Genomic DNA, 72,089 nt, shown 5'->3' with positions numbered 1-72,089 from the left:
GCAACAGGTCTCTAATACCTCTGCACATGCTCGAATTGATGAGAAGCATAAGGAACCGACATGTTCACTTTTCTCCAAGTGTCACTTTCTCTAAAGTCAATAAGCATAAATGAGACAAAAAGAAATTAGATTTTCCCTTTTATAGGGTCAATCGAAATTAGGGTTACGTAGAGGAATGCGTAAATTGCTTGTGGTGTCTCATACAACCCTACCAAACATCATTATCGGGAGATGAATCAAATAATCGCATTCAACATAGCCAAAAATTTTACAATGCAATGAAATTTATCGAATTTATCCAAATCAAATCAAATGTTCAAAAATTTTGATTCATCTCCCGAGGGGGCATTATCAATATCATAATCAAATATGGGGCACGACATGAAAATCTCAAAATGACATAAAAATTGATCATAACTAAATCATGACGACACATCATTTTCTTTGAATCAACATGTGCACACATGTCACTTCAAAGAGGGGCAAAATGTAGACATATAAAAATGACCATATTCCTAAATGAATATTCAATGTTCATTTTATTCTCATTGCTCTATTTAGTTAAATATAATTTAATTAAATCATCCACATTCTTCTATTTAATTAAACAAATTATTCTATTTATTTATTTAAATTCACTTCCCCCCTTTACATCATTTAATTGAATAAATCATTTTATTTAATTAAATCCCTTCTTCTTACTTTTTAATTAAATTTACATTTAATTAAATAGTTTACCCAAATTAAATAAATCTAATTTATTTAAATTCCCAACTTGTAACCAAATTCAAATAAAACAATTTATTTTAATTAAATCCTATTATCCCTCATCCACTTGCATTTTCCTACATCTCCCACTTGCATCCTAACCCTATTCCTAATTTCTTCTAGAATCCATCTAATCCTAATCAGTTAACTCAAACCCATTCATTATCCCTTTTCCTTAAATTTGAGGAGGTCACTTCTCAAATTTGGAGTAAAGTCTTCAAAAGGCATTAAAGCATTTATGCCTTCAACAACCCAACTTGTTGAATATCCCCAAATTTGGAAGGACTCTTATAAATTTGTCCCCAAAGTCTTCAAACCATTAATGGTTAACTAACCCTTAGTGGCATGGTTAGAGACTTTTTGACTAACTTAACCCTCCTCTAACCCAAGGGTCTCATCAAGCATTCATTGCTTTGACCATGGTTATCCATTTGACCTTTTCACAAGAGTTTACCCTTTGGGTAAAAGCTTTATCTATTGGATAACCTTAACCTAACATTAACCCTTAGCTCCTAAGGTAACCATGAGGTCTTCTCAAGCATCTTACATCTCCTCTCAAGTAGTCTCTTCTTGACAATTGTCACCATTTCATTGGTGAGAATTGTAAACGTGGATTGATTAACTTTCAATCCCGACCCTTGATTAACTGCTTCAATCTTGAGCATCCATTGCCCTATTTTCACTATAAATAGAGCTCCCATTCCTCCATTTTAAGGATCCATGCAAGCTTTTAGTATCTCATTTATGCTCAAATTTATCAACACATCTAGCTTCTCTTTGTAATAGGAATTAATCTAATAAGAATTTTAGGCTATTTCCTTTATCATTAGCTTAGATCATTAACTAGTATATCATGTTAGGATAGTATTGCTACTAACCTTGTCATCTTATAATCTAGTTTACTTCATTTGTAGAATCATGCATAGATAGAATGTATTTCATGCTAAAATCAATCTAAAGCATCCCTCGTTCTTGCATTCATCATCCCCAAGCCACTTTGCTCAGTGATCTGAGAGGAAAGGCATTGGCTTGAGGGACCTTGTGAGATAGAGAACCATGGAACCAACCTTGGGAAGTTGAGTCATTCTTCATGACTCCATAACTTGCACCAAGAGATCCTGTGGGTGTGTGGACAAGTTTCTTTGAATGCATTTTTCACATTTTAAGTTTCATCGACCCGCTTTTCCCTCACAGAATATTATTGCCAATACCTTATATAGGCGAGGTCTAGATAGCACTTTATTGAGATGTCTTGAACAAGAAGAATCTGAGAAAGTTCTTAATGATGTTCACGCAGTTATTTGTGGCACACACTCAAGTGGATTAACACTAGATAAGAAACTTTTTCGTATGGGTTACTATTGTCCTACTATGGAGAGATATTCATTTACATATGCCAAGAAATGCAAATAATGCCAGATCCACGGGAATCTTATTCATGCACCAGCACAAGAATTGTATCCTATGGAAGGATCATGAGGATTTTCTCAATGGGGTCTTGATTTGGTGGGTAAGATAAATCCTTTATCTTCTAATGGACAAAAGTTCATTATGAATGCTACTAAATATTTCACAAAATGGATTGAAGCAGTACCTTTGACAAAAGTTATAGGAAAACAAATATCATCATTCATCTTGAATTATATAATCTATCGCTATGGATTTCCTATAACCATTATCACTGATAATGGATGACTATTTAAGAATCAAGATGTGAAGGAACTATGTGAGCAATTTCATATCCAACATAGGTTTTCTACTCCATATTATCTATAAGGAAATGGTCAAGATAAGGTATCAAACAAAACTATCTTGAAAATATTGAAGAAAATAGTCAATGAAGTTGGGAAAGATTGGCACATTAAGCTAAATCCTACTCTTTGGGCATACTAAACTAGAATCTGCACACCAACGGGGGCAACTCCTTATTGCTTAGTCTATGGATCAGAAGCCATGTTACCAATAGAAGTAGAGATACCTTCTCTACGAGTTTCCTTGAAAGGTCTTATACTAGAAGAAGAACAATGAGTCTCTAGACTTGAAGAACTTGAGTTGATTCAGGAACGTTGCCAAAATGCAATATATCATTTGAAGGTATATCAACAGAGAATGGAAAGAATTTATAATCATAGAGTTGAGCCATGCATTTTTTCAGATTGGAGATATAGTTCTTAGGGAGAATCCAACAAATCAGCAAGACCGAGAAAAGAAGGGTAAATTTGAATCAAATTGGTTAGGTCCTTTTGTCATAGTAGCAACGTATGGTTTAGGAGCATACAAGTTATCTACCCCTAAACGTGATTCATTTGATGAACCTATCTATTCTATCCATCTCAAGAAATTCTATGCTTGAGATGAGAAGTCTTGGAAAAAAATCAATCAAAAGAATATAAAGCCTTGAAGAAATCAGTTAAAATCAGAAAAGCAGAAAATCCCTAAAAATCATAAAACAAAGAAAATGAAAGAAAAAAAATCAAAATCTAGAAAAAATGCGATAAATTTAGATAGTGAAAACCTGGTAAACAGGCGCTATCTAAAAAGTGAGTTCTTTCATCTATGAGATCGCTTTGCACACCTATTCACTCCATCCTATCCCATATATTGCTTCCATTTATCCTAGCTCATTCATTTCATCTTTCGTATCCTTTGCTTCAAACTGTTAGCAGGAAATATGCAGCTTACCAATAGTTATAAATTTTTGACATACTTGTCATAGTCATTGTCTTAGATTTTCTTAGAATCAATCAATCTACATTATATCCTACCATGGTTTGGATCTTGATCAATTCATTTCCATAATAAATTTTTGGTTTCCGTTGGGTGGAAAATCCTAATTCCTTTTGCTAAGGTTATCTTTTAAATCTTTGAAAATCCAAAACATTTAGAAAACTTAGAAAAACCAAAAATACCTATGGTTTTGAAAATTATAATGAGCAATAGAGAAACAAAGATCAAAGCCTTTCATATCAACCGAATCGTGAAACTCAGGATACAAACAATCAACCGGCAAGTAATGAAAGATTATCAATGATCATTCATCAATATGATTATATCAATTAATGATCATGAGAACATGTGAATGAGATACAAGATTCAGTGTTTATATCTTGATTTTATTGCTAATCATGTAATCTATGTGACTCAAAGATGTCCATGACTAGAGAAGCTATGATGGGGCATGATTATTTTCTTTGTTTTTTGTTTGTGGTTTATCTCTTATTAAGGTATGTACTTGTCTAAGGATATGATTAACAAAAGATCAAGGAAGACATTCTGAGTCATGCATGAAAAGAGATAATCCTTGTTTGTTCTGCAAGAAATACTCAAGTCAGCTTGATTCATTATATCAAGTTGCTTGTATAAACTTGCTATATCAAAATCTATGTAACAAATACTTAGGTCAACTCGGATCTTATGTCAAGTTGCTTGTATTTTCATACAACATATTAAAGCTCAATGATGAAATCAAGCACTATTACAAGACAACATATGAAGAATGGAAATGTCAGTTTAGATCATTTTTAGATTAGTTCATTATTCATCTGCATTATAAGCATTCATTATCAGTTGCATTATAAGCATATCCTTTCATTCATAGATCAACAATCATAAATAAAGATTGAATATACTTGGACAAACAAAACAATTTTCATTTTATCATTGTAGTTGCATTCATCTTTAGAATCATTTCAACCATCATTCATTTTATTTAGTTGCATTTCAAAAAGATTATATGGATCCACCTCCTCCATGTAAAGATTCAAGAAAAAAATTTCATGCAATTTGTTCATTGTTTGGTGGCTATAATACCACTATATGCCAACACAACTATAGCTAAATTGATGCCAACTATATGCCAACACAACTATACAACAAAATTACTATATAATAAATAATTAATAAACATGTTATGCCAACAATTAAATTGTCCTTAAAAACTAATGTAGGACATAAATGTTGTTGCATGGAGAATAAATAAAATTTATCCACTACCTATACAAAAAATTATTTTTTATCCCTTGATGTTAGCACTAATAGAGAAAGCCTCCTACAAATACCATGTAGGGGTATATTACTTCTTGGATCAATTAACAATGTATATAATTAAATCTCAATATTTTTCTTGTTCACAAAATAATTTGATTGCATATTATTGGCTTACTTCATCCCTCTTGTTTGAGAATGTATTAATTTGACCACAAATAAAATTTGTGTGGGGGACATATATTGTAATGAAGTCATGGGGGTAGACCAATGTGAACTTGTTCCACATAGATTTCTCAACTTTTGAATCAAAGTTTGAAAATATTTTTTATTATTTTAGTTGTCCTTAAATTTTTTCTTGTATCCCAAAAGGATTTTTAGATATTGTTGGAGGAGTTTGATGCAATTTTCCTTCACTATAGTTTTCATAAAATGGTGGGAAATTTTAAATTCAGTAAAATTAAACAAAATTGAATCAATGTCATTCTGAAATCACTATTTAATTGAATTTGTACATTAAATTAAATAATACATCATCAAAATGAAAATTAAATATTTAATTCAAAATAATGTAATAATTATCATTATATGAAACGTAAAAATTTTAAATTTCAAATAAAAAAATCACTAATGGTTGTTATTTTTTAAATAATAGAAAGCTTATTTATAGGTGATTTCAAATGAACAACATTATTTTAAAAAGAAAAAAAGGAAAGAGTGAAAATATTTTACATGAAGAAAGATGTAACAGACAGTTTGAGGTGAAATGGGATAAGAATGAATAGATCAACTCAAACTTAATTGTTAGCTTATTAATAAATTTTAAATCACTAATTATTAAAATTAAAGTACATAAATAAATAAAGTTCATCGAAAAAAAGGAAAAAAATTAAATAAGCAACGTTTGTGAATTCTAAAGTTTATTTTTAAATATATAAAGTTGCTTATTTAATTTTTTTCCTCTTTTCCGATGAACTTTATATATTTATGTACTTTGTTTTTAATAATAAAAGAACTTGTCAGAAGAGATGATTCCCTCAATCACATGGTTGACGGTTGACCAATTCAACGTGAAATACTATTACAATTTCTTAAAAACATTTCAAGTCTTTTAAAAGTAGTACAATAGATTAAGGTTGTTGAAGTAAAAGTCACGTGTGAAGATTTTTTAATTTATTTATTAACAGCGAATTATTAAACATTGCCTTGGTAAACAATAAACAATATGAGAAGCTTTGTTTTGGTCAAAAGAATGTAGGAAACTTACACTCTTCAAAGTGTAAAACATAAACTAACGAAAAGGCCGCAGCTACAATGTGGCTAAGACAGAAAAATGCAGTGTAAAATTAATATTTGATATATTTTTAACTTTTTAAAAATAATATATTAATGGGTTTTTTAACTTCATTGTTTTCATATAGAAAATTCTTGTTTCTACAGTTTAAACTATTTTCAAAGTCTATTATATAATAAAACTTAAGGATTATTTTATTTCACATGGAATACATTGAATAGTGGAAAACTCATGAGAACCTTGACATGGAAAGAAGAATAGATTTTGTGAGAATGCTTTATATTCATGGTTGAAAAATATAATAAGGGTTGGTTGTTAAGCTAATTTCTTGGTTGTGGGTCTTTTGAGATAGTTGTATGAGATCAAGTGATGCAACTCTGGTATGTAAGGGGGTATGATCTTCATTTTATAAATCACATAACGAGAATTGAATAAATATAGCACATGCAAATGGTATGTCTCCATGGAAGTCTGTAACTATTCAAGGACTACACAAACCTAGTTGTGGATTTTCTCTTATCATATTTGTTTCTATGAATGTAGTATGGGTTATATAAATGTGTGACATATTGTAACTATAAGAAAAAAATTGTGATGGTCTTCCATTCTTTCCATGTGGTTTCTTGTAGTATTCAGATGGAATATTTAGTAAGTATGTTCATTTGCATACAATGTTATTTCAATTTGTATGCATACAAAGGTCTAGTTTATACATTATAGTTGTATCTCTCTCTTATTTTTGACTCGTGACTATCTTGTCCATTGGAGTAGACATCAATCTGGATTAGGAATATTTTATTTAATTATTCATTATTGTAAATAGGTCAGAATTAGACTAAAAGATCGCAAATTATCTTGATTTAGTATTATAACTCAGGGAACATACTAAGCAACATAAGACATAGAATATTGTTAGAGAATCATGGTATGCATGCTTAGAAATTTCCCTTGATATGAAATATTAAGTCCATACACTTATTTGGATGTTGTAATACTACCATATTTAGGTGCATGTTCAAGCTTGTAGTTATCAAGTTAATAAGAAGTTTTAGAAGTAACTAGTTAGCCTTTAGCCTAATGATAAAAATTGGGCTCGAGCATATGATGCTTATAAATTCTCTTAGATCAATCATTTCTTTCATTCATTTGATAGATTTCATGTTAGTGAAACGTCAAGGAATGCTCTCCTAAAATAATTTGAGTACTAGGTGAAGGACAAAATGGTCACTTTTTATGAATAAGTGATCACCATTTCTATTTAAAAGAGAATAATAGCAAACATATTCACAAAATGTGGTTGGATATAAAAGAAAACCTTAATAGTCCAAATAGGGTAGGGCCAAGATCATAATTAATATAGAATAAACATAAAATCCAACATGTAACAAGAGCAATAATACTACAAGGAAATGATGAAACCTAGGCACTTGACTTAAACCCTATACATTAATGAGGTCCAAAGCGATGTCGAGAGAATACCACCCCTCATCATAATTTTCATTATCATCACCATAGAATGAAAGTAGCCAATGTTTACTAAGGAAACCATTTGAAAGAATGACTAGGTGGCTACCTAGGAGTACTAGTGAAAAGCAACTCAAAAGAACCCCCAAAATCCTAGCCAAGAGAAACATCCTAAGCAGACAAAATTGAACATTAGTAAATGTTTGAGCCAAGATGACAACTTGGGAAAACGTTCACAAGAAAGGAAATAATATTTCATGAGAAATATGAAAAATATGTTGAGATGAGAAATAATGTACACTAGCCTTTCTTGTAAAGGGAAAAGGTAAGAGATGAGACAAATTAGGATGAGGCCATGTGTATCAATAGGATGAGAGGGTAGGTAGAGATTAGGTAAACATCAACTACCGCTCAACAACCCAACTACAACTAATAAATGCACCTAAAATGATAAACTCCTAAGTTGAACTTAATCTTGAGTAAGTAATATCTACTTAACACCCCCCACCAATCTTGAGTAAATAATATTTACTCTAACACCCCCCACCCCCCTTAAGTGAAACCTAGGGAGAATAATTATTACCCAAAATTCAATATGATATGATGATGGGTCCTCAAAACTAGGACATGTTAGGTACCCACATACAACTAATAATGCAACTAATCTCTCACAAATGGATAGAAAGAGAAAACCTCATGGGACAAAGCTCTTCTCCAAAAAGAGATAATTCAAATCATGTAGAAGTCAAAGATAAAGTTATGTATGGAGGGATCAACACTAATAGCCCCAATAACTACATCGATCACAAGAATCCAATCCATATTCCCGCCCCCCCCCCCCCCCCATATAAGGAAAAATGAGAGACAATGTAGCTCCTCATAACGAATAATCACCTATAATAATGGTAAGTGATTGGAGATAAAATAATATTCAAAACTTACAAACACCTTTTCTCTCATTTGGAAGAAATAAATCCATGTATAGATGCAGGTATCCTTCCCATTTTGGATAGGAATTGGTAGGAAGTGAAATCCATGTGAATAATGATGTCTCTAAAAAATGCTCATGTTTTACCTTGTCCATGAAAGATAATAAAGATGATGATGCCACAATCAAATCATGTATATGTCTAAACAAATAAATAAGTGATAAGATTGAACTATGGGGAAACTAATAGAGAGTTCAAGATCCAAAGATGAACATGATATAAAAATATGAATACAATTAGTTTCATCATGGAGGATTGATAACCCCTCAAATGTATCCTCCAAACTACTCAAAGATTGACAAACAAAATCTGACATACCAAATAGGATTCCACCTTGCAATCATAAATTTTAAAAATTGAATGTGTCCTTCAACCAAATATGAAAGACAACGGTGTCCCTATTTATTATGAATTACGGAAGTCTCAAAAGAATTTGGATAGGGATTCAATAGAAGTGAAGATGGATTAACTATCTCTAAATAAGAATTAGGAACCTCTGAAGCAAGCTCATCCTCATCTAAAGTCTTAAAATACTCCAAGGTCTCAAATTCCCTAATAGTGTCACAATCATAGGGTCTCTTCTTTGAAGTATAAAGAAGCACATTTCAATCTAAAGTGGATCATATGAGAATATTTTAGAATCATCATATCCATATAAATCCAAAAATATAACTCTGAGGAGCATGAGGAAACTTAAAATTTATAATAGACCCCAAAATGTCATAATATACATGCATAAGAATAACTCTTAAGATACGATCCATTTTTCAATTCCAATCAAGTCTATTACTAAGTGTACTAGGGAGAGGAACTAAATTATACAAGTGTGGCAACAAATGAGACCATTTAAGATGAGTGATAATTTCATCTCACTATTTTATATGGAAACCCGAAGGAGGGAAAATCCATGGTGAGAATCACAATCACAATGTGAATAATTATTTTAGGTTCAAGTTCATGGAGCACACTACACCTTAATTGAATTGAAAAAATAAGGAGCACAATCTTAGGGAAAGATACAAAGGACTCATAATACTAAGATACACAATCTTAGAGAAAGATATAAAGATCTACATAGGTTGTTAAAGGACAAACTATCTTTCAGTAGGTATAGGGAATATTGAATTATGATAATGAAACTATCCTTGAACCATTGTTTCAAGCAAACAAATTATGGAAAACATTATTGACTTCATTTATTATATCCCAACACATCAATGCACTGAAGATATGATCATCAAAGCTCATCACATTTATTGAAATTAATACTTCTCCTACTTGCATATCAATCACATCCAATTGAAAATAATCCACACACATTCCATTCCTTACCTCATACATTCACACATCTATTTATAAAAGGTTGTACATTTAAACCCTCAACTAGGTCAACCATAACCAAACTATACATGAATTACATAAAGTCGAGCACCTGGACCAGAAATACATTTAATGTGGTCTAGTCCAAGAGAAAAAGAGGACCCAAATACATCACAACACATCTTACTAGGTTTGTTCCAATAATTCACATTTTCAAGAACATCCACCAAAATCAACACCAATCATAACATATAAAAGAACAATCAAACATGTTAGCCATTTAACCTGAATGTATCACCCAATGCAAAATTCTTAATATGGATATACACATGCTACTATGAAACCTATATCAACATTCTAACTCAACCTCCAATGCATATCAAGACCAAAGAGTATGATCCAAGTAAGACACGCCACCTAAGTCAACTAGAAACAACCATACTTGACAACATATAACACATAACAACATAAATTTATTTTTTGAAAAACAAACACTAGAAGTTTGAACTAAAACACTACACAAACCATATGAACATGTCCTGCATGGAATAATACTTACCATAGAAAAGAAGTGCAGAGTATGATCTAGACTAGTTTGGCCAAGCAACGTCATTGTCAACAAATCGCCATAACCAACTACATTATCTGAACAACTAAGAACTTTAAAACATGATAGTCCAACATCCACATAGTGTAGAGATAATATCCATAACCACAAACCATGAAAATAAAAAACTAGAGGAATGTAGAGCATTCTTGCGTAGACACATTTAAATACTCTTTCCTACATATTGAAACTTTTACTAGATAGCCTTTTGGAAACACTTCATAATTTCTTGATATCACCATCAAACAATATAGCAACATCTAAACACTCACTTCCAAACCATCTACAACATCCACATCACACATAGTGACATTAATGAAAACAACATATAGGTTGAGATCAATGACAACACCAACAACATAACACAAGTTTCCAATAGGAAGCATGTCCTTCATATGTTCAAATTGAAATTTAATCAATAGAATTTCAAATGGTTGTCTTATTTTATCATTTTTCATGTTGAAATGAATGTCATAGGATCTTTAATGTATAGAATTCTAGTGTTGTCTACTCCTAAAATCCTCTTAAAGGAAATTGATACTTTCTATCAAAAAATTATTTGGGTATGAAATTTTAATTCTCATTAATAGATTATTATTATTTAGGATCATATTTGTAGCCTTAAAAAAGGACGGTCTTAAACTAGGAGGTGGTCTTAAACTTTTGCTTTAAAATTTCAATAGATAAGCTTTGGTAACAAAACATTTTAATGGATTGTGTTAAAATAAAAAATCAACTATAGGCTAAACATTTATCTCATAAATACATAGGTGAATTTCTACGAAGGAGGTTCTATAATTCTATATTGTAAAAATGTTTGTGATTTGGAATACTATAAAAAAGGGAGTGCATATCTTGTTGAGTATGGACATAATTAGATTGTCTAGTCTAAAAGTAATGTTTTTTTTTGGATACTCTTTGAACCTTTATTCTCTAATTTTTGTTGTTTTCTAGATTTCAGTAAGGTTTTCTCATTATCTAGTTGGTCTAATATTTCTATTTCTAGTCTTCTGAATTTGTTGGGAAAACTCATATTTACTTTTTGAAGGATTTAAGTATTAGCTACTAGGAGTGGTCAAAATGATCAGGATTCTCTTTGGTCTATTCTGATAGATTGACCATGCTTTTCTTTGGAAGTAGTTGATTTTGTTTTCAGGAGGTGTGATTGAAAAGGGGTTTATATAATGTCACTTGGACATTTGCTTTTAAAACATGAAAGAAATAGGTATATATAATTCTTATTGTTAACCAAAGTGAAACGTTTTATATGGATTTTTAGCCATAATAAATATCTTTGTTGGGATAGCATATAAAAAATAATTTTCACTGTACTTCTAAATATGTTCTTGGTCGGGTTAGTGAGAAATGTGTTTCTCACTATTTCTTTACCTATTCTTCTTTTTCGAAGCATGTGGAGCATGTGATGGCACATTTAGGATTGATATTTTGGGCTAGCATGGGTCAAACTCCTATTTTACCATCTTTTATGTCATTGCCTAGGATATATGTCATATTTCATCCTTTAGAAAATTTGGCTAGAAAGAAAATATCAATCCTTTAAGGTTATAGAGTCATTTATGGTATACATAAAAAAAGGTTTTAGATTCAAAGTAAAACATTAGTAGCCAAGTGCTTTGTGAATGGCATTCTCTCTTTTTTAGTACTTGCCATATAGGAAATACTATTGCATTTAATTAAGTCTAATTAATCAATTTGTTGCACCAATAAAAAGTGATTATTTTTTTTATTTTCAAAATAAACTTGATTTTTATAATTTTGAGATTTATATTTTTAAATTAGAAATTATTTATCTACAATATGATTGGATGAAAAAAATTGGTATTATAGGAACAAATTTATAGGATTGATACATTTTATAGATTTTTTTTATAGATATCCTTATATTTAAAAAATAAAGGTCTACTTCAAATTACTTTTTTTCATTTTTTAATGATATTGTTGTAAATAAAGTGATTTATCTATATAATTATATGTAATTTGTAATATTTTTTATTTTTTCAAGTATAAGTAATAAAACTGACTAACCATTGTTTAGAAATTTTATTCACACCATTTAAATTAAATTAAATAAAAATTAAAAATAAATAATTAAACTATTTAATTACAAGCATTACACAACAAATATTTCTATTAAAAAAAATTCAAGTATGTATCTTCTATAATTATAATTTTGTATAATTTTTGTTGAATTCATTTTCTTTTATAAATACTTTTTGAAAATCATAATTTTCTTTTTAATTATTTTAATATGTATAATATAATTAAATTATAATATTTAATGATAAATTTAAATATTTTTAGTTTAGTTATTAAAAAAACCTATTGTCACTTGATTGTTTATATTATATAATTTTATAATGATTAATAGTTATTTTTTTAAGATCAATTATAATTAATATTTTTTTATCAGTAAATTATATAGTTTATATTAATTTGAGAAAATATTATATAATAATAAGATGGTAGTATAGTCCATAACATATGCCCCATTCATCCATCTTAGCAACCCATTCTCCAAACCACCTACAAACCAGAAACCAGATGTCCTCCTTCAAACTATCCTACTAATACCCTCATACATCAAGACATGATTACAAAATGGCCATATGGTAAAGCCTAATACATCTATAGCTATTATAAAATATTTTTAACTCATATGAAGGACCCCCTTCATACGTACTCTTGCTAAGCTTGTAATATTATTTCCTATAGTATGGCTTCTTCTTGCTTTTCCTATTTGTCTTTTGTCTATCATAATCTTGCATACTTGCATCTCAATCATGATATACTAGGAATGGTCTCCAACCCTCCTTGCTTCTCGTTCATCATCCGCTCCACAAACTAGGAATGGTCTCAATGGCAGCTCAAATTTAGCTACATGGACCCATTTTCCATAAACCTTCACTAGGTTGAGTCATTGCTAAGAATGAATTAAGGTCATCCTTCTACTCCTCTTTCAGACACTCCCTCATTACCCATTTGACATCATCTTTTAATCCCAATTCTACGCACCATATCCATCATATCATCTCCACAACATTGAGACAACCCATAGCAGAGTTGTCAACCTATTCATTATATGTTTATCTATTTTCCTGAACATTGTAAAAAAGACATCCTGCCTCTACATACTCTATGCAATCGGTACCGCTATCGTACATTCCTCCACTTCAATGGGACATGAAACCCCTTCGATTTTATCCCACCATTCAATCTTATCACTACTATTCAATCCACATCCCAAATTCAAAGTTTTGTTAGGCAGCTCATTACTTTTCTTTTGGATGTAGGTGAATTTGAAATCTTGGAATTGTTGAATAAAATTTAATATTAAGATTATATATTTGTTAATCTTCCAATTGTGAGCTCTTCTAGATTTCGAGACATTCACAATAATCTATGAATCTCCTTTAAGATGGATTTTGGACATGCCAATTCTATTAGCTAGCTTCACAGCAAAAAGAGCCACTTGAGCTTTGACCTCATTATTGGTTCCACCATTTATTCTTTGTGTTCCCCAACACTCTAGGATTACCTTTAGATGCTCAGTCAGAAGTGATTTTCACCTAACCTTGAATAGGTCTTTCCCGTATCACTTGCTTTCTATGTTGCAATGTAGGATCAACCTACAAACCCCCTTATCAAGCAATCAATTATAATTAATTACATGAGTATAATTAAAAATATATAATCTTAAACTAATAATTAATAATACCTCACTATGTGAGGTAGAAGTTTCTAATGGATTCTTTGATAACCTTGACTTTTTCGTCCAACTTACAATTATTTTATTGGCCTTTTCATTTTCTATTTGATTTTATTAGCAATTAAAATGCTAGATGAGATGATTTTCACATGGGTTGATACCATAAGTACATTAATATATATGATCAATTATTGAGTTACTCTAACAAGTCAAATAATAATAAAATTATAGAAAAGCTCAATTTTCTATTTAACAATTAAATAGAACTCAAACAAAATAAATTTTACCATCCATTGAAATCGTATTAATACAAAAATCTCAAACTCTATAATAAAATGTACACCTTCCATTATAATTGAAATCTAAATATTATATAACTTGTAATGGAATAAACAATTCACTCAAACTAGCAAATAGTAATCTGTGTTAGAACTAAATTACAACCACACTTCCAAGTCACCCTTATTCCTTCAAAACTTTGAAATCAAAGGTATGTATGATAAAGAAAGACTTATTAGAAATATATGAACATATCAAATGATCTTCTATATTCTATTCTACAATATTTGAGTAAATTGTCCACTTATTCATCGGTTATCTTGAATATATGATATGTAGTATTACTATGTTTGATTTAGTAATAACATAGAGCAAGATAATTACTTCTTTTGATTAATAGAATATGATTATTAGTGACTCAAATAAAACGTTCAAGCCTTTCTTGATTACTATTTTGGTTGATATGGGAGCATTTATTCCTATTCAATATTTTGAAATTATTTATGATGTCTTTTTTATTTAGATATACCAATCCATCCACTATTCATTTGTATATAATATGTCTTAGGTTATTTCTTCTACTCTTTTTTTTTTCTTTTTTTTGAAAGAGAAAATAATATTGACTTTGAGCTATGGATTGGTGAGGTCACAAATGAGAGACCTCATCGTTGACATAATCACTTTGTAATAACAACCCAAAAATACTTGAACCTTGATAGCAAGAACCAAAACACAATAATTTCACTATCGCACTATGCCACTATTTACTATTTTTTGCATTCTTTGTTCCAACAACGATACTTTAATCCACATGTTCTACAATGTGAAGATCCAAAAAAAATTCATATGTCTTTTCTTGTTACAAGGAGAACACTAATAACACTAAATTTATTAAATCAACTTGTTTATAACCATATTCCCTTTTACATCATTTATATTTGCTTCAGTTCGAATATATCCAAGCCCTGTATTTTTCAACCTCACATTTGGTTCAATTGGCTCTCTATTCATTTTCCGATACTTTTTCAAACCATTTATGTATCATTATTTTATTTTGTCATAATCTCAAAAGAAACTTTTTATAAAACATCATTTGTTAAATTGTCATCATAATTAAAAATATTTGTAGTTAAAAAGAATTGTTGTCTCCAATCTTACACTCTTTATCTTTAACTATATTATCTATATATTAAATAATTAAACTACAATAGTTCTCAAATGAATAAAATATAAAAATTGAAAGAAGAAAATAATCTATCGAACCAATTACGTGATAATATAATTATTTGTAGTTAAATTGGAACAATGAAAATGCTCTCTTGCTCTATTACTTGTTCTTTTTTCATGATGATGGATCATGGTATTTGATCTGAAACATTAGGAATGCAAAAATTTACATGATCGAATTCAAAAGACCAAAATCAAATGATAATGCACTTCAAGCTCTTGAAAATAAACCAACACCATATGTTACTTAGTTATTATAGGTCCTCAATGCCGCTTTCTATTCCAATAAATCTTTTGTACCTTATCACTTGACATATCTTGTAACTATAATTCTTCCTTTCACAGATTGTTGTGACTGTGAGGTCTGATATCAATTGTTTAAATTCCAAAATTCCAATAATTTTTTTTAATTTAAAAAGTTATAAAATCCAATTATCTTTAAATAAATAAGATATCTACATAAATGTATTTCTTACCCAAAACAAATTTCTAGATGATAAATATTTGAAATATGATTAAATATACTTCATCTTTCAAACACTGAATATCAATTGAATTTAAAGGGTATCTTGATCCTAGTTTGATCTCATAAATCTTAAGAGGAAAATTATCTTATCATAATACTCTTGAAATTTGTTGGGTTTAGGGTATGTATTTGTGTTAAACAAAGGTTTATTTTTTAAATGTTGTTATTTGTAATTTTTTCTTTATTCTTGTTTACTTAGGATAGGGCCCCATGGTGGAACTTCAAGATCCATTTTTAAGGATGTGAGGAGGCCTCTTTAAGCAAAACTAATTTGCTACTCTTAAAATTTGTGAAGTTTTTAGTGAGAATTTATGTTAAACAAAGACTATATTTTTAAATAATGTTATTTGTATTCTCTCTTCTTTGTTCTTTCCTTACTTGGGCTAGGGTTCCATATGAGGCTTCAAGATCTATTTTAAGGATCAAGAGGTCTCATGAAGCCAAAAAAAAATTGTTACTCTTAAAATTTGTGTAGTTTGAAGTTTGAATTTGTGTTAAACAAATATTTTTCTTAAATGATGTTATTTGTACTCTTTCTTCTTTACTCTTTTGCTACTTGAGCTGGGATCTCATGAAAGGCTTCATGATCTATTAAGCATTTTTCTGTCATTTATCAATAATTTCAAATTTTTTAATTTTTTATTAATTTTTTTTCTTATTTTATATTTATTTACTATTTGAATAAAAACACCGACTTTCATATATTTAAAAAATTTTAAATATAAATTACACTACAAAATTCATCATTAGCTGAATGGTTTTCTCAAGCTACAAAATGTTCCTTTTCTTCTCAATTCTGAATTCACTAAAAAATTCTTCAACACTTTTCAACGTCTACACGACATCTTATCGTAGCCCAGTATTAATCCAAACCATTTCTCTTTCGAACCAGTCTCTTATATTAGAAGTCTTTAAGGGTCAAAATTAAGAAAATTAAAAATAGAGGGTTTACACACATGGAAGCTATTATTAAAATTTCATGCATGATTTTGGCCTATCTGTATCGCATCTTTTTAGTGGAAGGTAGGTCATTCCACATCAAAATGAATGGAAAGAATTTCGTATAAAATATTAAGTAGCAGTTGCACATTTTTTTGTGTGCAACGAACCATCGATAGGATGACAATCTTCAAGTTAATTATTGTATTAATAAGATAATAACAATGGAGAAATGTTAAAAGCTTTCATTCACATAGGTAAACTCTGTAACATACATGAAATAGATAAATCTATTTGAAATTTAGTAAAATATATTACATTTATATAGGAAATTTTCTTTCATGAATACAATAAATAATTCTATCTACTAAAGGATATTTCTAGTAATTGTTACAAGTAGCTTTTTGTCTCTAAGAGAAACTTCAAGGGCCGATAGCTTCTTTTTTGATCCATCTTAAAGAAGTTTTGAGTCTTCTTAAGTGGTGAAGGTTAGATTTCATACCTTGAAGAAAGATAAATGATTTAAAATGAGTGAAGGAAAAAAAAGTAAAGTAAAGAGCATAATTTAATGTGGTAGACTATAGAGGATAATTAAATGAAATATTTGAGTAGATGTGCGGAATGATTGTAAGGTGTTTATTTTGGTTTGAAAGCTTTATAAAAGTATGTTGGGCTGAAAAAATTGGAGAATAACTAAGCCAAAGAATTGAAAATAAATGAATTCAATTTGTTAGTATTTAGAAAGTATTGATAGTGAAATGAATGAAAATGATGCACTAAAAGTGAAAGTAAAGATCTAGAAATTTGTCTTTCTTTTTTCTAGGATCTTGTTGCAGTGTTGGACATGTGGAATTGGATTTCAACAATTTGAAGGTGTATGTGGCACACAATGTATCTTATTTGGGATCGATCATGGCATCCTTAGATATAATACCAATTGTAGTGTGTGTCCATTCATGGAGACATAATGCTAAATTAAAATATATCATAGAAATGACAATGTAAAAGGAGCAATACATATAATAATAACATGCTTTTAGTTGATCCTAAAAATCATATTTTTTATAAAGAACTTAGAAAGCACTAATAAATAAGATTCACTAGCTAAATGGGCAGATTGATATCAATGGGTTTTAGTTCTCTTTTGTGAAAGAGAAGCTTGTAACATGGGGTGAATCATAATAATTTCAATGAAATAGAAAATAGAAAAACAAAAGAGGAATTTGCATGGTGAACGAATACGATGAACATTTATTATAATTCAATTTAATCAATCAAAAGATACAACAACATACCATACTATCCATCTTTTATGTAATATGGTAGATATTTTGATTGTTAGTCAATATCGGTGAATTTGTCTTCTTCTTGATTCGTTTCCTTATCTTGACACACACACACACACACACACACACATTTAAAAAAAAAAGAAAAATCTCACTTCTTTTAATTTCTTAATATTATATATATATATATATATATATATATATATATATATATATATATATATATATATATATATATATATATATATGGAGAGAGAGAGAGAGAGAGCCATATATGTATGTATATAAACAACTTTATTTTCAAAATAAAGTGCATAGAAACATATTACACCTACATGTGAATCACATGTTTAAAATCTTTAAAAAAATAATTAGTTATCTATTTCAGTGCTTAGTTATTGAAGAATTTTTTTTGTAGTACAGGCAAAATCAACGATGAAAAGTCCTGATCCATCCAAAGCAAGTATGATGGTGTGTGTATTTTCTAAACTGTCAAGAAAAAGAGCATCATAAAATGAATGATTGCAAAAAATTTAATGGAATTAACTAACTTCCATTTGAAACTTAATAGAAAAAAATAACCTTTAGAGTATTTTGGGATGTAAATAAAGGGAAATTGTGGCAAGTGTAGTTCAAAAAATAAGAGAGCTCCCACTCCTTTTATTTTCTTAATATCCCAACAATAATTTTTGTTTTCAATTAAAGTTTACATGTTTATGCAACCCGTTTGTAAAGTATGCTAAAAGTTGAAATTTAACAAACATAGCTTTTAAGTTGAAAGGGGAGAATCTTAGGAGGTGCCAAGTCTTAGATTTGATAGATTCGGTTAATCTCATGATATCATGCATGTAGACATGTCTCATAAAACCCATTTGAAACAAAAAGATCTTACATTTTGAGGGAGGCTTCTAACCTTATCCTATAAAATGTAGGAAGTCTAGTCCATATCACCAACTCCTTGGGACCTATCATAAATTCCTAAACATTAATTAGGGAGCTCCCTTTACATGGTGACCTCCTCCAGTCTAGTACTGAGAAAATTCATGTCTATACAAAAATAACCTCTACATCAGTGCATTATGTTGTGTATTTTGATATGTCTTGAGCTCTCCATTGAGATAGATTTTTATTTAATCAGTACACTAGTTAGGTTTTTGATTTCCTAACTTACTATTGGGGTTTTTTATTTTGGAAAACGTGTTGTTGTGCACTATGACCTATATTTTAGTGAAGGTTGTCATCAACTGAAATTTAAATTGTACAAACATTTTTTCTTTATCAATAGTTCTTAGCGACTTTTGGTGTTTGTAAACTCTCATCATCTTTTTTTGTTTATAAATAGTATGTGCACTTGTGCAGAGTTCAATTATCACTATTTATTAATGATATTAAGTTTCTACAATCCATATAATTATTACATATGCTTCTTAATTAGATTATGTAGAATTTTCTACATCAATGTTTCAAATCACACTTTGTGATCCATCATCAAGATGATAAAGAGTGCTAAAGCAAAAAAATGATAGATGCAGAACAAAAAGCAATCTAAAAATGGGAATGGGAGGGATGAATAGGTGGGGAAGGACCAAATCAAAGAGCAAACAAGAGGATAAAAAAGCATAATAATCAAAACAATTAAACAAAAAAGGAAGAATGAGAATAAGGAAGTTAGAAAGTACAAAAAGAGAGAGAGACAAAAGAAAAGAAACATGAACCCAATAAATTAATGAAAAAACAAATAACAAATAACACATAATCACACACACACACACACACACACACACACACACACACACACATGTACATAATAACACATTTTCATGTTTATTTTCTTTTCTCTCTCTCTCTTTTTGTACTTTCTAACATCCTTATTCTCATTCTTCCTTTTTTATTTAATTGTTTTGGTTATTCTAGTTTTTTTCCCTTTGTTTGCTCTTTGACCCGGTCCTTGAATTATTTGGTTTCCTTGTTTTCTATGTACCCCTTCCCCTCTTGTCCTGCCCTCCCATCCCCTTTTTAGATTTCTCTTTGGTCTGCATCTATCATTTTTCTCCTTTAACACCCTTTATCATCGTTATAATGGATCACAAAGTCTGATTTAAAATATTGATGCAAAAAATTCTACACTATCCAATCTAGAAGCATATGTAATAATGATTAGTATTTGCTTTGTATATTAGAGAAAATTTTTAACAAATCTTCAATACACTTTTAAATTTATTGTTTTTTAACTACAAAAGCCTTAGAACCCATGTCAATTTCAGACCATTTCTTTGCCATTTCCTATTCCTGTCTTTTGGTAATATAGCTCAATTATCCTAAAAGAAAAGGCACATAATGATTGAACACCAATTCTCATTAGCTTAAATGCAGATAACTAGAAATATACTTATGAATAGTGCACATTATTTTTTGGGTTCAATAGGTTTGATCTCAACTCTTTAAATCACCCAAAAGATCAATATGATTTCTTATAAATAAATAAATAAAATTAATTGTCATTTATTGACTACAAATGTTTGAGCTATTCAATCAAAGATCATCTTTAGATGAAAGATATTGTCTGGTAGATTCAATTCTATGTATGCATTCAAAGAAGGGACAAAGACCAAACATCTAGCTTCTGACAATCACTATATAACTCTACACAATTTGCACCTTATTAGAATTCCTTGTGCAGATAGAGAAAAGTATTATGAGAAAGAAAATTTGTAGCCATGGATTCTAGAGTTCATTGATGGAACATTAAATTTGTAGCCATGCATTCTAGAGTTCGTTGATGGAACTTTGGGGCACATGCTTAACATCTCAAAGGAATATTGGACCTAATTGAAGGAGGCAATGCTATCTGACCTCATGTTATTCATTGTCATTATGAAAATGCATGTTACATAACCTGTCTTCTTTCAGGTGCTCTCAATAGTGGTTCTACAAGTTCTAAGATTGTTAAGAAGTCATGAAATAATAACACAAATTAAAGATGATTATTTGATAGACTTCACAAATTTTAGGGATCACAAAAAATAGCATAAACCATTTTGAACCCTTAACATTTTGCAAAGAGAATTATAAAAATTGTCGCCTCTCAGTTCAATTAGAGAGTGCTCAAATATATTTTTGAAATAATTGCCATAAATTTTCAAGGACTTACGGAATTGAAACTAGCATTTGTTTGGGAACCCTAAGCATCCAAATATATTTTTGAAAGAACTCCCATAAATTTATGGTTGTTTGCAAAATCCAAACTGGTTATTGTTTTAAAAACCCTTTCAAATCCAATTATTAAAATTCTAAAACCCTTTTATCACCCATTTTTCGAAGCTTTGACTACCTCTCATAAGCAATATAGAAAAACACAACAATCACAACACATTGTAGTTAGAAGTAACAAATAGCCGATCTGCACATGCGACAAACCTTCCAAATATTCACTTCTACAATTACCAAACTATCTCTCCTTTATTTTTTTTCTTTTGTTGAGAAAATGACAAACAAGGTCCTCTACAACACAAACATCTAAAAATCCTAAGCACCCAAATATATTTTTGAAAGAATTCCCATAGATTTACAACTATTTGCAAAATCCAAATTGGTAATTTTTTCAAAAGCCCTTTTGAAGCCACAACAATCACAACACATTGCAAACAAAAGTAAGAAATAATTGACCTGCACATATGACCGTTCAGAATCAACCAATACAACATATGACAAAGAAGGTCTTCTACAACACAAGCATATGCAACTACCACATGGATAATGTTTGGGAGGTTGAAATTAACCTTATTGCCATTTTTAATCTTTGCCATGCTGGTGGAAGGGCAATGTCTATCCAGCACCCTAAATTTACCATTGACCATATTTAATAATTAATTGAAAAAAACACTAGTTATATTTTAATTTTTAATTATTTAAAAAACATGATCAACGATAAATTTTGAGTCCTGCATTAACAAGTGTAATGGAAGGTGGGACCAATGATGAATAAACACAAGTACTAGACAAATAACTACATATTCCCAATATTTGCCGCCCACATGCCTAGTTTTCTTTTACTAATATTTAATGCTCAACTACAAGGTCCTCCTCATTGCTAAATAAAAACTAATAAACAGTGGTTGGGAAAAAGCCTCAAAATGTGTAGCATAAAATGTGGGCCAAGAAAATTGAAACACACCAACAAACCATCAACGAAATCAATTTTCTCGACGGACTAACAATATTCCAGCCTTAAAGGCCCATACATAAAAGTTTATCGACTTAAATATTCGAATAAGTTAAATCCGATCCCAATAAACTATATTATACCCCACATAGTATTATCAAACAGGTATTCAATGGAAAACCATTTGAAACTCTTCTCATACAACATGCATACATGTCATAATCATTACCGCTCATCATTAGATCATAAACCAATACAACCGATTCACCAAACTCCATTAGTTAGGGTTTATCATATCAACAAGTAGGGGTTACCAGTTGATCTCACTTCATCTCTAGTAATACCGGTTTCCTTCACAAGATCACTTACCGGTAGCAAAACAACATTATTACAACATCATTACCGGTTATAATTGACATCAATGACAACATAACATTTCATTAATGCAATCTTCATGCAAATGCCAACAATCTCCGCCTTTGGCATTGATAGCAATACAAGTATCAATATCCTTGATTGCTATGATTGTCAATAGGAGTCTTGGTTTACATTTTACCATGTACTCTCCTTCAACTGATTCTCTATGTCTTCAGCTGGTAAGAGGCTATAGATCTTCTCTATGTCAATCATACAATTATTCTCACCAATCATATAGTTCTTCTGCCAATCATATAGTTCTTCTACCCCTTTGACAACAATGCCAAAGTGAAAATAAAACATGCAATGCCATATTTCACTATTAAGCATCATCAATCTACAAATTGATGCTCCCCCTATGGAATAACTCCACTCTACACCAATCCTGCTGTAAAATTCAGCAAGTAGCTCTAAGATTGATGTATTCTACATCATTCTCAATTGACCTCATGTAGGCATACAACCCCTAGCCGACTTCTAAGATACTCAAAAGTAGTCTTAGGCATAGGTTTTCTAAAGATATCTGCTAGTTTCTCCTTGCTAGATACATGCTCCAATAATACATCTTTACTCTGCACTTTTTCTCTTAAGAAATGATATTTCAGCTCAATATGCTTGCTTTGTGCATGCAAAACAGGGTTCTTTGAAATATTAATTGCACTCGTGTTGTTGCATAAGATCTTTAACAGTTCTAAAAAACTTCATCTTGAATCCTTCTAGAATGTGTTTCATCTAGATAGCCTAGGTACAATTCATATAAGCTGCAACATACTCAGCTTTAGCAGTGGATTGTGATATATAGCTCTGCTTCTTTCTACTCCATGAAACAATTCTTCCTCCAAGAAATAATGCACCACTAGTTGTTCTCTTCCTATCACCAACATTACCTACCCAATCCGCATTTGTATAAACCTTCAAATTAAAGTTACCTGCATATGGATACCATAATCCATAGTCAATAGTGCCTTTCAAATATTTGAATATCCTCTTACTTTCTATCAAGTGTGTCTCCTTTGGATTCTTCTAAAATCTAGTAACTAAACCAACTGCATGAGCTATATCCGGTCCACTATGAATAACATAATGCAATTTCCAGGTATCATTGACTTGTACTCCTTTTCATCAACAGATGTGGCTTCATCTTCCTTAGACAATTTACAACCTATAACCATTGGTATCCCAACTGGTTTAGAGTCACTCATTCCAAATGTCTTTAACACCTATTTCACATACTTAAACTATGTGATAAAAATACCACTCTTTATCTATTGTATTTGCAAACCTATGAAGAATTTTATCTCTCCCACTAGAGACATTTCAAACTCACTTTTCATTTCATTTGTAAAGTCATTTCTCATATCATCATTGCCTCCAAATATGATATTATCTGCAAACACTTCACTAAGCAGTATATTATCTCCTTTAGAATTAAGATATATGTTGTTGTCTTCACTAGTTCTTTGAAAACCTATCTTCATCAGGTGTGAATGTAACCTTTCATAACATGCTCTTGGTGCTTGCTTCAAACCATATAGTGCCTTGTGCAATTTGCATACTATGTTATTTGCATCAATCAAAGCATAACTATCTAGCTGCGCAATGTATACTTCTTCTTTTAGTATTCCATTAAAAAAAGTTGACTTCACATCCATCTGATATACTTTGAATCCCTTATGTGTTGCAAAGTTCTTTTCCCATAGCCTTTTTCTCTGAAAGGTTGAATGAAGCAAAACAAAAGTACTTTGTGTATGACTTGGAGTTGTATGCCATGGTACAAGACTTGAACAAGTGGCATCATTACTTGCTGCCCAAATATTTTATGGTCTATACTGAGAACAATACCCTTAGTTTTCTCAATGGACAAGAGAAGTTGAATCAGAAGCACCTCAAGTGGGTAGAATACCTACAATCTTATACCTTCACTATCAAGCATAAGAAGTGCACCTCAAATAAAGTTGTTGATGCACTCAGTAGGAGAGTCATGAGCATACAAGAGGTTAAATTGCATAGTGTGGGGTTAGAGGAGTTGAGAGACCTCTACAAAGAAGACAAAGATTTTGTTGATATATATGCTACATGTTTTGATTTTTCTAACACTTCTCATGTTTCTTACTCAAAATAGATGACACAGGAAGGTTTTTTGTTTAAGTGACATCTCCTTTGTATACCCCAATGCTCTATGAGATAAAACGTCATTCAAGAGAAACATCAAGGGGGTCTAGGAGGTCATTTTGGGAATGATAAAATAATGGAGCAGGTTAGTCGATTCTACTATTGGCCCAAGTTGCAATCACAAGTAAGAAGATTTGTTGAACAATTTGCCATATTTCAGAGAGAAAAAGGATCAACATGTAATGCAGGTTTATATCAGCCCTTAGTCACACCCCAACGGTCTTGGGAATGTTTGAGCATGGACTTTGTGTTGGGTTTATCAAGAACACCAAGAGGATTTGATAGTGTTTATGTGGTGGTAGATAGTTTCAACAAAATGGATCACTTCATCCCTTGTAATAGTACAAATGACACCACCTATATTGTAGGTCTTTTCTTAAAAGAAATAGTGAGAATCCATGGACTTCCAGTTAGCATTGTGACTGATAGGGATGTTAAGTTTTTGAGTCACTTTTGGAGAACCTTATGTAATAATTTGGGTACTAGAATCTCATTTTCATCTTCCCACCATCCACAATCAGATGGTCAAATTCAGGTGGTCAATATGTCCTTTGTTAATCTCCTAAGGTGTCTCACTAAGCATCATGGTTAGACTTGGGACTTGGCGATTAGCCAAGTAGAATATGTATACAATGATTCAATCAACCGGAGCACAGGTAAAAGTCCTTTTTAAATTGTTTATGGAATGCATCCAAGAGGTGTCTAAGAACTTAGTGAAATCAATACAATGACCCACAAGAGTTCTCAAGGAGAGATTTTTTCTAAAGGTATTAAGGAAATTCATGACAAATTATGACAATCCTCGCAACAAAAATAAAAAAAATATAAGGAAAAAGCTGATCAATCAAGAAGGAATTTGCAATTTAAGGTTGGAGACTTAGTTTTGGCTTATCTTAGAAAGGAAAGGCTTCCAAAAGGAAAGCCAACCAATTTGATGATGAAGAAGATTGGGCCACTCAAGATTGTGCATAAGTTTGGCCAAAATGCCTATGAGGTTGAACTACCTCCTTCTTTGGCCATATCTCCTATTTTCAATATTTATGACTTGCATCCCTATGAAGGAGAATCTTAGACCTCTCAAATGGATTTCAAGCATTGTGCTAAATAAACTATTAGATGTGGGTTTCATCACACTTGTTTCCTATCCAAAATGGGTTTCAAGCATTGTGCACATGTCAAAGCCAGATAAAATCATAACAGTCTGCATCGATTTCAAAGATCTGAACAAGGCATGTCCCAAAGATGATTTCCCACTACCCAACATTGATATAATTGTGGACTTATCAGTAGGACATGAGATGTTTTTTTAATAGATGGATTCTTAGGATACAATCAATTAAGAATCGCTCTTGAAGATCAAGAAAAGACAACATTCACCTGTGCATGGGGTACTTACTACTAGAATATTGTGCCATTTGGTCTTAAGAATGCAGGAGCAACTTATCAAAGAGCTATGACAAGAAAAATTCGTGATATGATGCATAGATTTATGGAAGATTATGTAGATGATATACTTGCAAAATCTTATACAAGAAAAGAACATTTGAACATCTTGGGCAAGATCTTTGATAGGATTGAAAGATATCAGTTAAGGTTAAACCCAAAGAAATGTGCATTTGGAGAAAATATGGAAAACTTCTTAGGTACATTATATCAGCTCATGGAATTGAAGTAGATCTAGAAAAGGTCAAAGCTATCATGGAAATGGAATCACCTAGAAACATAAGTCAATCAGAAGATTTGTCTCTCAATTAGCAGATAGATGTCATCCATTCACTCAACTTTTACATAAGAATGTTCAATTCAAATGGGATCAGAAGCGTGAAGAGGCTTTTATGCAAATAAAAGAATATTTCATGAATCCTCCAGTTCTTGTATCACCAATCAAAGGGAAACCATTGTTACTTTATATCTTAGCAACAAATGTATTATTAGGAGCTCTACTATCACAACATGATGCAGAAGGAAAAGAAAGAGAAATGTATTACATCAATAGAGCACTTGTAGGCTCTGAATTGAATTATACATCAATAGAGAAGACATGCCTAGTAGTTGTATTTGCAACTCAGAAGCTCTGACATTATATGCCAACTCAATATGTGAAACTGATAGCAAAAATCGATCCATTGAAGTATTTATTGAATAAGTCAACTTTGACAGGTAGACTAGTAAAATGGGTTATGGTACTAAGTGAGTTTGATATAGAATATGTTGATCAAAAAGCTATCAAAGGATGAGTCATTGCTGATCAATTAGCTAAAGCACCTTTACAAGATGACATACCATTACACATTAAATTTCTTGATGCCGACATTCTGACAATAAGTAAACAATTTTGGGAATTGTACTTTGATGGTTCTTATACACAATATGGATTAGGCATGGGAATTTTGTTCATCACACCTCAGGGACACACAATTCCAAAATCATATAGACTGTGGTTTCCATGCACAAATAATGCTACAGAATATGAAGCATTGACTATTGATCTTAAAATTTCTTTTGAATGGAATATCAAGGAATTACATGTCTATGGTGATTCACAACTTATCATCAACCAAATAAATGATGATTATGAAACTAAGGATGTCAATCTCATGCCCTACAAATAGTTGGTACAAGAATTTAAAGAACACTTTGAAGAAATATCATTTACCCAGATCCCAAGAAATGAGAATAAAGTAGCAGATGCAATGGCTACAATAGCATCTCTCTTGTAGAATCAACAACGTTATGAATTCTTGGTGGAAGATATCTTAACCCCTACCATTCAATCCCAGCATACTTACATGTTTTTCCATATATCAGGAACTGATCAATCCTTATACGACCAAACATATCAATACATAAAAGAGAATATCCTTCCCCCTGACCTATCCTACAATTAGAGAAGAAATTTTATCCCTCAGTCATCCTGCTATACTATTATTGTCGATACCTTATAAACGCAAGGTCTAGATAGCACGTTATTGAGATGTCTCGAACAAGAAGAATTTGAGAAAGTCCTTAATGATGTTCAAGTAGGTATTTGTGGCACAAACTCAAGTGGATTAACACTAGATAAGAAACTTCTTCGTATGGGTTACTGTTGTATTACTATGGAGAGAGATTCATTTACATATGCCAAGAAATGCAAACAATGCCAAATCCATGGGAACCTTATTCACGCACCAGCACAAGAATTATATCCTATGGCAGGATAATGACCATTTTCTCAATGGGGTCTTGATTTGGTGGGTAAGATAAACCCATTTTCTTCTAATGGATAAAAGTTCATTATGAATGTTACTGAATATTTCACTAAATGGATTGGAGCGGTACCTTTGACAAAAGTGATAGGAAAACAAATATCATCATTCATCTTGAATTATATAATCTGTCGCTATGGAGTTCCTATAACCATTATCACTAATAATGGATGATCATTTAAGAATCAAGATGTGAAGGAACTATGTGAGCAATTTCATATCCAACATAGGTTTTCTACTCCATATTATCCACAAGAAAATGGCCAAGTTGAGGCATCAAACAAAACTGTCTTGAAAATATTGAAGAAAATAGTCAATGAAGCTGGGAAAGATTGGCACATTAAGCTAAATCCTACTCTTTGGGAATATTGAACCAGCATCCGCACACCAATGGGGGCAACTCCATGTTGCTTAGTCTATGGATTAGAAGCCATGTTACCAATAGAAGTAGAGATACCTTATCTATGAGTTTCCTTGAAAGGTCTTATACCAGAAGAAGAACAATGAGTCTCTAGACTTTAAGAACTTGAGTTCATTCAGGATCGTTGCCAAAATGCAATAGATCATTTGAAGGTATATCAATAGAGAATGGCAAGAAGTTATAATCATAGAGTCAAGCCATGCATTTTTCATATTGGAGATATAGTTCTTAGGGAGAATCCAAGAAATCAACAAGACTGAGAAAAGAAGGGTAAATTTGAACCAAATTGGTTAGGTCTTTTTGTCATAGTAGAAACATATGGTTCAGGAGCATACAAGTTATCTACTATTGAAGGTGATTGGTTTGGTGAATCTATCAATTCTATCCATCTTAAAAAATTCTATGCTTTAGATGAGAAGTCTTGGAAAAAATCAATCAAAAGAATATAAAGCCCTAAAGAAATTGGTAAAAATCAAAAAACCAGAAAATCCCTAAAAAATCATAAAACGGCAAAAATGGAAGAAAAAAAAATCAAAATCTGGAAAAAATGCAATAAATTTAGATAGTGAAAACTTGGTAAACAGGTCCTATCTAAAAAGTGAGTTCTTTCATCTATGAGATCGCTTTGCACACCTATTCACTCCATCCTATCACATATATCACTTCCATTTATCCTAGCTCATTCATTTCATCTTTCACATCTTTTGCTTCGAACTATTAGTAGGAAATATACAGCTTACCAATAGTTATCAATTTTTGACATACTTGTCATAATCACTGTTTTAGATTTTCTCAGAATCAATCAATCTATATTATATCCTACCATGGTTTAGATCTTGATCAATTCATTTCCATAATAAATTTTTGTTTTCCACTAGGCGAAAAATCCCAATTACTTTTGCTAAGGTCGTCTGTTGAATCTTTGAAAATATAAAACTTTCAGAAAATTTAGAAAAACCAAAAATGCCTAGGGTTTTGAAACCGATAACGAGCAATAGAGAAATGAAGATCAAAGCCTTTACAATCAACCAGCAAGTAATGAAAGATTATCAATGATCATTCATCAAGATGATTATATCAATTAATGATCATGAGAACATGTGAATGACATACAAGATTTAGTGTTTATATCTTGATTTTATTGCTAATCATGTACACTATGTGACTGAAAGATGTCCATGACTAGAGAAGCTATGATGGGGTAAGATTATTTTCTTTGTTTTTTGTTTGTGGTTTATCTCTTATTAAGGTATGTACTTGTCTAAGCTTATGATCAACAAAAGATCAAGGAAGACGTTCCGAGTCATGCATGAAAAGAGATAATCCTTGTTTGTTCTGCAACAAATACTCAAGTCAGCTTGATTCATTATATCAAGTTGCTTGTATAAACTTGCTATATCAAAATCGATGTAACAAATACTTAGGTCAACTCGGATCTTATGTCAAGTTGCTTGTATTTTCATACAACATATTAAAGCTCGATGATGAAATCAAGCACTATTACAAGACAACATATGAAGAATGGAAATGTTAGTTTAGATCATTTTTAGATTAGTTCATTATTCATCTGCATTATAAGCATTCATTATCAGTTGCATTATAAGCATATCCTTTCATTCATAGATCAACAATCATAAATAAAGATTGAATATACTTGGACAAATAAAACAATTTTCATTTTATCATTGTAGTTGCATTCATCTTTAGAATCATTTCAACCATCATTCATTTTATTTAGTTGCATTTCAAAAAGATTATATGGATCCACCTCCTCCATGTAAAGATTCAAGAAAAAAATTTCATGCAATTTGTTCATTGTTTGGTGGCTATAATACCATGTGTGGTGAAATCTTCATAATTGATCGATACATTGTTGATGAATGATACATATTTACAGGGTGAAAAATAGCTACAAAATAGTTACTAAATTGATGCCAACTATATGCCAACACAACTATACAACAAAATTACTATATAATAAATAATTAATAAACATGTTATGCCAACAATTAAATTGTCCTTAAAAAATAATGTAGGACATAAATGTTGTTGCATGGAGAATAAATAAAATTTATCCACTACCTATACCAAAAATTATTTTTTATCCCTTGATGTTAGCACTAATAGAGAAAGCCTCCTACAAATACAATGTAGGGGTATATTACTTCTTGGATCAATTAACAATGTATATAATTAAATCTCAATATTTTTCTTGTTCACAAAATAATTTGATTGCATATTATTGGCTTACTTCATCCCTCTTGTTTGACAATGCATTAATTTGACCACAAATAAAATTTGTGTGGGGGACATATATTGTAATGAAGTCATGGGGATAGACCAATGTGAACTTGTTCCACATAGATTTCTCAACTTTTGAATCAAAGTTTGAAAATATTTTTTATTATTTTAGTTGTTCTTTAATTTTTTTCTTGTATCCCAAAAGGATTTTTAGATATTGTTGGAGGAGTTTGATGCAATTTTCCTTCACTATAGTTTTCATAAAATGGTGGGAAATTTTAAATTCAGTAAAATTAAACAAAATTGAATCAATGTCATTCTGAAATCACTATTTAATTGAATTTGTACATTAAATTAAATAATACATCATCAAAATGAAAATTAAATATTTAATTCAAAATAATGTAATAATTATCATTATATGAAACGTAAAAATTTAAAATTTCAAATAAAAAAAATCACTAATGATTGTTATTTTTTAAATAATAGAAAGCTTATTTATAGGTGATTTCAAATGAACAACATTATTTTAAAAAGAAAAAAAGGAAAGAGTGAAAAGATTTTACATGAAGAAAGATGTAACAGACAGTTTGAAGTGAAATGGGATAAGGATGAATAGATCAACTCAAACTTAATTGTTAGCTTATTAATAAATTTTAAATCACTAATTATTAAAATTAAAGTACATAAATAAATAAAGTTCATCGAAAAAAAGGAAAAAAATTAAATAAGCAACGTTTGTGAATTCTAAAGTTTAATTTTAAATATATAAAGTTGCTTATTTAATTTTTTTCCTCTTTTCCGATGAACTTTATATATTTATGTACTTTGTTTTTAATAATAAAAGAACTTGTCAGAAGAGATGATTCCCTCAATCACATGGTTGACGGTTGACCAATTCAACGTGAAATACTATTACAATTTCTTAAAAACATTTCAAGTCTTTTAAAAGTAGTACAATAGATTAAGGTTGTTGAAGTAAAAGTCACGTGTGAAGATTTTTTAATTTATTTATTAACAGCGAATTATTAAACATTGCCTTGGTAAACAATAAACAATATGAGAAGCTTTGTTTTGGTCAAAAGAATGTAGCAAACTTACACTCTTCAAAGTGTAAAACATAAACTAACGAAAAGGCCGCAGCTACAATGTGGCTAAGACAGAAAAATGCAGTGTAAAATTAATATTTGATATATTTTTAACTTTTTAAAAATAATATATTAATGAGTTTTTTAACTTCATTGTTTTCATATAGAAAATTCTTGTTTCTACAGTTTAAACTATTTTAAAAGTCTATTATATAATAAAACTTAAGGATTATTTTATTTCACATGGAATACATTGAATAGTGGAAAACTCATGAGAACCTTGACATGGAAAGAAGAATAGATTTTGTGAGAATGCTTTATATTCATGGTTGAAAAATATAATAAGGGTTGGTTGTTAAGCTAATTTCTTGGTTGTGGGTCTTTTGAGATAGTTGTATGAGATCAAGTGATGCAACTCTGGTATGTAAGGGGGTATGATCTTCATTTTATAAATCACATAAAGAGAATTGAATAAATATAGCACATGCAAATGGTATGTCTCCATGGAAGTCTGTAACTATTCAAGGACTACACAAACCTAGTTGTGGATTTTCTCTTATCATATTTGTTTCTATGAATGTAGTATGGGTTATATAAATGTGTGACATATTGTACCTATAAGAAAAAAATTGTGATGGTCTTCCATTCTTTCCATGTGGTTTCTTGTAGTATTCAGATGGAATATTTAGTAAGTATGTTCATTTGCATACAATGTTATTTCAATAGTCCAAATAGGATAGGGCCAAGATCATAATTAATATAGAATAAACATAAAATCCAACATGTAACAAGAACAATAATACTACAAGGAAATGATGAAACCTAGGCACTTGACTTAAACCCTATACATTAATGAGGTCCAAAGCGATGTTGGGAGAATACCACCCCTCATCATAATTTTCATTATCATCACCATAGAGTGAAAGTAGCCAATGCTTACTAAGGAAACCATTTGAAAGAATGACTAGGTGGCTACCTAGGAGTACCAGTGAAAAGCAACTCAAAAGAACCCCCAAAATCCTAGCCAAGAGAAACATCCTAAGCAGACAAAATTGAACATTAGTAAATGTTTGAGCCAAGGATGACAACTTGGGAAAACCTTCACAAGAAAGGAAATAATATTTCATGAGAAATATGAAAAATTTATTGAGATGAGAAATAATGTACACTAGCCTTTCTTGTAAAGGGAAAAGGCAAGAGATGAGACAAATTAGGATGAGGCCATGTGTATCAATAGGATGAGAGGGTAGGTAGAGATCTTGAGTAAGTAATATTTACTTAACACCCCCCACCAATCTTGAGTAAATAATATTTACTCTAACACCCCCCACCCCCCTTATGTGAAACCTAGGGAGAATAATTATTATGCAAAATTCAATATGATATGATGATGGGTCCTCAAAACTAGGCCATGTTAGGTACCCACATACAACTAATAATGCAACTAATCTCTCACAAATGGATAGAAAGAGAAAACCTCATGGGACAAAGCTCTTCTCCAAAAAGAGAGAATTCAAACCATGTAGAAGTCAAAGATAAAGTTATGTATGGAGGGATCAACACTAATAGCCCCAATAACTACATCGATCACAAGAATCCAATCCATATCTCCCCCCCCCCCATATGAGGAAAAATGAGAGACATTGTAGCTCCTCATAATGAATAATCACCTATAATAATGGTAAGTGATTGGAGATAAAATAATATCCAAAACTTACAAACACCTTTTCTCTCATTCGGAAGAAATAAATCCATGTATAGATGTAGGTATGCTTCCCATTTTGGATAGGAATTGGTAGGAAGTGAAATCCATGTGAATAATGATGTCTCTAAAAAATGCTCATGTTTTACCTTGTCCATGAAAGATAATAAAGATGATGATGCCACAATCAAATCATGTATATGTCTAAACAAATAAATAAGTGATAAGATTGAACTATGGGGAAACTAATAGAGAGTTCAAGATCCAAAGATGAACATGATATAAAAATATGAATGCAATTAGTTTCATCATGGAGGATTGATAACCCCTCAAATGTATCCTCCAAAATACTCAAAGATTGACAAACAAAATCTGACATACCAAATAGGATTCCACCTTGCAATCATAAATTTTAAAAATTGAATGTGTCCTTCAACCAAATATGAAAGACAATGGTGTCCCTATTTATTATGAATTATGGAAGTGTCAAAAGAATTTGGATAAGGAGTCAATAGAAGTGAAGATGGATTAACTATCTCTAAATAAGAATTAGGAACCTCTGAGGCAAGCTCATCCTCATCTAAAGTCTTAAAATACTCCAAGGTCTCAAATTCCCTAATAGTGTCACAATCATAGGGTCTCTTCTTTGAAGTATGAAGAAGCACATTTCAATCTAAAGTGGATCATATGAGAATATTTTATTATCATCATATCCATATAAATCCAAAATATAAGTCCAAGGAGCATGAGGAAACTTAAAATTTATAATAGACCCCAAAATGTCATCATATACATGCATAAGAATAACTCTTAAGATATTATCCATTTTTCAATTCCAATCAAGTCTATTACTAAGTGTGCTAGGGAGAGGAACTAAATTATACAAGTGTGGCAACAAATGAGACCATTTAAGATGAGTGATAATTTCATCTCACTATTTTATATGGAAACCCGAAGGAGGGAAAATCCATGGTGAGAATCACAATCACAATATAAATAATTATTTTAGGTTCAAGTTCATGGAGCACACTACACTTTAATTGAATTGAAAAAATAAGGAGCACAATCTTAGGGAAAGATACAAAGGACTCATAATACTAAGATACACAATCTTAGAGAAAGATATAAAGAGCTACATAGGTTGGTAAAGGACAAACTATCTTTCAGTAGGTATAGGGAATAATGAATTGATAATGAAACTATCCTTGAACCATTGTTACAAGAAAACAAATTATGGAAAACATTATTGACTTCATTTATTATATCCCAACACATCAATGCACTGAAGATATGATCATCAAAGCTCATCACATTTATTGAAATTCATACTTCTCCTACTTGCATATCAATCACATCCAATTGACAATAATCCACACACATTCCATACCTTAACTCATACATTCACACATCTATTTATAAAAGGTTATACATTTAAACCCTCAACTAGGTCAACCATAACCAAACTATACATGAATTACATAAAGTTGAGCACCTGGACCAAAAATACATTTAATGTGGTCTAGTCCAAGAGAAAAAGAGGACCCAAATACATCACAATGCATCTTACTAGGTTTGTTCCAATAATTCACATGTTCAAGAACATCCACCAAAATCAACACCAATCATAACATGTAAAAGAACAATCAAACATGTTAGCCATTTAACCTGAATGTATCACCCAATTTAAAATTCTTAATATGGATATACACATGCTACTATGAAACCTATATCAACATTCTAACTCAACCTCCAATGCATATCAAGACCAAAGAGTATGATCCAAGTAAGACACGCCAGCTAAGTCAACTAGAAACAACCATACTTGACAACATATAACACATAACACATAACAACATAAATTTATTTTTTGAAAAACAAACACCAGAAGTTTGAACTAGAACACTACACAAACCATATGAACATGTCCTCCATGGAATAATACTTACCATAGAAAAGAAATGCAGAGTATGATCTAGACTAGTTTGGCCAGGCAATGTCATTATCAACAAATTGCCATAACCAACTAAATTATCTGAACAACTGAGAACTTTAAAACATGATAGTCCAACATCCACATAGTGTAGAGATAATATCCATAACCACAGACCATGAAAATAGAAAAACTAGAGGAATGCAGAGAATTCTTGCATAGACACATTTAAATACTCTTTCCTACATATTGAAACTTTTACTAGATAGCCTTCTGGAAATACTTCATAATTTCTTGATATCACCATTAAACAATATAGCAACATCTAAACACTCACTTCCAAACCATCTACAACATCCACATCACACATAGTGACATTAATGAAAACAACATATAGTTTGAGATCAATGACAACACTAGCAACATAACAAGTTTCCAATAGGAAGCATGTCCTTCATATGTTCAAATTGAAATTTAATCAATAGAATTTCAAATAGTTGTCTTATTTTATCATTTTTCATGTTGAAATGAATGTCATAGGATCTTTAATGTATAGAATTCTAGTGTTGTCTACTCCTAAAATCTTCTTAAAGGAAATTGATACTTTCTATCAAAAAATTATTTGGGTATGAAATTTTAATTCTCATTAATAGATTATTATTATTTAGGATCATATTTGTAGGCCTTAAAAAAGGACGGTCTTAAACTAGGAGGTGGTCTGAAACTTTTGCTTTAAAATTTCAATAGATAAGCTTTGGTAACAAAACATTTTAGTGGATTGTGTTAAAATAAAAAATCAACTATAGGCTAAACATTTATCTCATAAATACATAGGTGAATTTCTGCGAAGGAGGTTCTATAATTCTATATTGTAAAAATGTTTGTGATTTGGAATACTATAAAAAAGGGAGTGCATATCTTGTTGAATATGGACATAATTAGATTGTCTAGTCTAAAAGTGATGTTTTTTTTGGATACACTTTGAACCTTTATTCTCTAATTTTTGTTGATTTCTAGATTTTAGTAAGGTTTTCTCATTATCTAGTTGGTCTAATATTTCTATTTCTAGTCTTCTGAATTTGTTGGGACAACTCATATTTACTTTTTGAAGGATTTAAGTATTAGCTACTAGGAGTGGTCAAAATGATCAGGATTCTCTTTTGTCTATTCTCGTAGATTGACCATGCTTTTCTTTGGAAGTAGTTGATTTTGTTTTCAGGGGGTGTGATTGAAAGGGGTTTTATATAATTTCACCTGGATATTAGCTTTTAAAACATGAAAGAAATAGGTATTAAATTTTTCCTTGGTGAAAAGAAATATATAATTCTTATTGTTAAACAAAGTGAAACGTTTTATATGGATTTTTAGCCATAATAAATATCTTTGTTGGGACAGCATATGAAAAATAATTTTCAATGTACTTCCAAATATGTTCTTGGTTGGGTTAGTGAGAAATGTGTTTCTCACTATTTCTTTACCTATTCTTCTTTTTGGAAGCATGTGGAGCATGTGATGGCACATTTCGAATCAAACTTTTGTTCACGTTGCTTCTATATATAAATTTTGGGCTAGCATGGGTCAAACTCGTATTTTACCATCTTTTATGTCATTGCCTAGGATATATGTCATATTTCATCCTTTAGAAAATTTCGCTAGAAAGAAAATATCAATCCTTTAAGGTTATAGAGTCATTTATGGCATACATAAAAAAAGGTTTTAGATTCAAAGTAAAACGTCAGTAGCCAAGTGCTTTGTGAATGGAATTCTCTCTTTTTTAGTACTTGCCATATAGGAAACACTATTGCATTTAATTAAGTCTAATTAATCAATTTGTTGCACCAATAAAAAGTGATTATTTTTTTTATTTTCAAAATAAACTTGATTTTTATAATTTTAAGATTTATATTTTTAAATTAGAAATTATTTATCTACAATCTGATTGGATGAAAAAAAATTGGTATTATAGGAACAAATTTATAGGAATGATACATTTTATAGATTTTTTTTATAGATATCCTAATATTTAAAAAATAAAGGTCTACTTCAAATTACTTTTTTTCATTTTTTAATGATATTGTTGTAAATAAAGTGATTTATCTATATAATTATATGTAATTTGTAATATTTTTTATTTTTTTAAGTATAAGTAATAAAACTGACTAACCATTGTTTAGAAATTTTATTCACACCATTTAAATTAAATTAAATAAAAATTAAAAATAAATAATTAAACTATTTAATTACAAGCATTACACAACAAATATTTCTATTAAAAAAAAATCAAGTATGTATCTTCTATAGTTATAATTTTGTATAATTTTTGTTGAAATCATTTTCTTTTATAAATACTTTTTGAAAATCATAACTTTCTTTTTAATTATTTTAATATGTATAATATAATTAAATTATAATATTTAATGATAAATTTAAATATTTTTAGTTTAGTTATTAAAAAAACCTATTGTCACTTGATTGTTTATATTACATAATTTTATAATGATTAATAGTTATTTTTTTAAGATCAATTATAATTAATATTTTTTTATCAGTAAATTATATAGTTTATATTAATTTGAGAAAAAATTATATAATAATAAGATGGCAGTATAGTCCATAACATATGCCCCATTCATCCATCTTAGCAACCCGTTCTCCAAACCACCTACAAACCAGAAACTAGATGTCCTCCTTCAAACTATCCTACTAATACCCTCATACATCAAGACATGATTACAAAATGGCCATATGATAAAGCCTAATACATCTATAGCTATTATAAAATATTTTTAACTCATATGAAGGACCCCCTTCATATGTACTCTTGCTAAGCTTGTAATATTATTTCCTACAGTATGGCTTCTTCTTGCTTTTCCTATTTGTCTTTTGTCTATCATAGTCTTGCATACTTGCATCTCGATCATGATATACTAGGAATGGTCTCGAACCCTCCTTGCTTCTTGATCATCATCTGCTCCACAAACTAGGAATGGTCTCAATGGCAACTCAAATTTAGCTACATGGACCCATTTTCCATAAACCTTCACTAGGTTGAGTCATTGCTAAGAATGAATTAAGGTCATCCTTCTACTCCTCTTTCAGACACTCCCTCATTACCCATTTGACATCATCTTTTAATCCCAATTCTATGCACCATATCCATCATATCATGTCCACAACATTGAGACAACCCATAGCAGAGTTGTCAACCTATTCATTATATGTTTATCTATTTTCCTGAACATTGTAAAAAAGACATCCTGCCTCTACATACTCTCTGCAATTGGTATTGCCATCGTACATTCCTCCACTTCAATGGGACATGAAACCCCTTCGATTTTATCCCACCATTCAATCTTATCACTACAATTCAATCCACATCCCAAATTCAAAGTTTTGTCAGCCAGCTCATTACTTTTCTTTTGGATTTAGGTGAATTTGAAATCTTGGAATTGTTGAATAAAATTTAATATTAAGATTATATATTTGTTAATCTTCCAATTGTGAGCTCTTCTAGATGTTGAGACATTCACAATAATCTGTGAATCTCCTTTAAGATGGATTTTGGACATGCCAATTCTATTAGCTAGCTTCACCGCAAAAAGAGCCACTTGAGCTTTGACCTCATTATTGGTTCCACCATTTATTCTTTGTGTTCCAATAGCTAAAATTACGTTTGATTAATTTATTGTGAACACACCCACCCCCAACACTCTAGGATTACCTTTAGATGCTCAGTCAGAATTGATTTTCACCTAACCTTGAATAGGTCTTTCCCGTATCACTTGCTTTCTATGTTGCAATGTAGGATCAACCTACAAACCTCCTTATCAAGCAATCAATTATAATTAATTACATAAGTATAATTAAAAATATATAATCTTAAACTAATAATTAATAATACCTCACTATGTGAGGTAGAAGTTTCTAATGGATTCTTTGATAACCTTGACTTTTTAGTCCAACTTACAATTATTTTATTGGCCTTTTCATTTTCTATTTGATTTTATTAGCAATTAAAATACTAGATGAGATGATTTTCATATGGGTTGATAACATAAGTACATTAATATATATGATCAATTATTGAGTTACTCTAACAAGTCAAATGATAATAAAATTATAGAAAAGCTCAATTTTCTATTTAACAATTAAATAGATCTCAAACAAAATAAATTTTACCATCCATTGAAATCGTATTAATACAAAAATCTCAAACTCTATAATAAAATGTACACCTTCCGTTATAATTGAAATCTAAATATTATATAACTTGTAATGGAATAAACAATTCACTCAAACTAGCAAATAGTAATCTGTGTTAGAACTAAATTACAACCACACTTCCAAGTCACCCTTATTCCTTCAAAACTTTGAAATCAAAGGTATGTATGATAAAGAAAGACTTATTAGAAATATATGAACATATCAAATGATCTTCTATCTTCTATTCTACAATATTTAAGTAAATTGTCCACTTATTCATCAGTTATCTTGAACATATGATATGTAGTATTACTATGTTTGATTTGGTAATAACATAGAGCAAGATAATTACTTCTTTTGATTAATAGAATATGATTATTAGTGACTCAAATAAAACGTTCAAGCCTTTCTTGATTACTATTTTGGTTGATATGGGAGCATTTATTCCTATTCAATATTTTGAAATTATTTATGATGTCTTTTTTATTTAGATATACCAATCCATCCACTATTCATTTGTATATAATATGTCTTAGGTTGTTTCTTTTACACTTTTTTTCTTCTTTTTTTTGAAAGAGAAAATAATATTGACTTTGAGCTATGGATTGGTGAGGTCACAAATGAGAGACCTCATCCTTGGCATAATCACTTTGTAATAACAACCCAAAAATACTTGAACCTTGATAGCAAGAACCAAAACACAATAATTTCACTATTGCACTATGCCACTATTTACTATATTTTGCATTCTTTGTTCCAACAATGATACTTTAATCCACATGTTCTACAATGTGAAGATCCAAAAAAAATTCGTATGTCCTTTCATGTTACAAGGAGAACACTAATAACACTAAATTTATTAAATCAACTTGTTTATAACCATATTCCCTTTTACATCATTTATATTTGCTTCAGTTCGAATATATCCAAGCCCTATATTTTTCAACCTCACACTTGGTTCAATTGGCTCTCTATTCATTTTCCGATACTTTTTCAAACCATTTATGTATCATTATTTTATTTTGTCATAATCTCAAAAGAAACTTTTTATAAAACATCATTTGTTAAATTGTCATCATAATTAAAAATATTTGTAGCTAAAAAGAATTGTTGTCTCCAATCTTACACTCTTGATCTTTAACTATATTATCTATATATTAAATATTTAAACTGCAATAGTTCTCAAATGAATAAAATATAAAAATTGAAAGAAGAAAATAATCTATGGAACCAATTACGTGATAATATAATTATTTGTAGTTAAATTGGAATAATGAAAATGCTCTCTTGCTCTATAACTTGTTACTTTTTCATGATGATGGATCATGGTATTTGATCTGAAACATTGGGAATGCAAAAATTTACATGATCGAATTCAAAAGACCAAAATCAAATGATAATGCACTTCAAGCTCTTGAAAATAAACCAACACCATATGTTACTTAGTTATTATAGGACCTCCATGCCGCTTTCTATTCCAATAAATCTTTTGTACCTTATCACTTGACATATGTTGTAACTATAATTCTTCCTTTCACAAATTGTTGTGACTGTGAGGTCTGATATCAATTGTTTAAATTCCAAAATTCCAATAATTTTTTTTAATTTTAAAAGTTATAAATCCAATTATCTTTAAATAAATAAGATATCTACATAAATGTATTTCTTACCCAGAACAAATTTCTAGCTGATAAATATTTGAAATATGATTAAATATACTTCATATTTTGAACACTGAATATCAATTGAATTTAAAGGGTATCTTGATCCTAGTTTGATCTCATAAATCTTAAGAGGAAAATTATCTTATCATAATACTCTTGAAATTTGTTGGGTTTAGGGTATGTATTTGTGTTAAACAAAGGTTTATTTTTTAAATGATGTTATTTATAATTTTTTCTTTATTCTTGTTTACTTAGGATAGGGCCCCATGGTGGAACTTCAAGATCCATTTTTAAGGATGTGAGGAGGCCTCTTTAAGCAAAACTAATTTGCTACTCTTAAAATTTGTGAAGTTTTTAGTTAGAATTTATGTTAAACAAAGACTATGTTTTTAAATAATGTTATTTGTATTCTCTCTTCTTTGTTCTTTCCTTACTTGGGCTAGGGTTCCATATGGGGCTTCAAGATCTATTTTAAGGATCAAGAGGTCTCATGAAGCCAAAAAAAAATTGTTACTCTTAAAATTTGTGTAGTTCGAAGTTTGAATTTGTGTTAAACAAATATTTTTCTTAAATGATGTTATTTGTACTCTTTCTTCTTTACTCTTTTGCTACTTGAGCTGGGATCTCATGAAAGGCTTCATGATCTATTAAGCATTTTTCTGTCATTTATCAATAATTTCAAATTTTTTAATTTTTTATTAATTTTTTTTCCTATTTTATATTTATTTACTATTTGAATAAAATCACCAACTTTCATATATTTAAATTTTTTTAAAATTTAAATTACACTACAAAAATTCATCATCAGCTGAATGGTTTTCTCAAGCTGCAAAATGTTCCTTTTCTTCTCAATTTTGAATTCACTAAAAAATTCTTCAACACTTTTCAACATCTACGCGACATCTTATCATAGTCCAATGTTAATCCAAACCATTTCTCTTTCGAACCAGTCTCTTATATTAGAAGTCTTTAAGGGTCGAAATTAAGAAAATTAAAAATAGAGGATTTACACACATGGAAGCTATTATTAAAATTTCATGCATGATTTTGGCCTATCTGTATCGCATCTTTTTAGTGGAAGGTAGGTCATTCCACATCAAAATGAATGGAAAGAATTTCGTATAAAATATTAAGTAGCAGTTGCACATTTTTTTGAGTGCAACGAACCATCGATAGGATGACAATCTTCAAGTTAATTATTGTATTAATAAGATAATAACAATGGAGAAATGTTAAAAGATTTCATTCACATAGGTAAACTCTGTAACATACATGAAATAGATAAATCTATTTGAAATTTAGTAAAATATATTACATTTATATAGGAAATTTTCTTTCACGAATAAAATAAATAATTCTATCTACTAAAGGATATTTCTAGTAATTGTTACAAGTAGCTTTTTGTCTCTAAGAGAAACTTCAAGGGCCGATAGCTTCTTTTTTGATCCATCTTAAAGAAGTTTTGAGTCTTCTTAAGTGGTGAAGGCTAGATTTCATGCCTTGAAGAAAGATAAATGATTTAAAATGAGTGAAGGAAAAAAAAAGTAAAGTAAAGAGCATAATTTAATGTGGTAGACTATACAGGATAATTAAATGAAATATTTGAGTAGATGTGTGGAATGATTGTAAGGTGTTTATTTTGGTTTGAAAGCTTTATAAAAGTATGTTGGGCTGAAAAAATTGGAGAATAACTAAGCCAAAGAATTGAAAATAAATGAATTCAATAAGGAGAAGAAATAGTAGAATTCAATTTGTGAGTATTTAGAAAGTATTGATAGTGAAATGAATGAAAATGATGCACTAAAAGTGAAAGTAAAGATCTAGAAATTTGTCTTTCTTTTTTCTAGGATCTTGTTGCAGTGTTGGACATGTGGAATTGGATTTCAACAATTTGAAGGTGTATGTGGCACACAATGTATCTTATTTGGGATTGATCATGGCATCCTTAGATATAATACCAATTGTAGTGTGTGTCCATTCATGGAGACATAATGCTAAATTAAAATATATCATAGAAATGACAATGTAAAAGGAGCAATACATATAATAATAACATGCTTTTAGTTGATCCTAAAAATCATATTTTTTATAAAGAACTTAGAAAGCACTAATAAATAAGATTCACTAGCTAAATGGGTAGATTGATATCAATGGGTTTTAGTTCTCTTTTGTGAAAGAGAAGCTTGTAACATGGGGTGAATCATAATAATTTCAATGAAATAGAAAATAGAAAAACAAAAGAGGAATTTGCATGGTGAACGAATACGATGAACATTTATTATAATTCAATTTAATCAATCAAAAGATACAACAACATACCATACTATCCATCTTTTATGTAATATGGTAGATATTTTGATTGTTAGTCAATATTGGCGAATTTGTCTTCTTCTTGAATCGTTTCCTTGTCTTGACACACACATACACACACACACACACATTTAAAAAGAAAAGAAAACTCTCACTTCTTTTAATTTCTTAATATTATATATATATATATATATATATATATATATATATATATAGAGAGAGAGAGAGAGAGAGAGAGAGAGAGAGAGAGAGAGAGAGAGAGAGAGAGAGAGAGAGAGAGAGAGAGAGAGAGAGAGAGAGAGAGAGAGAGAGAGAGAGAGAGAGAGAGAGAGAGAGAGAGAGAGAGAGAGAGAGAGAGAGCCATATATGTATGTATATAAACAACTTTATTTTCAAAATAAAGTGCATAGAAACATATTACACCTACATGTGAATCACATGTTTAAAATCTTTAAAAAAATAATTAGTTATCTATTTCAGTGCTTAGTTATTGAAGAATTTTTTTGTAGTGCAGGCAAAATCAACGATGAAAAGTCCTGATCCATCCAAAGCGAGTATGATGGTGTGTGTATTTTCTAAACTGTCAAGAAAAAGAGCACTGTAAAATGAATGATTGCAAAAAATTTAATGGAAGTAACTAACTTCCATTTGAAACTTAACAGAAAAAAATAACCTTTAGATTATTTTGGGATGTAAATAAAGGGAAATTGTGGTAAATGTAGTTCAAAAAAGAAGAGAGCTCCCACTCCTTTTAATTTCTTAATATCCTTGCAATAATGTTTGTTTTCAATTAAAGTTTACATGTTTATGCAACCCATTTGTAAAGTATGCTAAAAGTTGAAATTTAACAAACATAGCTTTTAAGTTGAAAGGGGAGAATCTTAGGAGGTGCCAAGTCTTAGATTTGATAGATTTGGTTAATCTCATGATATCATGCATGTAGACATGTCTCATAAAACCCATTTGAAACAAAAAGATCTTACATTTTGAGGGAGGCTTCTAACCTTATCCTATAAAATGTAGGAAGTCTAGTCCATATCACCAACTCCTTGGGACCTATCATAAATTCCTAAACATTAATTAGGGAGCTCCCTTTACATGGTGACCTCCTCCAGTCTATTACTGAGAAAATACATGTCTATACAAAAATAACCTCTACATCAGTGCATTATATTGTGTATTTTGATATGTCTTGAGCTCTCCATTGAGATAGATTTTTATTTAATCAGTACACTAGTTAGGTTTTCGATTTCCTAACTTACTATTGGGGTTTTTTATTTTGGAAAATGTGTTGTTGTGCATTATGACCTATATTTTAGTGAAGGTTGTCATCAATTGAAATTTAAATTGTACGAACATGTTTTCTTTATCAATAGTTCTTAGCGACTTTTGGTGTTTGTAAACTTTCATCATCCTTTTTTGTTTATAAATAATATGTGCACTTGTGCAGAGTTCAATTATCAGTATTTATTAATGATATTAAGTTTCTACAATCCATATAATTATTACATATTCTTCTTGATTAGATTATGCAAAATTTTCTACCTCAATGTTTCAGATCACACTTTGTGATCCATCATCAGGATGATAAAGAGTGCTAAAGAAAAAAAATGATAGATGCAGAACAAAAAGCAATCTAAAAATGGGAATGGGAGGGATGAATAGGTGGGGAAGGACCAAATCAAAGAGCAAACAAGAGGAAAAAAATGCATAATAATCAAAACAATTAAACAAAAAAGGAAGAATGAGAATAAGGAAGTTAGAAAGTACAAAAAGAGAGAGAAACAAAAGAAAAGAAACATGAACCCAATAAATTAATGAAAAAACAAAAAACAAATAACACATAATCACACACACACACACATTATAATTCCTTGTGCAGATAGAGAAAAGTATTATGAGAAAGAAAATTTGTAGCCATGCATTCTAGAGTTCATTGATGGAACATTGGGGCACATGCTTAACATCTCAAAGGAATTTTGGACCTAATTGAAGGAGGCAATGCTATCTGACCTCATGTTATTCATTGTCATTATGAAAATGCATGTTACATAACCTGTCTTCTTTTAGGTGCTCTCAATAGTGGTTCTACAAGTTCTAAGATTGTTAAGAAGTCACGAAATAATAACACCAATTAAAGATGATTATTTGATAGACTTCACAAATTTTAGTGATCACAAAAAATAGCATAAACCATTTTGAACCCTTAACATTTTGCAAAGAGAATTATAAAAATTGCCGCTTCCAGTTCAATTAGAGAGTGCTCAAATATATTTTTGAAATAATTGCCATAAATTTTCAAGGACTTACAGAATTGAAACTAGCATTTGTTTGGGAACCCTAAGCATCCAAATATATTTTTGGAAGAACTCCCATAAATTTATGGTCGTTTGCAAAATCCAAACTGGTTATTGTTTTAAAAACCCTTTCAAACCCAATTATTAAAATTCTAAAACCCTTTTATCACCATTTTTTGAAGCTTTGACTACCTCTCATAAGGAATATAGAAAAACACAACAATCACAACACATTGTAGATAGAAGTAACAAATAGCCGATCTGCACATGCGACAAACCTTCCAAATATTCACTTCTACAATTACCAAACTATCTCTCCTTTATTTTTTTTCTTTTGTTGAGAAAATGACAAACAAGGTCCTCTACAACACAAACATCTAAAAATCCTAAGCACCCAAATATATTTTTGAAAGAATTCCCATATATTTACAACTATTTGCAAAATCCAAATTGGTATTTTTTTCAAAAGCCCTTTTGAAGCCACATCAATCACAACACATTGCAAACAAAAGTAAGAAATAATTGACCTGCACATATGACCGTTCAGAATCAACCAATACAACAAATGACAAACAAGGTCTTCTGCAACACAAGCATATGCAAATACCACACGGATAATGTTTGAGAGGTTGAAATTAACCTTATTGCCATTTTTAATCTTTGCCATGCTGGTGGAAGGGCAACGTCTATCCAGCACCCTAAATTTACCATTGACCATATTTAATAATTAATTGAAAAAAACACTAGTTATATTTTAATTTTTAATTATTTAAAAAACACGATCAACGATAAATTTTGAGTCCTGCATTAACAAGTGTAATGGAAGGTGGGACCAATGATGAATAAACACAAGTATTGGACAAATAACTACATATTCCCAATATTTGCCACCCACATGCCTAGTTTTCTTTTACACATATTTAATGCTCAACTACAAGGTCATCCTCATTACTAAATAAAAACTAATAAACAGTGGTTGGGAAAAAGCCTCAAAATGTGTAGCATAAAATGTGTAGCATAAAATGTGGTCCAAGAAAATTGAAACACAACTGCAAACCGTCAACGAAATCAATTTTCTCGACAGACTAACAATATTCCAGCCTTAAAAGCCCATACATAAAGTTTATCGACTTAAATATCCGAATAAGTTAAATCCGATCCCAATAAACTATATTATACCCCACATAGTATTATCAAACAGGTATTCAATGAAAAACCATGATTTCCCAATGGAAAGGATACTGCAAATTAGTCCTAAATATTTTTAAAATTATTAAATTTACTACTTAGAATCCTTCTATGAAAGGCAGTTAAATTAATTAATTGTAAATAAATAATTTAAAATTATTATTCATTCAATATAAATTAATAAATTGTAAACAAATAATTTATATTATTATTTTTAAAATACTGTAAAAATATTCATTCTTGTATTGAAAAATATTATGAAAAAAAAACAAAAAACAAACATACAACACTCTAATTAGTGTTAATTCTTATTAAATACTAATAAACATATTTTGTTAAATCAATCCACAACTTGTCGTTCACATTCTTTCTATATGACAGCATTTTTTTAATAAAAATTTCCCACTCACCTTGTCCTTTCAATTTTTTTTACATTAAATCAATGAAAGGAAAATAACTACATTTAAAAACACAGCGATCTATATACTGCCAAGAAAATAGTTGGTATTAGTACAAATTTCTTGGTTAAAACCAAATACAACCTACCTCATGGATTTTTTAATTTTCAATATAATCACGGTCAAATGTCCAGTCTGGAGGTGCATAGACATTTGCCAAGGTTTTTTGGGTTTGTCTATTTTTTATTACTTTTTATAAGAAATTCGTATTCGAGGTCACTTCACGGTACGATTAATGTGCGTCGAGAAATAGACTTTGGATTTGTTAATTCAATATGACGAAGACTAAGAATTTTTTTTAACGCTTCCCCTAGCCACCGTGACTAGGCATTTCAGTTGAGTTTAAAAAGTATAATATTAGAGGTCCGACTTGGTAAAAGCATGCCTGTTATCAACTACAATTATTCCAAAGTAATGGCAAGGCACACACCCCTTCATTGAGTTTGTGCATTTGTTTGAGATTTGCCAAAGTTGTTCCGATGGAATTCAGAAAGTGTAAAAGAAATGTGGAACTATTATCCGCAGGAAAGTGGCGTTTGGCTTCTGTGAATGAAGTGAGAAGTCACATTAGAACGATTCAAGAAAATCAGATCCTTGAATCGTGGGATGTTGTAAGACTTCTGGATGGATGGGTAGATGGCCCCGGCAACAGATATAATGCTGTCGAAGAGTACAGATCCAACATGGTACACATGCTGCTGGTTAAAACGAATGTGTCAAGACCATCTGGTAAGTTGATTGCTTTATACAGTTATACGCGGGTATAATGACTCTTCTGTTTTTAATTAAATAATTGAAACAAGGCTAATAGTTAAATACACTTTCTGCAGATGGTACCTTTGATATGGAAATGTACTCTGGAGTGGAGTTGAACATTGAAGGAAGAAAAGCCGCTCTACTGCTCTCCTGTGATGATAAAATTACAGAAGTCATGTGCTTCGTTTTAAAGAGTATCGTCGACGGATTTGAGGATCTAGAACTGCGTCAAGCAGAGCTAGACCGCTTGACGGAAAGCCTGATAGAAACGTTCAGTCAACGTAGAACGTTATTGCACTACGCAACTGATCAGCCGCACAACGGAAAACATGCTGAGTTCGTTGCGCAATTGGTTCTAAGAAATTTTGAATATGGAAAAGAGTTGATAAAAGCTGTTGATAAATATGGTAGGACTGTTCTTCACTTTGCAGCTCTTCATGGTCACAATGGCCTATGCACTTTTCTAATGAATGAGTGCGGGTTGGCAGCCCATCAGAAGGATCGAAATGGAGGAAATCTGTTGCATTTTCTTGTAAATAGCAATAAAGTACATATAGTATATGTATTATGGGAACTGACCGCGGTGAAAAATCTTATTTTATTGATGGACGCCAAGGGTAAGACGCCATTGCATAAAGCAGCTGCTAACGGTAATACAGATATTATATGCACTCTCCTGGACGATCTTGATGAAGAGATGGTGAAAAAATGCATTCGTCAGACTGATTTGTTTGGGCAAACGGTGCTTCTCAAAACAGTAAGAGGAGGTCACTGTGAAGCCGTGCGGTACCTATTGAATAAGGGATCTAGGCCTCTCTTAGAACGCAACTCTGAAGGCAAAACTGCACTGCACTATTGTGTGCAATTCCCAAACCAGCAGACGGCAAGAGATATGGCTAAGATATTGTTGAATCATTACGGATCTGACGAAGAAAGGTTGCTTCTATTCTGGGCGTCGGCTATAGACATGGGTACAGCAGAACAAAGTGCAGAATCCTCACCGCAACTTCAACGTTTTCTCAAGCAGCAAAGGGAACTCGCCGCTGGAAGCTCGAGTGACTTGCTACTTACTGCGATTAAATTGGGGTATGATGTGCTGGCATTGGAATTCATCGATAGAGGTGCAAAGACTAGCCAGCTAAACAACTTAACCGACCTTAATTTGTCACAAGTTGAACGAGAGCGAGTCAAAAATTGTATGCGTTCTTCACAACCTTATCCTCTCGCTCCGTGTATCATTTTTTTTAAGTATATTTATTATTTCGCGTAGTTTGTATGTTTGAATTTGTTGCCCGAAAATATGAATGAAAATATTTGTCTCTTGAGAAACTATTATTTAGTCAATTTTTTTATTTATTTTTCTTTGGTTTTTATACAAATCCATGTAGTCATTCTAATATGAGATCAGGGTTCATGGATTGAATTTTAGGGATATATTTGATCAAATCTGTTTGGGGCATGACCTCATCTTTTTGTGTCAGGGTTTTGCATTCAACAAGACTTGTTACCTCACTCATTTAGAACTATTCAACTTCACCAACAGACCAAAAGTCTATTGACAAAAAAATTATTTTTTCAATGTAGGAATCTTGCTTAAAAAGCTATCTGGTATCATCAATATATTCTAATTTAAAAATTTTAATTATATAAGTAATAAAAAAATATGAAAAATATAAATATTTATATTTTAATTACAGTTTACAATTGAAATAAAAATATGATTAAAGAAAATATAAAATCTTTTTTCACAAATTTTTTAGTTTTGTAAAAGCTTTTAAAAATCAACAATATTCTCCTCACAAGACTTGGAAGCTTTTTAATAATAGACAACTTTCTTCAAAACTTTGTGGTAGAAGGCCATGAAAGATAAATATGGTTGCTTAGAACAGTAACATCACTTCCTATGTTGAAAAGCAAAACAAAACCACAGTCATGTTTTTGGTAACATAAAATGTCATTATATTGTATTTTGAAATCATTTTCAGTTGATAATATATGATTCGATAGGATTTTGAAAAATATGTAGTTTTTTTTCTTATGATTTGATAGGATTTTGATTTTTTTTTTTCTTTCAAATTTTTTAAATTCTTATACATTCATTGGGAGGAGTGAAGAAATTTTTCTTGTTAGACACTTTATGTGAAGTCATATTTCATGTAAGAGATAATCTCTCAAGCATGATAACTATTTAAGGATCTTTGGATTCTATCTATTTGAAAATACTAAAACATCAATTTATACTTTCCAAATTTTTGTATGATGCCTGATTAATAATTTTTTTTTTGTATTTGATGAATGATGTAATATGAATTGATGTGAATTATTTAAAGTTTTAGATTAATGTAAAAATATTTGTATTGCCTTCACTAACCTAAACATATCACATGGAGAGCTCTAAAAATCAAGAATCTAAGTTTAAGATATAAAATCAAAATTGCTGATAACTATAAGAAATCCTTTAGAATACACAAAAAAAAGGTTTGGAGATATAAATATTGTACCATGAAAATATATAAAGATTCTACCATGAATCCAAAAAGAACTCATTTTGTGATTTGAAAAAAATTTGAATAAATATCTTCTTTCATAGTATTCAACACTATGATATATTTTACACATTGATGATGAAAGGGAATATAAATTCCAAAATGGCTATTGTCAAGGAACAATTCAGCCTATTAAGAGTTTTGTAATATTTTATTTGGTTGTTAGGCATTAAAGTTGAACTATTAAGTATAAATTATTAAATTTGTGAAGTATTTTGTTAGTGAAAATATGCAAATATCATGATATCTATTAATTTAATTTAAAAATAAATTTGCAAAATTAGAATTTGAAATATCAGGTAAAATTGTAGCATTAAATATAAAGAGTTTAATTGATTTTGTATGATATTTGGTAAGGGTAAATACTTACATTTCATGGGAAAATAAAATATTCTTTGTTGAACACTTCTGGATGCTGAGACAGAGGAATGGTGAATCAACACATGTTAAAACACTACCAAATCAGTCATTTAATTATCATTCATTCCACTCAAGAATGTGATTCAAAAAATGCCATCCTCCTACTCAAGAACGAAGCCATTCTAGATTGGAAATGTGAAGACCTTGTGGCCAAGTGTAAGGCCCTCATTTGTGAGATTAGTCATGGTCGTCTTTGTCATATGAGAAGGGAAGGCAATAAAGTGGCAAACAAGTTGGCTCCATTATGACCATTTTCCAAAAACTTAAAAATTTGAACAAATATCTATGATATTTCAGATTTGGTTTGTGCAACAATCTTTGAGGACATAAAGATTAATAATGGAGTATAATCCAAGGATATTCTTTTTCATCACTTTTGCCAACTTTTTAGCTAGTCCCTTTTTGTTTTGGTGGTGGACGTCCCTTTGGAAAAGCAATGTCACTTCCCCCCTTTTTTCATAAGTGTTGTCAAGATCAAATTGCTAGTGTTTTCTCTACCCACTTGCTCTTTACTCTGAAGCTATCTATGATTGAGATGAGAGGGGACCTAATACAAACTAAACCTAAACGTGAATCATGTGACAAATTCAAAAGTAATGCTAAGCTATGATAGAAAGTGGTTAAAGGGAACCCAAACAGTTATGTTGAAGGAATGTAGTGTTTCGACTCAGATCTCTCCAAGAACTTTTCCTAGGCTTGGTAAAAGGAGGAGGTCAAAATTGGAAAGGTTGTCTTCAGAGTCACTTTGGATTTGATTGCCCCATTACTGGGCTTCCACAAGATGGAATCACTTTCCCCAAGAAGCTAAAAGGGTCATATAAGGAGGAATTTAAGCTATTTTTCAACTCAGAAGAAGTGATTCTAGGTTACAAAGTGGCTATAATAGAGAAGAGCTACTTAGTATTTGGAAAGATCCTGTCCTTTTGTTGATAAAATTCTTCACTCTACATAGGCGTTTTAAGAGATTTCATACCCATCTTTTCCTAATGTTAAACTATCTTAGGTATGGTATAAGGATTTTTTTTGCATGCTGGGTTTGTTCTTCTCTATCTCAATCTCTTGCAAAAGCTAAGTCCAAATATTCCAATTCCCTCAATCAAGAGTTAACTCTTAGAATCTATAACTTTCACCTTGCTTTAACCCCTCCTAATAGATCCTTGTTAAGTCCTCTTGGCCACCCATCAAACCCAAATTTAATGGTTGAGCTCCCCATGACAAAACCCAACCTCATTACTGGCTCCCCCATGAAAGGCATTACAATTAATATGGAAAAAATTAACCATCAAATATTCTCTCTTAACAACATATGTTAGACAGTAGTTTCAAAACTGGGACAAACAAAATCCTAGACTTGTTCATTGGATGCTGCCTAATTAGCTATCACTATGCATGTAGACTAATGGCCTACTTTGAAACGTGGCAGTTCTGATAGCTCTTGAGCGTGGAGATCTGCGTGTAAAGAATATGATAGAGGGAGACCCAGATCAACCATCCATCCACGATAGCCTCGGTACGTACGAATTGCTTCATTATAAATTCTCACTTTATAGAATTGCTCAAAGATCACATATTAAGGCTCAAGATGTACAAGTTATTTATGTGGGACTCATTTCAAGACGTAGATGGTAATCGGTTCAAAATGTTAAGAAGTTAACATTATAACCAGTGTAGAATTCAGTTCAGCATGCAAAGAAACAATCTATTTAGTCAAGGAACCTATTATTTTTGTGAGACCCTCTCCCACTTAAACAGCCAGTTTTTAAAATTACCAATTATTTGAGGGATACTCTTGGTCTATACTAAAATGGTTCTTTTAGGCAGGATAAGAGTAAAGATATTACCTTAAAACTTATATAGCTTATCGTTAAATGTGACTTGCACTGTGCCAGGGAGAAGAGTATTTGCCGAAGGCCTGGCTGCACTTTTTTTAAACCCATATGTTAAATCACCTGTGACTGTGGGCATCTCAGGTGACTGGGGAATTGGGAAGTCCAGTTTAATGTTGCAGGTACCTTCTTAACTCCTTTTTTCAAAATGATTTGACATGGTTTTTCTTCATATAATATTGATGAAATTCCTGAAACAATGACAATTTACACAAATGACAGACTGAAATGATTTTGCTGCAAGCGGCAGCTCAGCAAGCGTTTCCCAATATTCTACCAATCGAGGATTTTCCAGAACAGTTCATGTTAGCTCTGAAAGATTCAAAAAAATACAATAAAGTTAAGAGTGGAGTGAGAGATTTATTGCCAGCGTCTGAAATAGCTGATGTAAGTACATGATATAAATCAATATGAATAACTCTAGTAAAAGTGAGATAATGGAGCCTTAACTATCATGAATCGCTTAAATTGTCATCCCTTGCCCGGCAGATTGATGATCCACTGGTGTATTTTCTGGACAACTATCAAGACAAATACCCTCAAGTGTATAAATCATTAGCGCTTATGGAACGGGGTGAGATGGTGAGTTTTTTCCCATAAATATCCTAAGTTAACGGGTTTCTAAGAATTTTTTCAGGCTTATTGATTCGTGTGTCTCTAGTTTGCTTTGAAGGATCAAACGTCAGATTCAAGTGGCAATCCGCGCAAGATTCCTAATATTCTGACGGTTCGATATGACGCGTGGCATTATCGGAATGAGTTAGAAGCATGGGCCGGCTTGGCTGTAACAATAACAAAGGCGATGGAAGAAACAATGACCAGGTCCCAGAAAATCAGGTCTTGTTGGAGATATGCATGGAAAGAACGAGGAGAAGAAATTCTATTGCAATTTTTTTTGCCGTGCGTCCTTGCTCTTTTTCTTTCTGGTTGGGCTACTTGGGTAGTCTGGATGCTGTTTAAAAGATCGAAGCACAGTAATCTGGAAGGCTTAAAATACGGATCCATAGCAATAACTCTAGTAGTTGTTTTTTGGACTCTAACAAGACAACTGCTTTCTGTATTTAAACCTGTTACTGTTCAAGTTATGAGATATATTCGTCTACCTGACCATAGCACAAATCTGGGTTATCAGCATCAAGTCATATCTGACATCAAATTCTTGAAAGAACAAATTTGTGAAAAACCGTCTTTCATATGGAAATTGCTTGCTGGTAACTGGTTATGGAGTGACAATGTTGAAGACACATCCATTCCAAAGTCATGTCCGCCTTCCAAAAATGATCTTCGCATAATTGTCTTTATTGACGATTTGGATAGGTCCGAAGACGCAGTTATTTTGAAGGTATATCTCATTTGAATCGGTTTTATTCTTGAACTGTTTAACATGGTGGTAAACGATGGTATGCACTACTAAATTTTAAGCTTTTCCTAAATCGAATTTCCAGGTACTATCTGCAGTTAATTTGGTCTTAGCGGTTTGTGATATCAACGTGATTCTTGGAATGGACAAGACAATGGTCTCAAGAGCAATAGCACATAATTATCAAAACCAATATCCAGACAGTAATAATTCAAGTAATGTAGATGCGGATTATTTGGCGGAGAGATATTTACGCAAGATAGTTCAGCTAACCTTGACCTTGCCAGATCTTGACAATGATCAAAGAACACAGTTTCTAAATCAGCTGTTGGGAAAGGAAAGTGGCGACGAGATAGAAGGGAGCTCACGACTTTCACCAGGTTCTGAAAAATTACAATCCATTCCTTATATTGCAATATCATTTTACTTTATAGAAGAGAAACATTTTCTCGGTGAATCAGGTACTAAACTGTATGATATAAAAACCTTCTACAAAGTCTCAACTTCTTTTACTTTTATTAAAGAAAAGGGTTTCTGGTTGATGCAGATGCTCAGCCCAGTGATGGAGATCAAAACCCTAGAGAAAACGTTCAACAAAATCATCCACGAAGCATCCCAGAACCTTTAGCAGGTTCTCAAATTACATTCTATCGATTATAGGACAAGGATTTTTAATTTCATTTGTTTTACTTTTACTTTTAATGAAAAAAAACATTTTCTGATAGATGCAGATGCTCAACCCAGCGATATAGAAAACCCTCACGAAAACCTTCTACCAAACCATCCACAAAGCGGCCCGGAGAAGTGGCTGATAATTTCCCATTTACTTTTGTGTTTCAGAGCATTGAAGAGGGGACTTTGCCGATTCAGTTATTCAGGTATTACTGTTAGAAACACTTTCTTCAAGAGTTTCGAAATATAACTTCAATTATATCGATGTGATTGAATAATCGTTAGAGAGGTTTTGGTATTTCATCAGGCCCAGATATAAGCAGGTCGAAACTGAAAAGCACGATAGTAAATAGTCGCCAGTTAATAATGCGAAGCTACAGCGATGAAGAGCGGAAAGCAATATCTTTCTTGAGCAGACAAACAAACCATGATCCACAACTTCCTCGTGAATGGAAAAGATTCCTCTTATACCATCGTTTAGCCTGGAACATCTTTTTTATAAGCAAGGAAGGCAAAAACCTACCACAATGGCAGGTCCAATTACTTGTATGGAGTTTTTGTTGCTGGCAGTGGAAAGACAATGTCAACCGTATTATTGAGGTAGTTTACGCGCTTGCATTTTCTTCACGTTTGATTTTATAGATTTTTAATTCTCACAGACATCCATATGTGCCTTTTGTATCTGGCAGGATTGGAAGAAGCTTGTGTCTATAAAAGACGACACTATTGATGATGAGGACCCCACATTCAGAACAATTGTTAGGCAATATGTTGATAGAATTGAATCAGTTGCCGAAAAGGAGATGTGGAAGTCATTAATTCAGATTTTATTCACATATGATGTTACCATGGAGAGCATTCAATCGTTTCAAAAACTTCGACTGCATTGTGACAGTGGAAATCCCCTTCGACTTCCTGCAAATGTTACATTGCCAATGAGCAGCACCGCTGCCTTGGAATCTCTCTGAAAATACACTATTTCTCATTTAGGGTGGTGTTAATTAGAGTTATTAGAGACATACAATACTATTAGTTCAAATCTGAAAAAATTCTAGACAATCTTATCTTTAATCAAACACAAAGCCTTTTGTGGCAAAGACATTTACCATTAGGTTAAACCTTTATGGGTCAAGACATGCACCATTATATTGAGTAAATGAATGTAAACTCTGAAACCGAAATTTTTTAAGAATCTATTAGTTTTGACTTAAAAGGTATGTTTCATTTGTTTCATTTCTGGTTAGTATTACTTTTAAAAGTATTTAATTTTACCTAAATTCTCATTATGTTTGTATAAATATAATATAATATTTCTTGTCTGATTACAGATTTTCTCCATTATAATGAAAATGAAAGTCTATTTTATAATGTTTTTAAATGATATGTAAGTTACATTTATCAACACCAACGCTATCTCACCTTTGAAACTATCCTGAAAATATGTCATTCCCATTTTAAGAAATAGTGAAAAATAAGAAGATAAAATGAATAATAGACAACAAGCTATATCTATCAATGAAAATTCAGAAAAGGAATTCCTTCGGTTTTATTTTATAAATATCATGATTGTACATTTTTTTCAATTTTATTTTCTAGTACCACATGAAATGCTTTTGACTTGGAGCTACAAATAGGTGAAGTCACAAATGAGGGATATCATGCTCATTTCACAAAGCTGAGACTCAAACCCGCGAGCACATTGGATCAGCAAAGGTACAAGCTTGCGATCACAATGGTCCAATAGGGATTTGAACCTTGATGGTCAAAGTAACAACACCACTTAACCAACACACTATGATAACAACCAATGTTGAATCACAATTCATTACTATGTCTTAAGTTTATTTTCTTTGTATTTCTACAATGAATATGCTTATTATGATCATTATGATCATGCATCTTATTTGTTTATTTCAACACTTGTAAAAACATACATTTGAACCAAAAGTTACCATCCTACCTTATTAGCATAAAAGTTCCTCTTATTTATCAGAATAACGTTTTTTTCTTTGTATTTCTACAATGAATATGATTATTACAATCATATATCTTATTTGTTTATTCCATCATTAATGAAAACACATGCATTTTAACCAAATGTTACCCTCCTATCCCAACATAAGAGTTCCTCTTATTTATGAGAATGACTTTAAGTATATTTAATCTTTGTTTCTATGTTATATATAGAAATATATGGATTTTTGGTGATTTGTTTCCATATAAAATATAATTATATTTTAATGCACATATCATATAAGTATATTATATATGTAATAATGAAAAAAAAGTTGATGTTGTATCTCAGGACATTGTAATGTTATGGAATTGTCTATGTAGTCAGAGAATGCACCTGACTAGACAAATTTTTGTCATTTGTATAAACTGAAAATCAGTGCATAGTTGTATTCTGAAGTGTCGTCTCATGAATTGGCATAATGGCACGAAAGGTATCGGATTATTCTTTAAAGTTCTTATAACTGACTAAGAAACTTAACTGGCTTACACTAATGAGATTATTTTGAACAGTGAAACGATGCCTGTCAAATAGAGGAATTATGTAGTTCTTGCAGTCATGAATTCCTTATTAGACATGCAATGCGAACTTCTTGCAAAAGAATCTCAAGGGAAACGTGATCTCAAGTAATGCAATTAAGGAATGATTGATAAGGAATGCAAATTATTTGAAAGAATACTATAAAAGTATTGGGTCTTATGGACACAATGATGATAGATAGTGCACAAAATGAATTTATGAATCAAAAACTTTAGAAAGTTTTAAGAAAATCTATTTGATAGAACCACTACCCTTTCTAATATCGTCCCTGCCTGTACTTTAAAAAGGGATAAGGAAATGTGCTAGGCATTGTAGATGAGATCAAGCCGTAGGAGATAGAAGAAAGAAAATCACTTCATACAGGTCAATTTTTTTTAGATATTGACAAGTTTATAGCCCTGTGCCAGTATAAATGTAAATAATAATAAAAATTAAAGTAAACCTTTTCCACAGGCCATTTAAGGCACTTAGATTTGTATTAGAAATGAACATTTTCTATATTTTTGAATGAGGTAAACACAAGAAGTACACATTCACCTGTCAAGAATGTTGATAACTGATGCTGCTCTAGCATGTAGCTAGATTAATTTAGTTAATAGTTTTTTTTGTTTATTCATGCAAATAAAGCATGTACTCCAACATGCATTAATCCTTAAGACTATTTTTACTTTTGTTTTTTGTATGAATTTTTTTTTAGTAAATAAAGCATGCTATGCATGCACTTATTGTATTCTTAATTTAGGGAGTAGTTTGCTTTTTTTAGTTTAAGAGCCTTAGTAGCTTTCCATGCAATGCTAGGAATATATTTAGAACTGCAGTTATTATTTATTCTTCTAGGCTGCAAATTCTTTATATATACAGCCTCTATGTAATTTTTTAATTAAGCTTCAATAAAGAAATTGGTGTGTGTAATTCCAAAAAGCAAGGCACTTTGTTTTTTATTCTGAATTGTGATTTCTTTTTGCAATTGATTCTTTTTGCTATTATTATTTTCTAATTAGCTGGTTTAGAGAGGATAGGCCAGGTTCAAAATTCTACAAGTGGTATTAGAGCAGGGAAAATTGTTTTGGGTTAAAGTTTTATTATTGGAATTTCACCAAAGTTAATCATGTCGAATTCTAAACACATGCCCATTCCAGAATTTGATGGGAATGATTATGATTATTGGTGCATTAAGATGCTGACCTTTTTTATTGGAAAAGATTTGTGGGAGATTATTGAATAAGGTTATGAAGAGCTAGCTAATTGGAATTCCCTTACAACCAATGACAAAATAGCTAGAAAGGAAGCAAGGAAAAAGAATGCTCAATCTTTGTTTCACATTCAGATAGCTCTTGATAAGAGCTTATTTCCAAGAATATCAGGAGCAACAACTGCCAAAGATGCCTAGAAGACTGTACAAGAAGCTTACCAAGGTAGTGATCAAGTTAAAGTGTCAAGCTTTAGACATTGAAGCGAGAGTTTGAGAATTTGAAGATTCAAGAAGCCAAAAGTATAAGTGATTATTGTGTCAGAGTCAAAGATGTGGTCAATAAAATGGCTACACTTGGGGAAATTGTAAGCAATGAAGTTTTGATAAAAAAAGTGTTGAGATCTTTGACACCCAGATGGAATCATGTAGCAATAATCATAGAAGAAAGCAAGGATTTGACAAAACTACAGTTTGATCAACTGGTTGGATCCCTGATGTCTCATGAAGAAAGATTGAAAGATTCTTTAGAAGGTGTAGAGAAAGTGTTTTCCTCTAAATTGCTAATCACAAAAAATGAAGATGCAAGTAGCAGTAGTGCCAAAATCAATCAAGGCCAAGGTAAAGGGAAAAGCCAAAATTCTTCAAGAGGTAGAGGAAGAGGTGGCTAAAGAGGAAGTGGTGGTTTCAGAGGAAGAGGTAGAGGCAAATTTGATAAGAGAAATGTTCATTGTTACCATTGTAATAGGTATGGCCACTTTGAAAGAGAATGCAAATTGAAAGAAGGTAAAATCGCTAACTATGCTCAAGAAAGTAGTGAGAATCCTCCTGATCACTTATTTTTATCTTATGCAAAGGGTGAAAATACTAGTAAAGATGTTTGGTACCTAGATTCTGGATGCTCTAACCATATGATAGGGAATGAGAAGTTGTTCTCAAAAAAGGATGGAAGTTTCAAATCCAAAATCCAACTTGGTGATGATAAATCATTGGAGGTTGCTGCCAAAGGAGCTATGGAGGTCCAAACAAAAGAAGGTATAAAGAGTTTTCATCATATTTATTATACTCCAGAATTGAAGCACAATTTGTTAAGTGTTGGGCAGCTATGTGAGAAAAATTATAAAGTAGTCTTTGAGAATAAGACTTGTACTATCTATGATAAGAATAAGGATAATAGGGTGATCACTGTTGTTCCTATGACAAGAAATAGGATGTTCCCCTTGAGGTTTGGTGAACATAACAACAGTTTGGCAAATATGGCTTATGAGGATTCAAGTTGGTTATGGCATCTTAGGTATGGGCATTTAGATTTTCATAGTTTGAAGTTTCTAACCTCGAATGCATTAGTTTCTGGTTTGCCTACGGTTGAGGAACACAAGGAGGTTTGTTAAGGTTGTGCTAAAGGAAAGAATGCAAGAGAAAAGTTTCCAAAGGGAAATGCATGGAGGGCTCATTACCCACTTCAGCTTGTTCATTCAGATATATGTGGTCCTATGCAGACTAAGAGTTTGGGTAAGTCATCATATTTCATCACTTTTATTGGTGATTACTCACGAAATTGCTAGGTATATCTTTTGAAGGCCAAAGATGAAGCTTTGGATACATTCAAAAAGTTTAAAGCCCTTGTGGAAAATGAGAAAGGGTGTAAGATCAAATGTTTAAGGACTGATCATGGAGGAGAGTTTTGCTCAAAGGCTTTCCAAAGTTATTGTGATTTTAATGGCATCCAGAGGCAACTTACTACTGCATACACACCTCAACAAAATGAAGTAGCTAAAAGGAAGAATCATTTAAAGATATGAGATTTCCACAATCCATATTGTATATGAGTTTATTTTTTCTGGATTCGATTGTGTGTATTTTTTTCCCATCATCACACTCTGTGATTCATCATCAGGATGAAAAGAATTCCAAAGACATGAAAGATGTTAAGTTGCAGATTTGAGGCTAAATATAAAGTGGAGTGGGGTGGTGGAGGGTACGAAGAACAAGAAGAAAGGAAAAGAAAAAGAAAAAAGACCACTTGAAGGATGGGGACCAAAAAACTCCTAGGAATAACCACCCACAGAAAACAGAAAGCCAAGCAACACAAACAAACCATTAAAAAACAAAAAAGAATAAAAGAAATAAAGTCAGAAAAATATAAATAAATCAAAATGAATATATATATATATGTGTGTGTGCGTGTGTGTGTGTGTGTGTGTGTGTGTGTGAATAAACACATACCTATACCAAAAGGCAAAGACCTATATCTTCATTTGACTTCTCATCACCACCCTAGCCAGAAAGTTGGGATCCTCAAAAACCTAGCTTTAAGAGCCTATCGCATTTGTGATGTGGATAACTTAGACCAAGAGCTCTCCCATCTTCATCAAGTCTTCAAATGGAATGGATACTCGAACAAGCAGATCTCTACGGCCTTCCTCCAAGCCAAATCTCATTACCTTTCCATCTCTAATCCCCTGCCCTCCTCCCCATCTTAGGCCCCGTTCATCTCTCTCCCTTATGTCGAAGGCATATCTCACAAGATCTCAAAACTCCTTGTGAAAAAAGGTCTTCGGTGTGCCTTCAAACCTGTTTCCACTATTAAGAGGCATGCCCGTCAGCTTAAGGACGCTAGGGATACCTTCTTAGAGATAGGTGTCTACAAGATTGCATGCTCTTGTGGTACTCCATACATTGGAGAAACAGGTCGGTCGTTCATGACTAGAATAAAAGAGCATTGTGCAACATTAAGCATGAACAGACCCTCAAATCAGCCTTAGCTGAGCATTCATCTACTACCAAGAACCATATTTGTTTGGAGGACACTTTAATATTGCGTAGGGAGAACAACTTTTTCAAGAGGAAAGTTAAAGAGGCCATTGCTATTATTCATCACCCCTCCAATCCTAATCGAGACGGTGGGTTAAACCTTAGTACCTCATGGCATCCTCTGCTTTCTGTCCTCTAGTACCATCCCCACCCCCTACCTTGACTTCTCCCCCTCTTTCATTTTCCTTTGTGCATCTCCCTCCCCCCCTTTGGTCCCTTTGCATATTTGTATATTTTCAATTATATATACGTATATAGATATATACATATGTATATTTATATATGCATATGTATATTGGTATATGCAATTGCTGATATACATATATGGTTTTCTATCTTTGCCTTTTGGTATAGGTATGTGTTTATTCACATTTATATATATATATTATATATATATATTCATTTTGACTTATTTATATTTTTCTGACTTTATTTCTTTTATTCTTTTTGGTTTTTTAATGGTTCGTTTGTGTTGCTTGGCTTTCTATTTTCTATGGGTGGTTATTCCTAGGAGTTTTTTGGTCCCCCATCCTTCAAGTGGTCTTTCTTATTTTTCTTTTCCTTTCTCGTTGTTCTTCATGCCCTCCACCACCCAACTCCTCTTTATATTTAGCCTCAAATCTACAACTTAACATCTTCCATGTCTTCGGAATTATTTTCATCCTGATGATGAATCACAGAGTGTGATTCGAAATGTTGATGGGAAAAAAATACACACAATCGAATCCAGAAAAAATAAACTCATATAGGAAGAATCGTACTGTGGTTGAAATGGCAAGGTGCATGTTACAAACCAAGGGATTGAGCAATTCTTATTGGGGAGATGCAGTTGCTACAACTGTGTACATCCTTAATTGTAGCCCCACCAGTACACTAGAAAAGATGACTCCTTACGAAGCTTGGTATGGAAAAAGGCCTAATGTTAATCATTTCAAAGTTTTTGGTTGTTTGGCTTATGTTCATGTACCTGATTAGAATAGACAGAACTTAGATGCAAAGAGTGAGTCATGTATTTTTATTGGGTATATTGAGAAAAGAAAGGATTATAGATTGTATAATCCCCTCACTAACAAGCTTATTGTCTCAAGAGGTGTGATATTTGATGAAGGGGAAGTTTATGGTCATCAAAAAGACTATGTTGAGAAGCCAAAATCTTTTTTGAACGATGATATAATTGTTGATATTGATCATCAGAAGCCAACTAATGTTTATGTATCTAGTGGTTTAACTCCACCAAGCAACCCTTCATCAAGTTCTTTAGTACCAAGTTCAAGTCCATCTTCTTCTCCAAGTTCTACAAGGAAGGTAAGGAAATTGGGTGATATCTACTAGAGGAGTGGAAATCAAGTACATGAAGAAAACCCAATAGGTGAGATAGTGAATTTTGCTTTATTAGCCAAGGCTGATTTTGAACCATCATGTTTTGAAGATGCATGTACTAATGAGGTTTGGGTGAAATCCATGGAAGAAGAGATGGATTCCATTCATAGGAATGACACTTGGGAGTTAAAAAAACTTCCACATGACAAAAAAAGGATTGGCACGAAATGGGTCTACAAGACCAAGTTTAACAGTGATGGGACTGTTGAAAGACACAAATCGAGATTAGTTGCTAAAGGCTTCACACAAAAGCATGGAATTGATTATGAAGAGACATTTGCACCAGTAGCAAGACAAGAGACCATAAGAATGTTGATTTCATTAGTAGCTCAAAAGAAGTGGAGCATACATCATATAGATGTGAAAAGTGCCTTCTTGAATGGGTACTCAGAAGAGGAAGTATATGTGGAGCAGCCACAAGGTTTTGAAGTGGAAGGAAAACATAATTATGTCTACAAGTTGAAGAAGGCTTTGTATGGCCTCAAGAAAGCACCAAGAGCGTGGTATGCCAGGATTGATGGATACTTTCAGGAGAATGGCTTCCAGAGAAGTAAGAGTGATCCTACCCTTTACTACAAACAAGAAGGTACTAATATTCTCATCATAAGTTTGTATGCTGATGATCTTTTATATATCGGTAGTAGTTCTAAGATGAAAGATGAATTCAAAGCTGCTATGATGAAAGAATTTGAGATGAAAGATCTTGGTCTCATGAAATATTTTTTAGGAAAGGAGGTTTATCAAAGTAAGGATGAGATTTTTATTTGTCAAACAAAGTATGCTGAAGAAATTTAATATGACTAATTGTAACCCTACCTCCACTCCAAGTGCTCATGGAGTTTTGTTATGTCAAGATGATGGTGCTGATTTAGTTGATGAGACAACTTACAAAAGTATTGTGGGGAGCTTGATGTTTCTAATCCACACGAGGCCTGATATTGCCTATTCGGTTTCACTTGTTCAAGGTATATGACAAATCCATCTAAAATACATATGAAGGCAGCCAAGAGGATTTTGAGGTATGTGAAAGGGAATTTAAGTTTTGGTATTCATTACTACTCTTCTGAAAAGTTCAATCTTGTAGGCTTTAGTGATTCAGATTGGGGAGGTAGTATTGATGACCGTAAATCTACATCTAGAAATTGTTTTTCTTTTGGTTCTGGTTTAATTACTTGGAGCTCAAAAAAACAAAGTATTGTTGCCCTCTCATCTACAGAAGAAGAGTATGTTGCAATTACCTCAGCAGGTACACAAGCTCTTTGGCTTAGAAACATTTTGGAAGAAATTGGAGAAAAACAAATTTAGCCTACAGTAATTTATTGTGACAATGTGAGTGCCATCAAGTTAGCTAAGAATCTGGTTCATCAGAGTAGAACAACGCATTTTGATTTGAAATATTACTTCATACGAGATTTGGTGCAGAAGAAGGATGTCGAATTGAAGCACATCAACACCAAGGATTAGCTAGCAGATATATTCACCAAAGCAGTAGCGAAAGCTCAGTTTATAGCACTACAAGATAAGATTGTGAGCCCTCTCATTATTAAGGGGGACTATGTTGATAACTAATGCTGCTCTAGCATGTAGCTAGATTAATTTAGTTAATAGTCTTTTTGTTTATTCATGCAAATAAAGCATGTACTCCAACATGCATTAATCCTTAGGACTATTTTTAGTTTTGTTTTTTGCATGAATTTGTTTTTAGTAAATAAAGCATGCCGTGCATGCACTTAGTGTATTCTTAATTTAGGAAGTAGTTTTATTTTTTTAGTTTGAGAGCCTTAGCAGCTTTCCATGCAATGCTAGGAATATATTTAGAACTGCAGTTATTATTTATTCTTCTAGGTTGCAAATTCTTTATATATGTGTAAAGCGGAAAATCGCAATCGAACCCTAGTTGCTCTCCCTTCTTCCAACTCCAAGGAGAGAGAAGGGAGGTTGCTAGGGTTGATGGTTTTCACTTAGGGGAGAGACTTTACATTCAAAAGAGGGGTTGAAACCCACAAGATCCAATCCCACACAATGCAAGATTGGATTCTAAATGAGTTTCAAGGGTTAAGACAGCAAGGCTACCCTCTTTTGTAAAGAATGTTGATAGAAGAATTAAGCTAAGAATGCATAGAAAGTGACAAAGATTCTCTTATAAACCGAGATAGGGATATAGTATGAAGCTGCGGACCTGGAATTAGCAGTAAAATATCGATACGGCGCTGTCCTGCAAATTTGAGCAAAAGTTGTCGGGACGATGGCGCCCGGTGCCACGGTCCTCCAAAAAATCTGCAAAACGAAGGGGGATCTGTTTGTCTCTGCACAAGGATTCCAGATCTTCAATTTTAGCCGCGTACCTACAACCTACACATAGAAAAGCGAAGACGATTGGGGGGTTAGGGATTAGGGGTTTGCCTTTAGGTCAAACCCCGGTTTTGGAATTAACCAAGAAATGAGAAATGCTATAAATGTAAATGTATGTAATGTAAAACAAGTACTAATACCTTGTTGTAAGGATGTTTGTATCCTTATGTGCGAAGGTATAGATGTTGTTGTTTGTTGTATATAGTATGTTGTATGTAGCATATAATAAGTGATCTCCTCTTCAATGGTTGAATCCTTGTCTTGAATGCAACACTTAGCCTTGAATGGAGACTTAGAAGGAATGCTTGAATGCTTGAATGCTTGAGTATAGTTTCCACGCTTGTACCGTCATATTGAATGAGAAAGAAAAATGTAGTTTATATACTTGTCAATTAGGGTTAAAAGACTGATTTTCCCGACCTTAGGCCGACCAGGGAAGTTAATTTTCCAATTTGCAAACAAAAAGACCCGATACCCCATAGGAGACCAGGCCCAAAATAGGCCCAAGGACCAGGGCGCTGGGCACCATGGTCCTGGGGGACCAGGGCACTGGGTGCCCTAGTCCTGAAGGACCAGGGCACTGGGCGCTCTAGTCCCACCTCCCGAGATAGCAGGGTGCAAGGAGGTTCAGGCCAGGGTGCTTGAAAAATGCAATTTTTAGTGTCGTAATCAGGTTTCGGGGTCTCCATTCAGGTTGCGTGTTGCGTCGCCATCGTGAAGACCGAAATGCAGTCGAAATTGTAAGTGTCACAATTTTAGGACGCTACATTTAGCCCCCACTTTAGCCGGAGTATGTATGCTCATACTTCCGGTAAAGTACAAGGAAACAACATTGAAAGAATTCCACCATGTCAAGGAGGCAAGACACACCAAGCCCCCAGTGGACTAAGGATCTTACGACTTCGATTGAAAAAGTAAAAGGGAAGATCACGAGGGAGAACCATGACTGTCAGTAGTAAGGTTCCCTCACTATGAGTCATGTAAGAAAAATACCAAAAATTTTCAAGGCAAAGCTAAGTTCGCCAAGAAATTTTCCAAGTATCTTGAAAGGATAGACAGGGTGTATGCCCCTCTACGTTAAAGCGATCGCACATGCCTCAACAGGGGTGATTGTTTTAACGTAGTGATACACATAAGAAATGAGAAGGGAAAGGAGCACGTTATCACAAAGATTTAGCCCCCAAGTGTGAGATAAACCCAAGGATAATAGACAAAAACACAAAGCACGAGGTGACTTCACTTTCCTCGAGGTCAGTATGCTATATGATAAACCATGTATATATATCATATGTATGTATGCATAATTGTTCTTCATTCCCCAATCAAGGAAGGTCACCTAGAAGAAGGGAACACATGTGTCTTTTGACAACAAATAGAAGAATGAGAATAACATATAGAAGAAGTAACAAAAGAGAGGAGGGGAGAATTTGCTATGCTAATGAAACTAGTCTAGCACGTCATCTACCCCCCAATCTTGCTGATCAATGTTTCGGGAAGGCAGGGAACACGCTAGAGGAGGAACATCCAACACAGCAGATGGAGCTATCACAAGATCCAAACAAGGGCTATGTTCATGTTCCAAGCCACATTGTTCTTGTCTAGGAGCTAGGATAAGTGCTTTAGAAAATTCATTAGATAAATGGTTATCAATATCAACAAGTTCATATTCACTATCAGAAGCGAGAGGAGTAACATGTTCATCATGAATAACATTTTCATCTATAGCATCATCAAGATTTATAAAAATAGGATCTTTAATGTGCACAGGATCAAGACCATCATGCATATTATGTTTAGGAGATTTAGGCTCAATTTCCAGCTGAGGAGAAAATGGAATAATGCTTGTTGAAGGTGTTTTTGGAGATTGTAAAGTTTGAGAAGCAACTGCTTGAGCCCTAAGACGATGCTTTCATCGGCGTTCACGTGCAGAACGATTTCGTCTAGTCTTAGTAGGAAGTGGAGAAGATAGAGGAGGAGGAATGTTCTCATCCTTATCACTTGGGTGTTTAGGTTGTGGTCTCTTAGGCTGGATAATAGGAGAAGAAGAAGGTCTCTTCTCTCTATAAAAGGCAGGAGGAGGAACTGCTCCATATAAAGGAGGAATTTTTGGTTTAGGAAGAAGACCAAGTCCATCATGACGAGGAGGTATAGGTCTACTTTTAGAAGGTTTATTAGGCATAGACATAGTCACATCCATAGGGATGGGTTGGGAATCTTCTTGAGGAAAGACATTAGTTTTATCTTTCAAAGGAAGAACTTCCTTCTCAAGAACGATAGGAATATCAAGTTTAGGTGTTCTAGGTTCACTTAGAGATAGGATCATATCTATTTTCCACTTTTGATAAGATTTGAAAAGATGATCACTTCACGGAGGAAGAGATTGGAATTGTTTAGGCCAAAAATAATCAATAGGAATGCTAGAAGTTCTTTTAGCTGGTTTAAAGAGACTATGATTGACAGTAACAACTTCACCATTATGGGGAAATTTTAAACACTTGTGAATAGGAGAAGCAATAGCTTTCATGGAAGATAGCCAAGGATAGCCAAGCTTCACATGAAATTGTTCAGATGAAGGAATAATAGCAAAGTTCACATCAAGGGATTTGTTATGGACCTCGATAGGTAATGTAATAGAACCAATTGCAGGAGAAGAAAATGCATCAAATAATTTCACAACCACATCTGTTTTGTCATAGATCACTTGATTCAATTGCAAAGTAAAAAGAAATTCTTCAGTAATAACATTAACCATGCACGAAGGATCAATAAGCACTCCACGGCAAGGTGTATTCTTGACTTTTGCAACTATGTATAAAGGACCATCAGGTGCCCTAATGGTTTCACTAGAATCAAATGTGATGGAAGGTTCTTTAGGGATTTCTTGCTGCTCTACAAAGTTAATCACATTCGGAGTCATAGACACAAGACCATCAGATGATAAAGAAGAATCATTAGTCTCAATTGCATTAGAGGTATGAGAAGGTAATGGATCAGTAAAAATATGAAGATTTTGGTTAGGAGGAGCTACAGATGTGTTGCCTTTATCGTTCACTCCAGAAACAGAGATAGTATTATTATCAATCAAATCTTGAATTTTACCCTTTAAAGAAAAACATTTTTCAGTATCATGCCCAGGTTGACGATGAAATTGCCAAAAAGCTTTGTTATCAAAATAAGGTGAAGTAATCTTTGCAGGATCAATTTGCCTTATAGGAGGAAGAGTAAGCACATTTTGTTCCAATAACTTATTCATAATACTATGCAATGATTCATTCAAAGGAGTATACTTTCTTTCTTTCTTGAAAAATTTAGAAATAGGAGGCACACCTGATGCTGCATTCACATTGTTGTTGATGATGTTTTCATTGAATTTGATGGAATCTCTATTCGGTTTAAACTTCCCAAATGGTTGTTGACTGCTATCACCCTTATCACTTGGAGCCATAGGATGTGATTGTTCCATTTGACTCACAGTCAGTTGATAATTGTGAAGAGTTGCACACAACTGTTGGAAAGAAGTAAACTCAGAAAACAGAAGTTTGTCTCGAATATCTTTTTGCAAATTAGAAATAAAGATTCTCTGAATATCACTGTCAGGCACTGGAAAAGAAATTTGAGCATACAAATGCTTATATCTACCAATGAAATCAGTCACTTTTTCTTTAACACCTTGTTTACAATGCATTAAATCAATCAAAGTAACTTTAGGACTTATATTGTTTTGAAATTGTTGAATGAAAGCATTTGCAAGTTGTTCAAAAAAAGTAATAGAATAAGAAGGCAACAAGCAATACCATTGTAGGGCTTTGTCTCTTAAAGTTCTAGTAAATAGTTTTGCAAGCAACCTTGTGTCATAAGCAAAATCAGTACATATTGTTTGAAAAGTCTTAACATGTGTTAGAGGATCACCTTTACGATTATAAAGCTCCAAATGCGGGATTTCAACATGTTTAGGAGGGATAGCTCGAACAATGTCAAGAGAAAGTGGGCTCGCAACATCAAATGTGGGCACACTAAACTTAGATTGATTCATAGAGGCAATTTGTTGCTGTAAAGAAGAGACAGTTTGTGCAAGATTATTAATGGTCGCTTCAGTCGAAGAATTCATATTAGATGTGTTAGATTGAGATGGAGGTGTTATGTTATTGAAAGAAGGCAGAGAGTAAGGTGGTGGGACTCTATGATAGTTAGTCATAGGAGATGATTGGACAAGAGGAACACTACAATGAGGAATGGAATGGTTAAATGAATTGCCCCCTTGCGTCATGTTCATTTGTGAAGATATAATAGGGACACTCATTGCAGGAATGAATGAAGAAGTCGGATTGAATGAAGGAATAGGGTTAATTGAAGAAGAGGGATTGCCCCCATGACTGGTAACCATAGGAGGAATGTCTTGTATAGAAGTACTCATTATGTTTGATGTAAAGGTAGGTATGCTGGCAATAGAAGTTGTCAAAGGAATAGAATGATTAACTTGAGTGGGAGGTTGTGTATAACCTAAAGTTTCGGCACAACTCTTTATAGGCATCACATTCGAATCCACAATGTGTGCAATACCACGCAAAATATCAATTCCATTCTTATCACTTTGAAGCATATGTTTTAGACCCTCAATTAAAGGAAGAGCTTGACTATCGGGGTACTCATGAGACATCCATTGGTGAAAATCATCAAATTGGTTATCTAATTTCGAAAGTTGTTCTACAGAAACTTCATGGAGAGCTTCTTCATCATTAGGAGGATTAGAGGAATTACCCATGTCCTCGTTAAAAAGGCTATTCAAATTAGGTTCCATCTCCTCAGTAGTTAAACCTCGGAAAGACTTAATTCTACGGCTTCGTCTAACGGGAATAGTGTAAGTAGGGCTTATTGTTGTAAAACTCATGCACTAGAAAGGAAGAGAAAATTTTGAATTTAGAGGTAGCAATTTTTAGTAAAATCAGCCAATCTTCTAGACTTAAGTTATTAAATGCAATCATGACAGTCTCCCGAAATTTCGGAAAAAATGTCCGGGACCGTGGCGCTCGGAGTGCACACGGTCCCTGCAACTTTTTTCAAAATTTGCAGGGATGAAAGTTATGATGATTTTAGAGCTAATCTGAAAAAATTGAGTGATTTTACGATCTGTAGATAGGCCAAATTAAAGTTGCAATCTCAAAATTGAACACTACCAAGATTGTCGAAAAATGCAAAATTTGAATTTTGAAAAAGAGAGGGAAATTGAAATTTTGAATTTTATGATTTTAGAGGGAATATCAAAAGCAATGCAAGTTTTGAATTTTAAAAATTGACTCAATTTCACGCAAAATTCAATTTTGAAAGCGGAAATCAAAGTTGTTGTAATTAAGCACTTAATTTCAAAAGTCACAAATTGCAAGAATTTGAATAAAGTACTGAAATTTTGAATGAATGCTAACACACTTTTCAGATTTAGGACAGTAAGAACACAATTTTGACACAAAATTTCAATTTCAATGATTTTTGTATGATTAGGAGCCTTAAACCAAGCAATCAAAAGACCAACTTTGACTGTAATTTTGAAAGTGTTATAATTAATAAAATCGGCCAAAATTCTGGATTTTAGCAGAAAAATATAGTAAAATCTTGCTCCCGAAATTTCGGAAAAAATGTCGGGGACGATGGCGCTCGGAGTGCACACGGTCCTCGCAACTTTTTTCCAAATTTTCAAGATGAAAGATATTGTGATTTTATGCTGGAATCCAAAGTTACAGCCGATTTGGGGATGTTTTGATCAGTGAAATTATCGGACAAAGGTTGAATCAAGAGGGTTTCAAAAATTAGGGTTTTGACACTTAACCACTTAATTTTCAAAATTAAAGCACAAATATGAATTGATAATTTGTAATAGAAGGGTAAATCTGAAACAAGCATTAACAATTGAATATTTCACAAGTTCAATTACTAAAATGAAATTTTTAGGGTTTTTTATGTAATCACCTCTAAAATTTTGCAAAAGATCAAACATGGAAATGTAATCCAGGAATGAATTTTCAGATCTAAGCATGAAAAATCAGAAAGGATGTTCACGTCGGGTTCACCAAAATGTAAAGCGGAAAATCGCAATCGAACCCTAGTTGCTCTCCCTTCTTCCAACTCCAAGGAGAGAGAAGGGAGGTTGCTAGGGTTGATGGTTTTCACTTAGGGGAGAGACTTTACATTCAAAAGAGGGGTTGAAACCCACAAGATCCAATCCCACACAATGCAAGATTGGATTCTAAATGAGTT

Source organism: Cryptomeria japonica, chromosome 4 (assembly GCF_030272615.1).
Source record: "Cryptomeria japonica chromosome 4, Sugi_1.0, whole genome shotgun sequence".
In the NCBI taxonomy this organism is placed as follows: domain Eukaryota; kingdom Viridiplantae; phylum Streptophyta; class Pinopsida; order Cupressales; family Cupressaceae; genus Cryptomeria; species Cryptomeria japonica.
This window is presented reverse-complemented; position numbering follows the sequence as displayed.